This window comes from Brassica napus, chromosome C2 (assembly GCF_020379485.1).
Source record: "Brassica napus cultivar Da-Ae chromosome C2, Da-Ae, whole genome shotgun sequence".
In the NCBI taxonomy this organism is placed as follows: Eukaryota; Viridiplantae; Streptophyta; class Magnoliopsida; order Brassicales; family Brassicaceae; genus Brassica; species Brassica napus.
This window is the reverse complement of record NC_063445.1, coordinates 18,306,333-18,378,421: the sequence shown is the minus strand read 5'-3', so window position 1 is coordinate 18,378,421 and position 72,089 is coordinate 18,306,333. Positions and strand designations below refer to the sequence as shown.

General features: G+C 37.7%; 5 protein-coding genes and 1 long non-coding RNA gene across 7 annotated transcripts; 5 read left to right on the top strand and 1 right to left on the bottom strand.

The window, feature by feature from the left end:
- Positions 1-761: 761 nt before the first annotated feature.
- LOC106442523 (alpha-xylosidase 1) lies at positions 762-4,764 on the top strand. The gene is made up of 3 exons (XM_048747827.1): positions 762-1,087; positions 1,158-1,840; positions 2,755-4,764. The coding sequence occupies exons 1-3, from the start codon at positions 873-875 to the stop codon at positions 4,638-4,640; spliced, it is 2,784 nt and encodes a 927-aa protein (XP_048603784.1). The 5' UTR covers positions 762-872; the 3' UTR covers positions 4,641-4,764.
- Positions 4,765-15,865: 11,101 nt separating this feature from the next.
- On the top strand, positions 15,866-20,328 carry LOC106444371. 2 transcript variants are annotated; one of them, XR_001288229.3, is made up of 3 exons: positions 15,944-18,428; positions 18,583-19,879; positions 19,992-20,328. It is a non-coding gene; the product is annotated as an uncharacterized LOC106444371 (long non-coding RNA). The 2 variants fall into 2 exon arrangements; XR_007319530.1 differs by having other exon boundaries at positions 15,866-19,879.
- A 1,066-nt stretch (positions 20,329-21,394) lies between these two features.
- Positions 21,395-23,380, top strand: LOC106440173 (ethylene-responsive transcription factor ERF118). The gene is made up of 3 exons (XM_013881776.3): positions 21,395-21,470; positions 21,690-21,924; positions 22,018-23,380. The coding sequence occupies exon 3, from the start codon at positions 22,207-22,209 to the stop codon at positions 23,146-23,148; it is 942 nt and encodes a 313-aa protein (XP_013737230.1). The 5' UTR covers positions 21,395-21,470; positions 21,690-21,924; positions 22,018-22,206; the 3' UTR covers positions 23,149-23,380.
- A 32,765-nt stretch (positions 23,381-56,145) lies between these two features.
- LOC106420818 (3-ketoacyl-CoA synthase 6-like) lies at positions 56,146-57,808 on the top strand. Its single transcript, XM_013861674.2, has one exon. It carries the CDS (start codon positions 57,119-57,121, stop codon positions 57,605-57,607), a length of 489 nt encoding a protein of 162 aa, XP_013717128.2. The 5' UTR covers positions 56,146-57,118; the 3' UTR covers positions 57,608-57,808.
- LOC106393203 (3-ketoacyl-CoA synthase 6-like) lies at positions 56,654-57,052 on the top strand. Its single transcript, XM_048748802.1, has one exon. The coding sequence runs from the start codon at positions 56,654-56,656 to the stop codon at positions 57,050-57,052; it is 399 nt and encodes a 132-aa protein (XP_048604759.1).
- A 5,236-nt stretch (positions 57,809-63,044) lies between the features above and the next one.
- LOC125582223 lies at positions 63,045-64,914 on the bottom strand. Its single transcript, XM_048748801.1, has 6 exons — positions 64,629-64,914; positions 64,346-64,525; positions 64,204-64,302; positions 63,698-64,089; positions 63,489-63,617; positions 63,045-63,446 (listed from the first exon to the last, which is right to left on the bottom strand). The coding sequence occupies exons 1-6, from the start codon at positions 64,912-64,914 to the stop codon at positions 63,045-63,047; spliced, it is 1,488 nt and encodes a 495-aa protein (XP_048604758.1).
- Between the last annotated feature and the right edge of the window lie 7,175 nt (positions 64,915-72,089).

The following is a 72,089-nucleotide window of genomic DNA, read 5'->3' as shown; positions in this document are numbered from 1 at the left end:
CTTTATTAAGTTATTATCATAAATGTATTTTTAATGAATACTGATTTTAAACAATGTTCAATTAATAGTAATTCAATTTGTTTTTGAGGATCTACTAAAATTGACTCAAAATTTTATTATAAATACAGAAAGTAAACTTTATATTCAATCAAATGCAAAAAGTTAAATATTAGTAAAATTATCATTTATCATTTATGACTAAACAAAAAATAGGAAATTATTTTACTATTAGACTATATTACATTATTGTTTAAATGATATCTTATCTATAAAATTTTTATATAAAATCTCTTTATGAAATATTATTCAATTAATTATAATTATATAAATGATATAAAAGGAAATAAAATACACTTTTTTCTTAAAAACTTACAAAAGTTGGTTTTTGGTTTTTCTTCTTAAATTGGTTAAAATTTTGAAAAACAAATTTTCTTAAAACTTAGAGAATCCAGTTGTTTAAAATCTTGATTGGTAAATCAAATAGTTTTTACAAAAATTAAAAACTAAAGCAAAACCCACAAACATACATTAATTAGTCGGGGTTCAATCTAGGAGAAAAAAAAACAGAAAAGAAAGAAAATCTCTCAATAGGTTAACTAGAGAACAGCGTCAAAGTTAACCGGTTGCCCCAACTGATCAATGAATGGTTCTTTAAAAATCTTTAATCGATTTAGGCATATATACAGAGTCTACACACTGGATAATATCATAATAATAATAGTTTCTGTATTTATAAAATATAAACAAATGACAAAACTTTTTCTACTATTTATATATCTACGTTTAGTGTTTCACAAACTTATCAAGAGCTCTTTTATCCCTCCCTTCATTGCTTTTACTCTACAGTTTGCACTGTAGAGTCACACACTACAATGGATTCTCCAAAAACAGTTTTTTCATGTCTGTCCCTTCTCGTGGCTCTAACCCTCTGCTTCGCACCCACCCACTCCTCCAACACCATCGGCAAAGGCTACCGTTTGATCTCAATCGAAGAGTCTCCAGACGGTGGTTTCATCGGTTATCTCCAAGTGAAACAGAAGAACAAAATCTACGGCTCAGACATCACCACCCTCCGTCTCTACGTCAAGTAAGTTACACTATCCTCTACTTCGCACCCTACATTACCGCTTCGTTTTCTGACCGTCGGATTTCCACAGGCACGAGACTGATAATCGCCTCCGTGTCCACATCACAGACGCCAAGAAACAACGATGGGAGGTTCCGTACAACCTCCTCCCTCGAGACCAGCCCCCGCCGATCGGAAAAGCCATCGGAAAATCAAGAAAGACTCCGATAACAGTCCAAGAGATCTCCGGCTCCGAGCTGACCTTCAGCTACACCACAGACCCATTCAGCTTCGCCGTGAAACGCAGATCCAACGGCCAAACACTCTTCAACACAAGCTCAAGCTCAAACTCAGGCTTTGGTGAGATGGTGTTCAAGGACCAGTACCTCGAGATCTCGACTTCGTTACCCAAAGATGCATCACTTTACGGTCTAGGCGAAAACTCGCAAGCCAACGGGATCAAGCTTGTTCCTAACGAGCCGTACACGCTCTACACGGAGGATGTGTCGGCGATTAATTTAAATACCGATCTGTACGGTTCGCATCCGGTTTATCTGGACCTGAGGAATGTTGGAGGTAAACCGTATGCTCACGCGGTTCTGCTCCTGAACAGTAACGGTATGGATGTGTTCTATAGAGGAACGTCTTTGACTTACAAAGTTATTGGAGGAGTTTTTGATTTCTACTTCGTCGCTGGACCTTCGCCTCTTGATGTCGTTGATCAGTACACTTCCTTAATCGGACGGCCTGCTCCTATGCCGTACTGGTCTCTAGGTAAAGTCACATTTATTGCCTTGTTTAGTGATTCAGTTTAATATTGCCTGGTCCCTAGGTAAAGTCACTCTTTAATATTTCAAATTAATAGATATTTTATAAGTTTCACATATATTAAAAATTAAATTAAATTTTAACTATAGATGTGTTATTTTAATAATTTTAAATTAGTAACAATTTAATAAACATAATTATTTTTAAAAATGCAATTTATCATTATTAATTAGTAAAAATCTATATAAAACGTCATATCCTTAGTTTTTTTTAAAACATTTATCTTTAGAAAACTGTAGAGTATCTTTGTGGTAATTAAATAAAATTAGAAGACGATTTTGCTCTATAGGGTAGTTATTAATAATTATGTTTGTGGCCATGCTTAATGACGAGTAATTAGTAGGAGACATTTGAAGGTTTTTTCTAAGGTTTGACTATTTAGTCAAAAGAATGGTCACGCGAAAGTAGATTTGCGTATCATTTGCTACTGAGAAACTATTAGATTAATGTTCTGTATTAAAAGAAGATCTGGCTTTTAAACTAAACTATGTGTTTTGTAAGTAACACATGTTGTAATGAAATTCATCGTAAAGAGGATCTGTTCTTTCTCCGACACAACTTGTAGAAAGTTGACCAACATGTGGGTGTATAGGTGAAGGTCGCTTTCTAATTATGGTTTCCAATTTAAAAAGAACGTGAAGACGTGTTTCATTGCTTTCCTCTTTTGTTGATTTTTTTTCTTCCCTTAGGGTGACTCGTGGTCCCTGTACGATCTTGATACTGGTCCACGGTTCTACTATTGACTTGACAAAAAAAAGAGAATCAAATCTTTGTTTTGGCCATGTGACAGATTCATAAACCATACTTTTTGATTAATGGGTAGTTGCGTATACTAATCTTTGTTTGAATGAACGTTGTAGGATTTCACCAATGTAGATGGGGATACCGTAACTTATCAGTTATCGAAGACGTGGTCGACAGTTACCAAAAGGCTAAGATCCCTCTTGATGTGATTTGGAACGATGATGACCACATGAATGCCAAAAAAGACTTTACGTTGAGTCCCATTAGCTACCCTCGTGCCAAGCTACTGAACTTCTTAGACAAAATCCACAAGATGGGCATGAAGTATGTCGTCATCAACGACCCCGGTATTGGTGTCAACTCTAGCTACGGTGTGTACCAACGAGGTATGGCGAATGACGTGTTCATCAAGTATGAAGGAAAGCCTTTCTTGGCCCAAGTATGGCCCGGCGCGGTCCACTTTCCTGATTTCCTCAACCCCAAGACTGTTGCTTGGTGGGGTGAAGAAATCCGCCGCTTCCATGAACTAGTCCCTATAGATGGTCTATGGATCGACATGAACGAGGTTTCGAACTTTTGCTCTGGATTGTGCACAATCCCTAAAGGGAAGAAGTGTCCAACTGGGGAAGGGCCTGGTTGGATCTGTTGCTTGGACTGCAAGAATATAACCAAGACGAGATGGGATGAACCTCCTTACAAGATCAACGCTACTGGAGTTCAAGCTCCCATCGGTTTCAAGACGATTGCAACAAGTGCTTTACATTACAACGGTGTAAGAGAGTATGACGCTCATAGTATCTACGGATTCTCCGAGACCGTTGCCACACACAAGGGTTTACTCTCTATCGAAGGGAAACGTCCTTTCATTTTGTCCCGGTCTACTTTTGTTGGTTCGGGTAAATACGCTGCTCACTGGACCGGAGATAACCAAGGAACGTGGCAGAGCTTGCAAGTGTCTATCTCAACGATGTTGAACTTCGGAATCTTCGGTGTTCCTATGGTTGGTGCAGACATTTGTGGATTCTACCCTCAACCAACGGAGGAGCTCTGTAACCGTTGGATCGAAGTGGGAGCGTTCTACCCGTTTTCGAGAGATCACGCTAACTACTACTCTCCAAGACAAGAGCTTTACCAATGGGCCACGGTTGCTGAGTCAGCTCGTAACGCTCTTGGTATGAGATACAAGATCCTCCCTTACCTCTACACGCTTAACTACGAAGCTCACATGACGGGTGCGCCAATCGCTAGACCGCTCTTCTTCTCGTTCCCTGAGTACACCGAGTGTTACGGCTCGAGCAGACAGTTCTTGCTTGGAAGCAGCTTGATGATATCTCCGGTTCTCGAACAAGGCAAAACCGAAGTGGAAGCTCTGTTCCCGCCAGGTTCTTGGTACCACATGTTCGACATGACGCAAGCCGTTGTGTCAAAGAGCGGGAAGCGCGTGACTCTCCCAGCTCCGTTGAACTTCGTGAACGTTCATCTTTACCAGAACACCATATTACCGATGCAGCAAGGAGGGTTGATCTCGAAAGAAGCTAGAACGACACCGTTTAATCTCGTCATTACGTTCCCGGCTGGAGCTTCTGAGGGATACGCGACGGGTAAGCTCTACCTAGACGAGGACGAGCTTCCGGAGATGAAGCTAGGAAACGGACAGTCCACGTACGTTGACTTCTACGCTTCGGTCGGAAACGGAACTGTGAAGATGTGGTCACAAGTGAAGGAAGGGAAGTTTGCGTTGAGCAAAGGATGGGTGATTGAGAAAGTTAGTGTTTTAGGACTTAGAGGAGCAGGACAAGCTTCTGAGATTGAGATCAATGGAAGTCCGGTCGCCAACGAGGGGAAGAAGATTGAGGTAAGCTCAAAGGAGCATACGTATGTGGTTGGGTTGGAAGAGGAAGGAGAGAACAAGAGTGTGATGGTTGAAGTTAAGGGACTTGAGATTCTAGTGGGTAAGGACTTTAACATGTCCTGGAAAATGGGTATTAGCGGTGCAAATTAATTTGAATCAAAGAGATTATTAAAAAAGAAGAAGAGATTAGAGGTTTGGTTTTCAGATTGTGTCTTGTCTTTTACTAGAAGATGTTTTATTCTGAATAAAATTGCAAGTGAAAGTATTATTTCTCTTTGGTGTTTTTCCTCGCATTTACTGTAGCTTCTAATAATGGATAAGTTTTCGTGAATTCCCAAATATCTCATATGATCATATAATATGCCAAATATCTCATAGGACCAGACCATATAGTATGTTTTCAGAGTATTTGTTTTATCAAAGCACAAAATTGAGTTTTTCAAAAAAGTTTGCTGGTCTGATCTTTGTGCGAGTGTTGTCACGAGGCAAGAGTTCGAGTACAGCCGACTGCATATGAGTTCTGATGATGATAATGATGGTAATGGATGACATGAAGCTATGTAAAATGTTCTATAAGTTTAAAAAGACAAAATGTTTGTATTTTTGTTTGAAATGGTTTCATACATGTTAGCAAGGCTTGAAAAGATATCGATACTAACCTAATAATCTTTGTGACCAAAAAGAGGCTTGAAAGATGGTCACCAAAAATTTATCTGTTAAACGATCAATAAGGCTTGATACAGTTCATAGAAAGTTAGATCTGCATCTGCTGATCGCCGGATAACCTTAGCTGCAACAATATTTTGGTGTGTCCACATTTTTGTCATATAACATTTTTTTTTTTGAAACATGTTTGCCATATAACCTTTTTTTTTTTTTTACTGCAAGTACTCTTTATTAGATTAAACTTTTTACAAAAAAATGGGTGAACAAGCCCAACTACCAAAACTACTCTAAGTTCTTTGGCAGCAACAAACTGCATACTTCAAAAATCAAAGAACGAAAACCACGCTGCAAGTACATAATTTTGTCCTGGAGGAATAACCTGTCTCCGGGCTAGAGGATCCAATCTGAGTCTAACTATCTGCTGAATCTCTGCAATAAGAGTTCCTGGTGGCTTCTCCACTGCTGAATGAGTTCTCTTGTTTCGTTCCTTCAAAATCATATACAAGACGGCTTGATAAATGAGTCTAACAATCATAGCCACGTTACTGTCTCTCGATGGAGCAGTCAACCATCTCAACACATCCTCAATGTTGAAGCTCAAGCTTCATTGTGATTCAATTTCAGAAATGTTTTGGTTTGAAGCTTATTTGAAGTTTGAATTGAGAAGCTGGTTAAGTTCGGTTCAGTTGAAGCTGGTTATTGCAGAGACTAAACCGGTGCTTGGTGAAGAAGTATAAGATGAAAAAACGAAACTTCTGGTCGCGACAGAGAGTTCACTTTACGTAGGGTTTTACTATAAAACTCTGCTTCAGGTCTTCTTCATGCAGTAAGTGAGAGAAGAGACATTTGAGAGCTTGTGAGAGTTGTTGCTTTGTTCTTGAGCTGTAGAATCATCATTCCTTGATCAATATATTGCATGGATTGAATCCGGCCCCAGACTAGACGTCATCACACCGATGCGTTGATACTGGGTTAACAAACTGTGTGTCTCTCTGTTTTGATTTTATTTCTTGCTTTAACACAAACACACGAGTGAGAGAGGTTGAGAGAGTTACCAAAACAAATCATTCTCCTCTGAGTTTTATAACAAGTGGTATCAGAGCTCAGGGTCTTGAGGAAAGCTTTAAACTTTGAAGAAAAACAATAAAGTTTCAAGCTTTGTTGAAGAAAAGTGTAAAAGTTCAAGCTTTATGAGGAAATGTTCAACATTTGGTGGAAATGTATCAAGTTTCAATAAAGGTTCAAGCTTTCTTTGGGGATTGGTATTTGGTCGAAAAGATTGAAGCTTTGTCATTAAAACACAACCTTTATCTTAAATACTTGATCTTTACGTAAGGAGGAGTGGTAGTTTGTTGGTTACAAGATGGCTAAAGATCTTGTAGAAGGTTTGAGGGTGAAGATCGATAGATTCGATGGTACTGGAGATTTCAGTATGTGGAAGACGAGGATGATGGCTCATTTTCGTGTGCTTGATCTGAAAGACATTGTCACAGATCACAAGCTGGAGATGGAGGTTCCTCTCACTAGAAGCGAAGAGAAAAGGCCTGCTGAAGGTGAAGAAATAGAGCCTTCAGAGCCTTTGACAAAGACAGTTCCAGATCCCATAAAGCAAGAGAAATCTGAGAAAGCTATGGGGTTGATGATAACAAGTCTTGGTGACCATGTGGTGAGAAAGATTGAGCATTGTGTTACTGCTGCAAAGATGTGGTTGTTGTTGAACAGGTTGTACATGGAAAGGTCTCTACCTAACCGAATACATCTGCAGTTGAAGTTCTACACCTTCAAGATGGATGAGTCATTGAGTGTAGACGGGAATGTAGATGAGTTTCTCAAGATTGTTGCTGAGCTTGGAAGTTTGGATGTGAAGGTTTCAGATGAAGTTCAAGCAATCTTGTTCTTGACGTCTCTGTCGTCGAGCTATGATCAGCTCAGACATACTTTAAAGTATGGAAGGGATTCTCTGACTCTAGAGGAGGTCGTGTCGGTTGTGCGATCTAGAGAAAGAGAGATTCAAGAAGCTGCTAAGGATTACAAAAGTTCTGGAGCAAGCTTGTACACTAGAGAAAGAGGAAGGTCATTCTCTAAAGGTCCCAAGGAGTCTAATGGAAAAGGGAGAGGCAGATCAAACTCAAGATCAAGGGTCACTTGCTGGTTTTGCAAGAAAGAAGGTCACACAAAGAAAGACTGTTATGCAAGAAAAAAAAATTTTGGAACTGAGGGTCAGGGAGAAGCAGGAGTTATCACTGAAAAGTTGATTGAAGCTGCATCATTGAGCATGGTTGATCAAAAAGCAAAAGATTTGTGGGTATTGGATTCAGGTTGCACATTTCACATGACCTCGCGCAGAGACTGGTTTGTTGATCTGCAGGATAATGGAGGTACAACTATCTTGTTGGGTGATGATCATTCAGTTCAGTCACAGGGACAAGGGTCGATCAGAATCAACACACATGGAGGAACGATCAAGGTGCTGAACAATGTCAGATATGTACCTGATTTAAGAAGAAATCTTATCTCCACTGGTACCCTGGATAAGCTTGGTTATGGGCATGAAGGCAGAGATGGTAAAGTCAGGTACTTCAAGCATAACAAGACAGCACTTCGAGGCAATTTGATGAACGGTCTGTATGTTCTGGATGGAGAAACTGTTGTTCCAGAGATCTGTAATGCAGAGTTGAACAAGTAAGATAAAACAGCTTTGTGGCATAGCAGGCTCGGGCATATGAGTATCAACAACATGAAGATCTTGGCTGGAAAAGGACTGATTAGCAGTAGTGAGGTTAAGGAGCTCAAGTTCTGTGAACATTGCATAATGGGGAAATCAAAGAAGCTGAGTTTTAACCTTGGTAGACACGATACTAAGGACATTCTTGGTTATCTACATGCTGATCTGTGGGGGTCGCCAAACACTACACCATCACTGTCTGGGAAGCAATACTTCTTATCTATCATAGATGATAATACAAGGAAGGTGTGGTTGATGTTCTTGAAGACTAAAGATGAGACATTTGACAAGTTCTGTGAGTGGAAAAGTTTTGTTGAGAATCAGATGAACAAGAAGGTGAAGGTCCTGAGAACCGACAATGGTTTGGAGTTCTGTAATGTGAAGTTTGATGATCATTGCAAGGCTCATGGCATAGAGAGACATCGTACCTGTACCTACACGCCACAACAAAATGGCGTTGCAGAGAGAATGAATCGCACACTGATGGAGAAGGTGAGATGTATGCTAAATGAATCAGGTCTTGGAGAAGAGTATTGGGCAGAAGCAGCGACTACAACAGCCTATGTGATTAATCGCTCTCCAAGCTGTACAATAGATCACAATGTACCAGAAGAGCTGTGGTTGAACATGAAACCAGGATACAAGCATATGAGGAAGTTTGGTTCAGTTTGCTTTGTGCATCATAATCAAGGGAAGCTGAAACCAAGAGCATTGAAAGGAATTTTCTTGGGATATCCTTGAGGAACAAAAGGCTACAAGGTGTGGTTGTTGGAAGCACAGAAAAGTGTGATCAGTAGAAATGTCGTGTTTCAAGAAGAGATGATGTACAAGGATCTGAAGTCTAAAGAGGAGAACATGAAAGGGAACCCTGAGACAGGAGAATCAAGTGGTTCAAGCAGAGTTGAGGTTAGTGTTGATGTTAGACCAGACAACGAAGTTGGACAACATCATTTAAATACAGAGAATTTTGTTGGAGGTGGAGCTGATATGGAGAGTTCTAGCGAATCTGATGAAGAGTTCATTGATGCAACAAAAGATCAAAATGATGAAAAAGATGAGCTTGCAGGTTATCAGTTAACCAGAGACAGAGCTAGACGAGTTACCGCACCACCAGCCAGATTCACAGATTACAGTATGGTAGCATTTGCACTTCTTGTATCAGAAGATGTGGAAATTGAAGAACCAAGATGCTACCATGAAGCTAAGCTGTCAAAGGATTGGTCTAAGTGGAATGGATCGATGGGTGAAGAAATGGATTCTCTGGCCAGAAATTTGACGTGGGATGTTGTTGATAGACCAAAGGGAAAGAAGGTTATCAGTTGCAGGTGGCTGTACAAGAAGAAGTCTGGTATTCCCGGAGTTTAACCTGAGAGGTATAAATCAAGATTGGTTGCTCGTGGGTGTACTCAGAAGGAGGGCATAGACTACCAAGAAGTCTTTGCACCGGTTGTTAAACATGTCTCCATAAGGATTTTGATGTCTGTAGTTGTTAATCAAGATTTGGAGCTTGAACAGATGGATGTAAAAACTGCATTTCTACATGGAACTCTTGATCAGGAGTTATACATGGAACAACCTGAGGGATTTGAGGTGAATCAAGGAAAGGATCAGGTCTGATTGCTAAAGAAATCTCTTTATGGCTTAAAAAAGTCACCAAGGCGTTGGAACAAGAGATTTCATCAGTTCATGAAGAAGCAAAACTTCTTGAGGAGTGAACACGATTCATGTGTTTATGTGAAGAGAGTTGAAAGCGGCTGGGTGTATCTCTTGTTGTATGTGGATCATATGCTTCTAGCTGCAAAAGGAATGGCAGAAATTGTTAAGCTCAAGGCAGTGCTGAGTTCAAAGTTTGAAATGAAGGATATGGGCGCAGCAAGTAGGATCTTGGGTATTGATATCAAGAGAGACAGAGAGAGGGGTGTTATGTATTTGTCTCAGGCAAACTACTTGTCCAAGGTGGTTCGGAGATTCAACATGCATGAGGCTAAGACAGTGAACACAACAATTGGAGGACATTTTAAGCTATCTGCAGTTAAGGACGTCTCAGAATGTATTGATACAGAGAAGTTTCCATACTCAAGTGCAGTGGGGAGTTTCATGTATTTTATGGTGGGAACAAGACCAGATTTGGCTTATGCTATTGGGTTGATCAGTAGGTTCATGAGCAAGCCTGGAGAGATACATTGGGATGCAGTGAAGTGGTTACTCAGATATGTTAAGGGTTCTTCTGATCTGAGCTTGGTGTTTACGAAGAGTAAAGAGTTCAGAGTACAAGGATATTGTGATTCAGACTTTGCTGGAGATTTGGACAAGAGTAGATCAACCAGTGGCTATGTGTTTACAATGGGCGGTAATGCTGTGAGTTGGAGATCATGTCTTCAGTCTGTTGTGGCACTATCAACCACTGAGGCTGAATACATGGCGTTATCTGAAGCTGTGAAAGAGGCGATTTGGATAAAAGGGTTGATCAGTGATATGAGGTTCAAACAAGAGAAGGCAACAGTTTGGTGTGATTCACAATCTGCTATATGTTTGTCTAAGAACAACACGTTTCATGAAAGGACAAAACATGTCGCAAGGAAGTATCATTTTATCAGAGACATCATTGAAGATGGTGAGGTTGAAGTGAGCAAGATACACACTTCCCGGAATCCAGCGGACATTCTGACCAAGACTGTCCCTGTTAACAAGTTTGTTGCAGCTTTAGAGCTTATAAAGCTGATCAACTGAGATGAAGAGTCATCACTGCCGGAGGTTAAGTCCTAAGTATGTGTAGTATATTGAGAAAGAGATGAAACTTGAATCAAGGTGGAGAATGTTGAAGCTCAAGCTTCATTGTGATTCAATTTCAGAAAGGTTTTGGTTTGAAGCTTATTTGAACTTTGAATTGAGAAGCTGATTAAGTTCGGTTCAGCTGAAGCTGGTTATTGCAGAGACTAAACCGGTGTTTGGTGAAGAAGTATAAGATGAGAAAGTGAAACTTCTGGTCGCGACAGAGAGTTCACTTTACGTAGGGTTTTACTATAAAGCTCTGCTTCAGGTCTTCTTTATGCAGTAAGTGAGAGAAGAGACATTTGAGAGCTTGTGAGAGTTGTTGCTCTGTTCTTGAACTGTAGAACTATCATCCCTTGATCAATATATTGCCTGGATTGAATCCGGCCCCAGACTAGACGTCATCACACCGATAAGTTGATACTGGGTTAACAAACTGTGTGTCTCTCTGTTTTGATTTTATTTCTTGCTTTAACACAAACACACGAGTGAGAGAGGTTGAGAGAGTTACCAAAACAAATCATTCTCCTCTGAGTTTTATAACACTCAAAACCTTGTGGGGGAGTAAGGTGTAACCGAGAAACAAAGAAAGTCCAGACCTGATTACTATAGGCACAGTCGGAAAACAAATGCTGACGGTTTTCATCATTCCCGGAAAATGTGTCTACATTTTAGTCTTGTAAAGCTGAAAGCTTTCGTACATAAACGATGATGCAATCGTCTGCAGCATACAAACCTCAAGACTATTCATCAGATCTATGACATGTAACGATCAATGATTCGTCACTTTTCATTTTTATACCAACCATTGACCGTATTTTGATATAAATAATCCTTATATCACGCCTATGTGAAAAGCTCAATAGGTTTATAAACTTGTCCCCATCTTGATGGTCGTTTTCCTTGTCTTAATACACATGCTAAAATCTAATAAGTGAATACAACAGAATCTAACAAAGTTAGGCAAAAATCTATGACTAAGGTTTTTACCAAAAAAAAAATCTATGACTAAGGACTCTAATCCAAAAAGCCTAGTAGACGAAAACTGAAAAGTCTAGCCCACAAGATCCTTTATTATAAGCCCTACGATCTTATGATGCTGCTCACAGCCTCACACATCCAAAAACTTATACTACTCCAGTACTCCCTTTGACATGTCGTTGTGGTAATCAATTGCTAAACCTTAATCAACAACAACATATTTTTATAAGTTTGTAACGAGGGAGTGTGCCGAGTCGTGGTGAGCGGTGGGAAAGAAAAGAACACATCATCGAACTTATTTGTTAGTAACTTCGTATTACTTTACTACACTCCCAACGGCTTTTGTAAAACTGTTTTCAACTTGTCGGCTTTACTTAACTTCGTTATTATTTTATTTACACACACTATTTGGATTTCAGATACCATTCTAGACAGATACAAGATCCATATTGTATCAATTTTAACTTTTAACAATATGTTTTTTTTTTTTTTGCCATCTAGTATTATTGCATTCATACGACAAAGGTTTCAAGTTTTTGTACAACACAGATTAACCAAAGGAGGTATATAAACATCAAAAAACATGAGAGCACCATCGAGGTGCACCAGTTGCAACGTAGGATTGAAATCTGAAGTCCTGAACTGCACTAGTAGCTATAAGGCGTGCTCCTCTGTTAGCTTCAAACGATTCACAGAGCACCCGCCATTCCAAAAAATTCCTTAGTAATAATCTGATTTCCATCACTTTGAACTTGAAGGAAGGCCATTCGCGAGGTCTGATGATGGCATTTACTAGCATTCTTCCTTCAAAAGCAAAGTGTACCTTTAAGTATCTGTGATTCTTCATGCTTTCAATAGCCCAAGCAACACTGACAAACTGGGCTTCACTTTTCGATTCCACTTCCCCAAAAGACCGTCTGCTATGGAGAAGAACTGTACCTGATGAGTCTCTCACTACCCAAGCCGCCCCTGCAATTTTCTTTTTCTTCTCCCATTTGAAACCAATATTGCACTTGAGGAAATCCACCGGAGGGCACTTCCAAGTGACTGGGGCTTGGATAGATGGATCCCTATGATCATCTGCCCTCCTTTCCAAATTATGAGCTACATACCATAAACGGGTTTCCTCTCGAGCTTTGTTTCCCAATTGCTCACTGTCGAACAATAAACCTTCAAATAGCAAATGATTCCTGTTTTTCCATAAATACCAAAGTATCCACGGGAAAACCTTCGTCATTTCACTCATTGTTTCATCAACTTGCAAGGAATTAAAAAGGAAGGCCATGTTCGCATAAATAGACGCAGCATCAAACCCACCCCGAGGCGAAGGAAACCCTGAAACTGCCCACACTTGTCTTGCCAATGTACAGGAGAACAAAACATGGTTAATAGACTCACCGTCCTCTCCACATGTTTGGCATACCGTGTCACATTTTATTCCTCGGGCACTAAGGCAATCAAAGACAGATAAAGCTCCAGAAAGAGCTTTCCATATGAAGACCTTAACCTTTGGAGGAGCCTTCAGATTCCATACCTGAGCCGTCAAGGGATGCAGAGACGGTTGAGCTTGCTGGAAGTGAAGAAGAGCCGAGTTGTTTCTCCAAAAAGCAAGGTCATATCCAGTTTTGACAGAGTAGATTCCATTCGGAGTATGCTTCCAAAAAGAGGAATCTGGCTCTGAGACCACCGGTTGATTGCGCATAAGAACTTTAATATCTGCAGGAACAAAGAGCTCATGCAAACGACTGCGGCTCCATCTTCTTGTTTGAGTGTTGATCAGTGAAGAGACTTGCAGGTTCGCGTCGAAAAAACTTTGTTTACTCAGAGGAGGCCTGCACAAACCATCCTTATCCTCCATCCAAGGATCAGACCAAACCTTTAGACTAGTTCCATTACCTACTGATATCTTCAGCCCTTGCATCAGTAGCTCTCTCCCATTAAGAATACTACGCCAAGCATATGAAGGTCTTCTTCCTAACTGCGCATTTAAGAAAGAAGAACCTTCAAAGTATTTACCTTTAAGCACTCTCGCCATCAGACAGTCATCAAAGTGTAAGATCCTCCACGCTTGTTTTGCCAAGAGAGCCTGGTTAAAAGACTCTAAATCTTTAAAACCCATACCCCCCAAAGCCTTTGGTAAGCACATTTTCTCCCAGCTCAACCAGTGGATTTTCCTTTTGTGCTGACTTTTAACAATATGTTTATTTCTCGTTAAGGTTTTTGACTATACGTTAAATGTTTCACATCAGAGAAAAGAGATACGATAAATAATTTAATAAGGTGACCTTGAGAACCGAGCAAAACACAGAGAGTTCGCGAGTCCATGGCACAAGACAAAAGGCACGTGACAATAGTGATACGTGGAAGGAGATGAGTCAGGTTTGGTGATTAACAGTTTTATGGGCGGGAAAGTGGGACCCAAAGAGAGTTGCAGGCGGCTATATAGCGGGAAAAAGAGAGCAGCGTATGTGGGGGACAGTGCTTGGAGTCACGCGCTACCGTTTGCGTGGCCCACTTACCTTCCTCCTTCTCCATGATTCTTTGGAGAATAGAATAGCAAAAGGGTCAAGTTTATTACTTATTAGAAATGAATTTTGCTATTTTATTGTTACTATTATTTAAATAAAAACAAATCATAAAAATACTCCAACTAAATTTTATTAAACTTTTTTATTCCCAAACTTTTTCGATACATAGTTTAATACCCTGACTAAATTTTTTTTTTTAATACACAAACTTTTTAATTTGTACTCTTTTTAATACACAAATTTTGTTTATTTTAAATAAAAATACTAATAAGTTTCAAACGAAATTTAAAAATCTCTAAAATCTAAGAAAAATATTAAAATTTTCCAATTGCTTTTTTAAGATTTAGCAAAGAAGGTAAATTAGTGAAAAAAATTTAAAAATTTATTTTTGAAGGAAAATAAATATTATTTTTTCTATTTCAGAAATAAAACTAAATTCAGTATTTAAAACTTTTATTACAAGATTTAAGGTTATACACAATTTAATTACTTTTATTTCTCAAACAGAAAATAAAATTAGAATATTCAGAGATTTGTTTTTGTAAATTTTATAGATTTTTTAAATTTCATTTGAAATATATAAGTATTTTTAATTAAAATGAACAGATTTTGGGTACTAAAATGTGCATATTTTTTAAAAATTGTATATTAAAATGAAGTATTAAAATGGATAACGAAAAAGTTTGGGTATTAAAAAACTTAACAAAATTTAGTTAGGGTATTTTTATCAAATTTTTCCTTAAAAAAATTAATTTTGTTCATCCATTTTCAAAGCATGAAACACTTTTAACAAAAGAGTCAAGTTTATTATTATTAGAAATGAACTTTGCTATTTGACTATTCTATTTTTACTAGTATTTTAATAAAAATTAAAATTTCATCCTCATTTTCAAAGCATTAAACACTTTCAGCAGAATTGTTACTATTTTAAAATTTTGAACAAAACAATTTTTTAAACATTTTTTTACAAAATCGGTTTAGGCGTTTGCATAAACATTAATTCTCTAAAAGATGTATAACCACCGTCTAGTGATTTTTTGAACATTATTATTTTAAATTCCAAAAATACAATTTATTTTCAAATGTGCATAAATGTCAGAAAACATTACTGGTATAAATAGAATCATTAGACGTAACTCTTGTAAAGTAGCTCAATAAAGTGTAATAAGACTGCTAAATATAAATCTTTGTTTCAAAAAAAAAAAAGACGGCTAAATATAAATCTTTGTTATAAATAAAAATATCGTTTATTAAAGCATAGATATAATAGATTTAATACTTTATAATATATAATAATAATAAATCAATGAAAATAAAAAAAGTGAGCGAGCCAAGACCTTAATTTTTTGTCCAAAAGTTTAAGATTTATCCCTACAAAATTCCTAATTTCAATGAACATAAAAATTGAGAATCTAACATTTATCTCCAAGACTCCAACATATTTTTTTTTTGGGGGGGGGGGGAATTGGCAAAATAGACTATAATAGAATATTATTGTCCATTTATACATTTGCATTAATTGATCAGTTTTGGACATAATTACCCTCATAATAACAAAAATAATTATTAAAAATTATATATATATATATATATATATATTAGAAAATATGAAAAATGACACCATTGAGAATATTTACAGCTTTTGATATACAAAAATTCAAGTCGAAAAATAATTTGGATATATTGATCTAAATTTGTTAGAATGTATATTATAATCCTTTTTACAAGGATAAAAATAGATGTTTTTAACTTATTTATACAATTTATTAATGTTATAATTCGTATGGTAAAGTCTTTTCTATGATCTATCCAAATATATAATATGTGTGCCTAATATATATGTAAGTTTTTAATTTAATGTACATAATCTAGATACATTAATGGGAAAATTTCATGTTTACCACTTTCATTGTACCATTTTTCATCTTTACCACCAATAAATAGACATTTTCAAAAATATATTTTTAATTAAGTGGCAAACGACTCTTATACCCTTGTTCTATATATATATAATAAATCACTATTTAAATAAAAATTAAAAAATATGTTTTTGAATTATACTTTTTCAAATTCGAACTTTTTTATAATTTTTTTTGTGATTTTTTTTTGTAAATTTTTTTTTCAAATTTTTTTTTTCAAATTGAAAATTATGTTTGATGTATTTGGTGTTAGGAGACAAGTTCCCAGAGATCAATCGGTTGGATTTCGGTCCACCGAATATCCCGGATCAACAAAAGAAAAGTTGAAATAATTTTTAATTTTTAATATCTATATAATAGAATGATAATTTGAAATTTATTTAATAATAAAAATAATTTGTCTCTTTACAATTGAAGAAGAATGAAGGAAAAATGTGTTTGATATTATACTTCAATTCTTATAGATGATGTAAATTTTGAAATGTCATGCTTTCTCTTATTGTTACCTCTACATGTGTTACCAACTGAAGCATTAGTCACGCAACTATATTTGTTTTTCATGTAGTACTAGGTGTTGTGCATGCATATGCAGACATAATTTTTTTACGAATATTTATTTTTTTAAATCAAATCAGTACAGTAATACAAATTTTTAGCCAAATTAACTTTTCAATTTACTATAAGCGTAATGATTCAATATTTGAGAGGATGCATACTAAAAAGAGAGGAATAGATTTGAGCATCAACAATTCATATACGTCTATTACAATTTAGTGATTTATGTTTCCAAAAGAATATAATTGTTTATTTATTTAATTTAATTTTTTTTTTAATGTAAAGTTTTATGATCTAATTGTGTTAATATGTTTGTTGAATTTTTTTATATTTGATTAATATATTAAGTGTATGTTCGAATAACCTGTAAAAACTATACTCATAAAAATATCAATAATAACATTTTCCATCATATATTAAATATTAATAGTAGCTAACTATTAATATATATATTAATTTTTATTTATATTTATATATATGTACATTTAATTTTAATACTTTAACTCCAAAATTTATATTTTTATATATTTGGTGAGAGTTTTGAAATCTGGTTAACTTAAAAAAAAATTATTCTAAATAAAACTAGTAAATTCAAATATTTCCAGTTCTTAGATATTTTAATTTCAAATAACTAATATTATCTATATAAAAATAATTTAAATATATTGATTATTTGAAATATAAATATAAATGTATAATTGTAGTTTCAAAATTAATATTTTGATTATCGTTGCAAAATTAATTTGATCCGTATATTCAAATATTTTTTAAAATTTAAGTCTATATGTTATTTAATTAAATTTCAGATCATATAATTTGGTTTTAATTTATTTATTCAACATACCAAAAATTTAACTAAACTTATTTGAAAATCAAAAGCATGAACTTTGCCAAATCTATAGTATTTGTTTCTTATTTTTTTTAGTAAATTAAAGAAATAAATTTACTTAAATTTAGATATAGAAGATTTCTTTAAAAATTCAGTACATATTGTTTAAATATAGATTTTTCGGTTATTGTTTAAATATAGATTTTTTACCAAAACTTGAAGATTTTTACCGATAAAATAGATTTTTATCTAAATTAAAAAAAAAAGTAAAATCTGAATTTTCCTTTTCGATGTTGTGGCAAGAGAGCGTGAGGACCACGTTCTGAGATTCTTTGCGGGCCATGATAGACGCATGACTCATGCTCCATTAATGTTAAAAATTGTCGATACTTCTAATATGTCTCCCCATAACAATACTATGCTAATATTCATTTTCTTTATAAAATTAACACAGTATAACGTAAAATAAAAGAGTCAAAAACTGTTATGGTTAGTTCTGTAAAAAACGGAAGGCACATTAACTATTTTAGTTGGTCAATGAATGTGAATAGGCTATAAATTAGTAAAGATTAACTTGCAGAATAATATTAAATTCCTAATTGGTTGTTACAGAAAAAACTGAATATTTCATTCCCATTTTTGTCGCTCTTTCGTTTTGACCATTACTAAAAAAAAAAAGGTGTATATCTATACTATACTAAAAGAAGAATAAACTCCACAGCTAAGGTGTCCACATCAGCAAATTAATTCGAGCCAATCAGATTCTAAATATATGCCATGTCAGCACGACCTTAATCTTCCTTGCAAATTTGTCGATCAAAATCCCAGAAACAGATCATTTGCTCACCCCGTTACAATCTCTACATCTCTTTTTCTCTCTTCTCCGAGCTTCTCCGTTGGGTGAACGACTACTGTTGAATTGATTTCTTCCTTTCGATTCGATTCTCTCTACCGATTACTAAGGTTCTCTCTCTCTCCATAGATCATCTCTCCTTTGTTTATCCGCGAACGTATCTCTCTATTCTGAGCAGTTAGATAGCCACCTTCTTTCTCTTCTCTTCTAATTTAGTCTTTTGATAGATCTGATTGAGATTTTTTGAGGGTTTCATCTTTCCAGCTTATGGGTTTCGATAAAGCCTCTTCCTTTACTTACGATCACCCATCTGCTATTGGTTCATCAATGGCTGTTGAGAAAGGTTGGTCGTGACTGAAGCTTGACTCCGGAGATGAAGAACTCGCCGTGAAAGCTTGGTCGCGGTAAAGCTCCGAGATGGTGAGGTTGAAGACGACTCGACAGAGACGAAGCTTTCACTGAGAAGAGCACGGCTTGACGAAGCGGGTAAGAAACATCGGGTTGGAGCGACGAAGCCTAACCGTTCGTTCCAGTTTCGAATCATCACAAGTGCTGGAGCGGGCAACGCACAGCGGGTTGATGAAGTGGCCGTACCATGAGCGTGCGCTGGAGCAGGTGGTGCTAGCGAGGAGAAGAAACCGCTCGGGACCTCAAACAAACTCGAAGCTGCACAGCAGCTTCTCAAAACAGGCTGATGAAACCGCTGTGGTCATTGCACTGCTCGGAGCAGCTTAGTGGAGCGAGGAGAAGAGGCCGCTCGCTTTGGTGATCGTTGTGGAATTTGCCAGGTTCATTCTTATCAAGGATAATGAGTAACAGGAGCAGCAGCAATCGTTTTGATTATTTAAAGTTGCAAGCTTTTTTCTAGATTTAGGACAAACTTTCAGTTATGAGTGCATCATGGGCAGATGTGGCTGACTCTGAGAAGGCTGCTTCCAGGGCAAAGCCTGCTTATGTTCCCACACATCTAAGGAACATGCAGTCTGAGCCTGTTGCTACTTTGCCACAAAATGATCGTCCGGGGTATGGTGGTCAACCGTCTAGATGGGCTCCTGGAGGTGGAGTTGGTGGAGGCGGTGGCTACAGGAATGATGTAGGGAGGACGAGTAAGTGGTGGTGGTGGCTGGAACAACAGAGGTGGAGGATGGGACCGTGAAGTTAATCCGTTTGGAGATGATGCTGATTTAGAACCTGCCGTTCAGGAGAATACTGGCATTAATTTTGATGCTTATGAAGATATTCCCATCGAGACCAGTTGAGGATACGTGCCTCCTCCTGTTAACACTTTTGCTGACATTGATTTTGGGGAGGCGTTGAATCTCAACATCAGGAGGTGTAAGTACGTGAGGACAACACCTGTACAGCGTCACGCCATTCCGATACTTCTTGCAGAGAGGGATTGATGGCATGTGCTTAGACAGGGTCTGTGAAGACTGCTGCCTTTTGCTTTCCGATAATTAGTGGAATCATGAGAGATCAGCACCTTCAGAGACCTCGTGGTTCACGGACCGTTTACCCTCTTGCAATTATCCTCTCACCAACAAGGGAGCTGGCATCTCAGGTAACATAGAGAATCTACTCATTCTCTCACATAATATAATTTCTTCAGACAAGACACATGTGTATTTTTTAAATATACAAAAATTTTGACGTTTTGCTTTTTTTTTTTTAAGATTCATGAAGCGAAAACATTCACATGCCAAACTGGTGTGAAGGTCATTGTTGCTTACGGAGGAACACCTATTAACCAGCAGGTAATTATCATGCACATGTAATTTTTCTTTCTTGGTTGTCCACCTTTGTCTTTGGATATTGTTTTATGTTTTATAGGGGTGTTGTCTATTTTAAGTTAATAGCAGCTTACGGCTTACTGGTTTGGGGTCTGCTAGCTCTATTCTTCCTTATATCAGTCTCATTTTTGAAATTATGTTTTGATTTTGAAGTCAGCAGTGCATGATTAATATTGTATCGTACATAACATCATGTTTAACGTGATCCTCATCCTCTTCACTCCCATTCAAAAATTTAAATATTTATTAAATCATTGTGTTATTGGTCATCAAAATTTACAGATTTAAGTATTCAAAATGATTACACATGCAGTGTGTGTGTATGTATATGAAATGAAGGTTAAATATGATTACCAAAATATTAATAGAAACTTTAACTATGTTTACATCTAAAATATACATTAGTATATAAATTAATGATATTTTAAACACAAAAATTATTATCTTTTAAAACAATTCATTTTAATTTGTCAAATACTATATCAACAAATAAATGGTAATCAATCTTTATATTTAAGTTTAGGGGTGGGCGTTCGGATACCCATTCGGGTTCGGTTCGGATCTAATTGGGTTTCGGGTTTTCGGGTTTAAAGATTTCAGCCCCATTCGGATATTTCTAAATTTCGGTTCGGGTTCGGTTCGGATCTTTGCGGGTTCGGTTCGGTTTCGGATAACTTATTTAAATTATTTTTAAAATTTTAATTTTCATTATATGCTTAAACTTTCTCAAAATCTATAAAACAAAATAATATATTACATATAAATTTTTATGACATATGTCAAAATACCTAAAATTAACATATAAATTGGTTTGATTTGAATATTTGGATATAAAATCAATAGATATTTTAAGCATTTTGGTGTTTTGAATATATTTTAGCTATTATAGACATTTACTTTTGACTATTTATGTATATTTCAAGTATTTTAGACAACTTAAAAGTATCTTACATATTTTGGATTTTTAATATATATTAAATCTAAAAATAAGTAATATATTTAGGTATATAAATCTATTTTGGTTACATTCGGGTACCCGAGATACTTTGGTTCGGGTCGGGTTCGGTTTCGGTTCTTTAGATACCAAAATTTTGAACCCGTTCGGATATTTAATCAATTTTGGTTCGAATTTGGTACTACTTTTTCGGATCGGGTTCGGTTCGGTTCTTCGGATCCGAATTTTTTGCCCAGCCCTATTTAAGTTTAAATTTAAAATATATATAAATTTTATAAACAACAAACCGCGCGTAGCGCGGTAAAACTTCTAGTATATGTAAAGCACAGCACAAAGAGCGTGACATAGCTTCTTCAGAGCCAAAAAAAAAAAACGCTGAGACAAGAGAATCACAGCAGAAACAAAAGGTTTAAAAATTAATATTTAAAAGAATCCTTTTGTTTCTTCCTCTTCTTCTGGAGATTTGCGAATAACGTATTATAAAAATCGAGTTTTTATTTTAACATTTTTTATATAGATCAAAGAAAAATCTCATCCCCAGATTTCTAATCTTTCTCCAGGGTTTTAGCTGTGTGGGTTTCTCACTTGTTGTTATTGTTTTGTCTCTGTGTCTTAACGAAGAACAGGAACAGTGAAACTCAGGGTTTCGTGAGAAGAACCTCGTTCAAGCGTTTGTGAACGCGGATTTATGTCGGCTGGGTTTGAATCAAAAGCTCTGATTTCATCGCTGATTAACATCTCTTGTCCGATTTCATCATCTGCTTGTTCGAACTCTGGTCTGGCAAACGCACTTCACTTCTGCTCTAAGCAGAGGCTTGTTCTCGAGATTCCCTCTCTTTCCATGCGCTTAAGGCCCAAAAGGTATCATCTTTCTTTCTCTTCATTTCTTCTTCCCTTTTATGAGATCTGAAAGAGACAGAGACTAAAACCCATGTTTTGTTTTGATGTCTTCAGGACTTGTTCTGGCGTTGAAGTGTTCGGTGGTTTTCACATAAAGCAGCAAAAGTTTTCTTTTTTTCATAGTTCGCTGAGAATATTTTTAACTACAGAACCCTTTTCTTAATCTGAGTGATTCTGTTCTGTTTTTTTTTTTTGGTTTTTCTGAGGGGTTTTTGAGGGTTTTGGTTTGTGATAACGACAACAATGGTAGCGATTAGGAAACAACGTGTTACGAAGAAACCAAAGAGAGATAACTCTTTATCATCCGATCCTCAAGAAACCCAAGTTTTGAGAAAAGTGAGGATCATCGTGGCCGATCCTTACGCAACTGATGATTCCTCTAGTGATGAGGAAGAGATGATCCCCAGGCCTCGTCCAGTGAAACGCATTGTCCGTGAGATCAACTTTCCAGTGCATTCCGAGAGCCCTTCACCGGATTGTACTATGACCATGAGCAAGAGAGCAGGGGCGGCTAGGTTAGCGGCTTCTCGTGCCAAGTTGCTTAACAAGCCTGTTGGTGTTAGGCAGAGGAAGTGGGGGAAGTGGGCTGCTGAGATTAGGCATCCCATCCTCAAGACGAGGAGATGGTTGGGTACTTTTCTTACTCTGGAAGACGCTCATCAAGCTTATAAAAAGAAGAGGAGAGAGTATGATGAACTTCTCGGCATCGTTGATGATCCTCTCCCTGTGTCCGAGGGTGCTAAACCTGAGGTTTCTTCGTCTGAGAACAGTCAGTGCTCAGGCTCTTCAACCACTACTTCTCTCGAGCAAGACGCTTCTTCTTCTTCAGCTAAAGAAGAAGAGATGATGAAGATCACTACAAATGATGATGATGGTGTTGATTTGAGTGAGGAAGTGATGTTTGATTTCAACTTTGCTGATCTACAAATCCCTGAGTTCTTTGGTGACGGTGGATCAATGGGTGGTGGAAACGAGCTTGGTCTAGACTTTGATTGTTTCTTCACTGATGATCAGCTTGATGATTTTGGTTTGCTGGATGACATTAGCGGATTTGAAGAAAGCGGTCTGAGTGCGTTACCGGATTTCGACTTTGCTGATGTTGAGCTTGATCTAGCTGGCTCGAGTTTCCTCGATCAAACCTCGCCTCTCAACATGACTTGCCCCATGAAAAGTTTTGCTGCTTAAGAATTTACGAGTTTTCTTTCAAGTGATGAGAGTTTTTTATGTTTTTCTTTTTGGGTATTTGAATAAGACATGCAAAGAAGTGTATGATCCGGAGAGAAGTAAGATCGTGGGACAATAAGTAGCCGGGTTTTGCATTTAGGAGTGTTTTTATTTATTTAAATTATTGTTTTGAGTTGTAAAAGATGAAGTAATGAAAGTTTGATGCTCTAATGATTCATAACTGTTTTTGCTTCTCTTGTGTGTTTATTTGTCTCTTATAGTTCTGGGTTTTGAAATTTTGCTTCTCTTTTGTGTTTATTTGTCTTTTATAGTTTTGGGACTTGGTGTGTAACCACATCAGTTTTGGGTTCGATTTCCCTTGGAAACTAAATTATCACTACTTGGCCAGTCTAGGTTTGGGCTTCGGCCCAAGTGGTGTACATGGTAGGCCATAACAGATGATTGGTCCACCCCTTGACATTACTCGAAAGGTATTCCAAACTCGGGTCAGGCAGTGTGGTACGCTTTCGGGCTAGTCCACTCTGTAGCATTAAGTGCGTTTCTCCCGGAGCCGACCGAATCAGCCGATAGAGTTATCAAAAAAAAAAAAATTCTGCTTTTTAGAGCCGTCCAAAGTTTTTGAGAGTTTGAATACCATCACTACTACATATTTTCCAACCTCTCACTTTTATTGATGGAAGGATCTACTTATTAGGGTTACTTTGTTGTTTCATTCGTTGTTCTTGATGGCCTTTCTTTCTGTTCACGTAAGCCTGGGCATAAAATCCGGAACCCGAAATCCGAACCGAACTCGAACCGAAAACCCGATCCGTTATCCAACCCGAAATGTAAAAATATCCGAACGGGTCTTGTAGGGTGGTATAAAAAATATCCGAACCCGAACGGGTAATCCGAAAAATCCGAAATTAATAGTCAATATAAATATTTTGAAATATATATTAGTATTTCAATTATTAAATTAAATATTTGTGGTAATATGATATATAATAATAAATATTAAAATCTTAATAAATGCTTTAAGTACACAATTAGTTATAAATAAGTATTTTATAATTTGATCATTGAAATAATAAGGCTACTCTTTATAAAACAATACATATTGTTTACAAATGATGTTTATTTTCACGTTTGATTTAACATTTTATTGTTATTTTATCAATTTTATGTGTCATAGATTAATTTTTATTTAATTTAGATGTTTTTCTTTATGTTTTGTTTCAAAAGTTTTGTTTTTACTTCGGTTATATCCGAACCGAACCTATATAACCCGAATCCGTACGATATATGATTACTTTATGGGTTTTAGGACGCAATACAATTTTGAACCGAACCCGAAGTGTTATTATCCGAACCCGACCCATACTAATAAAATTTTAGTATAGGACCTAGAAGCGTAAACCCGAAAATCTGAAAACCCGAAAAACCCGATCCGAATGCCAACAGGTATCCGAACACCCATGCCTATATTCACGTGTTGCGATCGAAAGAATGTGATAGAAAGTGACAACTCACGAGAACTTTTGGCCAATTGGCAGTGCACGAGAAATCAAATCATAAATAAATGAGAAGTGATGGAACGTGCGGAACCACATATTGAAGAACCCCTGTCCCACTCCAAGCTAAGCCTGCTGAGCAAGATGCATTGCGATTTTTCTTCACTGCTGATTCGCCGCGCCATCACAAACTCCAAACTCTACCTTTTATTTTCATCTTTTTGTAATATTAAATCAAATTTATCTGATAGAAAACTTTGGTGGACTCCCATCATCAGTGTTCTAAATATGGGTGTAATAAATGAGCAATAGCTCACCAGCCAGCTCATCTCAGCTCGTTTTTTCAAGAGCACGTTAACTATTTTTTAGGTTTATTTAATAAATGAAATTAATGATCGAATTTAAATTAGATTACAAGTTATATAAAAGTTTTATAATGAATATGAACTGGCTCATGAGCTTGTTCATTTTTATACTTACAATTATATATATACATTATATAACTTTTTACTTATGTAAAATTTTTTCCTATATTTATCATATTTATCTTTTAAAATTAAAATGTAAAATAAAATCTTCTTAATTATTAATTTTTATATTAATCATATTTATCTTCTAAAATTAAAATGTATAACATACATAAGTAATATAGAAATTAAACTTTTAAAAATTACCTATAACTTTTTCGAATACAGAAAATAAAAACTATCATGTTTAGAAATAATCTAAATCTTTTATATAAACCCCACTTACCCTATCATCTCTCTCACAAACTTTGTTGATCCCAAATTTGACATTTGTTTCTCTCACTTTGCAGTTATCGCAATTCAGAATTGTCTCAAGACTCTCAAGAAGAATCAAGATTTTGGATCATTGGTTTAGCTTTAATTTAATTCATTTTAGGTTTTGGTTTTTATTTAGTATTTAATATAAGTGTTTTGGATTTTTTAATATTTGATTTTGAATAATACTATAAAAGTTATTTTAAATTTCATTTTATAATTATTTTATAATAATTAATTTTTATATTAGATCGCGAGTTAGCTCATTTAACTCATGATCTAGATGATCTGAATTCGAGTTTACATATTGAAACTCATATAATAATTGAGATGGGCTGAGATAGCTCATGAAAGATCCGAGCTCACTATGAGCTGAGCTGAGCGAACTAGCTCATTTTGATACCCCTAGTTCTAAAATATAGTTGGTACAGCCGTATATACGGTGTATATAATCTACGCTATTCAGTAGTGCATTGTACTGTTTTTTTACTATACGATAGAATAATATGGTGATGGTTTGGAAGAGCGCAAATACATGGTTTGGAAGAGCTCAAGTACATAGTTTATAAACTATATTTTAAAGAAATTTTAGTAAACAATTATAATGTACTCGTTTGGTTTTTTTAATTTCATTTTACTTCGTTCATATCAGTTTTGTTTTCTTTTCGGTATTCGATAAATAATTATAATGTATAATCTATTTAATTATGTTTGCTATATATTTTCTTATTTACATATAATTTATATAGTTATTTTATTTATTACTATAGTATTTATTTAGAATATACAGAAGTATATACCATGTATATACATTTGTATATAGGTGCTATATAGTAATCAACTGTCATGTAGCGTATTTTATAACACTGCCTATCACAAACACCAACACTAATTTTTTGTTTTCATTTTTTTTTGTCAACAGTTTTAGTTTTTTTTAACTCCAACAGTTTTCGTTATTAAATCAAATTTAATCGATAGAAAAATTATTTATTGTTAAAGCATGACATAGCCCAAATGAATTTATCTATCTCTGCATAGAATGCCCAAAAGAGTTCCATCTACACGCCTTAGCTCCACTGGTGCAGCGTCTTTGATACTCCCACATGAACAATCCGAGTCCATTTACTGGTCCAATAATCTAAATTAATTTTAAATAACTATTCTGGGTTTTGATTATGAATCTAATCTATTAATTTAGAGTTCTATTTTTTTTTATTTATAAACGTTGTTATTTAAGTTTTGAACCTATTGATATCTCACTAAAAATGGATATCAATATAATTAAATAAGAGATTTTTTGAAGTTCCCTTAGTTTACTTCCAATATTACAAATGTGCTACTCCTATTTTTATGGCTAACAACATTAATTAGTTTCATCCTAATTTACTATATATTCGTAAAAATTTCGCCATTTATCATTTAAAACTATCAACATTTCATTGAATCTAATTGTTTTTTATTTATTCTAGCATTTTAAAACTTTCCAAAGCCTAATTAGCCTAATAGAATTGATGTATTGAGTTGTGGTGCGTCAGATATATACAACAACATTGCTTTGATTTTGACTATTAATATGAATTTATGATTGGTAAATTTTGGTTATACAACTTATATGATTTTTATAATATAATTAACTTTTAATATTTTTCATAGCTATAGTGCTATATAAATTATAATTGCTATAATATGTGATTTTAATTAAAACATATTTTACTCAGATGTGGGCTAACATATTATATCACCATTTCTAAAATTGTTAGTTATACTATAAAAATATAAAAGTATAACTAAATTAATTTAAATATGTATTGTATGAAATAATTAATAACAAAATAAGACATATAAAATAGATCACTATATATTAATAATATCAAATAAGAAATCTAAGCAATAAGATTATAGAGTTACAAAATATATAACACTAAAATCTAAATCATATATATTTTATGATATTTATGATAATATCAAAGTTATATATTTATATAAAAAAAATATATGCAGGAATGTGCGAGTTCAGACTCTAGTTTATATTTGAAACAAGGTTGAATTGTGAAGAGGAGAGTTACACGGAAATGGCAACAAGTCCGGTTAGTTTTGTCAGGGTTATTTTTTTTTTAATGCTGGATATATTATGCTGTTACAAACTCCGAGAAATATTACAGGCGATTCTATAGCCGACAATTTTATCCGCCTTATGAAGATTCACGTCTGACTGCATCACCTGAGCAGCCCTATCGGATCCATCCTTGACGGTACTCTTTGTGTCATGCTGCAATTCTCTTGTAAGCCGATTCTCTATTAATTCGCATAATTTTGCTTTCTCCGGGAATCGAAACCCAGACCTCCTAGTGTTGAAGTATTAATGAATCTTTGGTCAAACCAATAGACCAATGGGACTTCCGGGGTATTTAATTAATTAGCTTTATAGCATTTTGGAGATTTGACTGTATATGTACAATTTTAAAGGTGATTGGAAAACGAGGAAAAGTCAAAGGTTGATTTAATACTCTAACATACTCTATGTCAGCTCCCTGTCACAGCCCGTTTTGGAAGCCCAAAAACGTCCATGAAAACAGCCATGAATCGGACCGGGCCGAAACAAGACCCAAGCCCGCTTTACTTAGTATTTTCTTAAGCTTTAAGTCTTTGTAAAATATCTAAGCATAAAATAATATAAGAAGTATGTAGAATACTTTGGAAGGAAGTAGCTTAAGGCGGAAGTACTTCATGGTGAAGTTACTTCATAGGATGGAAACAATCTGAGCCGTTAGATCGGTTTAATCTGAGCCATCCGTTGAGGAGGTGATTTTGTATATAAGGGGGTAAAGCCTCATTGTAAAATTCATTCACCAAGTTTCAATAAGAAAACACTTCCATAATCTCTGACCTCTCTCTAAAAACGTCCATACTGTCTCTCTAAGTGCTGATCGATTTGTCCGAAAGGCTGACTTAGCAAACCATAAGGGTGAAAGTTGCTAAGGCCGCACGTCCTGATTGCTGTGAAGAAATCAGTCCGTGACAGTTGGTATCAGAGCCAGGTTACGATCCAGACAAGGGGAGACTCTGTCCAAGTGAAGAAAATGGCTAAGGGAGATAAACAAAAGGAAGTGAGCTCGCAGTCCGGCGTGGAGGAGCGTGGAAGGGAGTCCACGTCCACACGTGCTGACACCCAGCGGGAAAAGAGTGTTTCTCGTGAGGCTTTGGGTGTGGCTGTGGGCGAGATTGGTGAGAAGCTCGAGAGGGTCGAGCATACCATCACTGAGCTGGAGAGTGTTGTGTTCGGTGGGCTTGAGGAGGTCAAGCAAAATGCTGCCGACTTGGACTCTCGGTTCATTCGGCTCGTGGAGCTGGTAACGGGATCCATGCAGGCTTTGCGTGATGACATCGAGGGGATGAAGGCACGCTTTACTGCGATGGAGGAAGACATCACGCTGGTCAAAAGGGCAAGCGTGAACGCTGAAGCCGTTGGTGGAACCAGTATTGGTAAGGTTGAATTTCCGAAACCAAACCGGTTCAACGGTGTGCGGGATGCCAAGGAGGTCGAGAATTTCCTTTGGCAGATGGAGATATACTTCGACAATCTCAACTTGGTGGCTGAGAATGCGAAGGTGAAGGCCGCGACGTCCTACCTATCGGACACAGCCATGCTATGGTGGCGAAGGAAACATTCCGAGATCGAGCAAGGAACATGCCGGATCGATACTTGGGATGATTTCAAGAAAGAGTTGAAGCGGCAGTTCTACCCGGAGAACGTCGTATATGAGGCCCGTAAGAAGTTGAGGGAACTTCGACAGAGTGGCTCGATCCAGGAATATGTGAAGGAATTCACAACGCTCATGCTTCAGATTCCGAACATGACCGCGGAGGATCTTGTGTTCAACTTCACCGATGGACTGCAATCTTGGACCAAGCAAGAGTTGCAGCGTCGGGGAGTCAAGACGGTGGACGAAGCCATCGCGGTGGCCGAGTCGCTGACTGACTTCCATACCTCTGGTCTGTCCGAGTCTTCGAAGAAGAAGGAGCAGGGCGTGGCCAAAGGTGGGGGAGCGAGACGGGATACTTCCGGACCATCCAACTCAAGGAATTTTGAGAAGGGTGCTCGTCGGGAAGACTTCGAGGCAAGGAAAAATTCCTTCGTTCCGAAGGGAGGATGCTTTGTGTGCAAGGGGCCACATGCAATGAAGGACTGCCTGAAGATGGGGTCTTTATCAGCTATCATGGAGAGTCGGGACACCGAGACTCCAGAAGAGGAACCAGGAAAGATAGGGTCGTTGCAACTTCTCAACGCCCTGAAGGCTAACCCGGTAGTGAAGCCGACGAGCAAAGGGCTTATGTACGTGGAAGCTCGGATCAATGATAAGCCGACCCGAGTGATGGTGGACACGGGCGCCACTCACAACTTCATGACGTTAGACGAAGCCGTGAGACTTGGTGTCAAGTTGTCCAAGAAGGACGGTTGGATGAAGACGGTGAACGCAAGGGCTCAACCCGTCAATGATATAGCTCGAGGGGTCGGGAAGAAGCTGGGAAGCTGGAGCGGTCCGGTGAACTTCTCAGTCATTCCCATGGACGATTTCAAGGTAGTCTTGGGTATGGACTTCATGAGACAAGTCTCAGCCATACCCATGCCTGCGTTGAGCTCGGTATGCATTCTCGAGAAGGGATCACCGTGCATGATTCCGGCCTTGGAAGAGAAAACTGATGGGACGAGGCAACTATCGGCGATGCATCTCACCAAGGGGGTGAAGAAGGGTGAACCCACGTTTTTGGCCATGATGAAGGTAGAGGATGAGCCCAATAACGTGGAGTACATCCCTCAAATCATCGAAACGGTCCTTGACGAGAACAAGGACATTATGCCGGCAAAGTTGCCCGAGAAGCTACCACCAAGGAGGGCGGTGGACCACCAGATCGAGTTGGAGCCAGGAGCCAAACCACCATCTATGTCGCCTTATAGAATGGCTCCATCCGAGCTGGAGGAGTTACGGAAACAACTCGATGAGTTGTTATCAACGGGGAAGCTAAGGCCGTCGAAGGCACCTTACGGGGCTCCGGTTCTGTTCCAAAAGAAGCATGATGGCTCATTGAGGATGTGCGTGGACTACCGGGCCCTTAACAAGGTAACGATTAAGAACCGTTATCCCATTCCGCTGATTGCTGACCTATTCGATAGACTTGGTGGGGCGAAAGTCTATATGAAGATGGACTTGCCGAAGGGTTACTATTAAGTCAGGATAGCGAAAGGGGATGAGCCGAAGACTGCGTGCATAACGCGGTATGGGTCGTTCGAGTGGATGGTAATGCCATTCGGTCTTACGAACGCCCCAGCCACGTTTTGCACCCTGATGAACCAGATCCTACAGCCCTACTTGGATCGGTTCGTGGTGGCATACTTGGATTATATCGTTATCTACAGCAACTCGATGGAGGAGCATGTGGAGCACTTGGGGACCGTATTCCGGGTTCTCCGCGAGAATGAGTTATTTGTGAAGCGAGAGAAGTGTACTTTTGCCACCGAGGAAGTTCAGTTCCTTGGCCATGTTATCGGCCATGGAAAACTGAAGATGGATGAACCGAAGGTTAAAGAAATTATGGAGTGGGAGGCCCCGACCAAGGTAACGGAGTTGCGATCTTTCCTTGGTCTGGTCAACTACTATCGTCGGTTCATTGAGGGATATTCAAGAAAGGCAGCGCCACTGACGGACCTTCTCAAGAAAGGGAAGACATGGGACTGGTCCGGACATTTCCAAGAAGCCTTCGCGGAACTGAAGACTGCGGTAAGCCAGGAACCCGTCCTTGCCTTACCTGACTTCAGTCTCCCTTTTGAGTTACACACAGATGCCTCCGACTTTGCCATCGGGGGAGTGCTGATGCAAAATGGACATCCAATTGCCTTTGAGAGCCGCAAGCTCAATGAGACTGAACGGCGGTACGCGGTTCAAGAGAAGGAGATGACCGCGATAGTCCATTGCTTGCGAGTTTGGAGACACTATCTTCTTGGGGTGCATTTCTCGGTCAAGACGGACAACGTGGCGATGAGTTATTTCCAAACCCAGAATAAGCTGTCCCCGAAACAAGCAAGATGGCAAGACTTCCTGGCTGAGTTCGATTACACTTTGGAGTACAAGCCAGGAAAGGTGAATGTGGTGGCTGATGCACTAAGTCGGAAGGCAGAGCTGGCAGCAATGAGCCAAGTCGAGGGGACTATTATGGCTCGAATCCGAGAGGGGCTGGAATGTGATCCAGTCGCTAAGGAGCTGGTGAAGCTATCCAACGAAGGAAAGGTGCATCGATTTTAGGTTGAAGACGGGTTTCTCTACACCAAAGGTCGAAGACTTTATGTGCCTAAGTGGGAAAGTCTTCGACGAGATATCATTCGGGAGTGCCACGATACGCGATGGGCGGGCCATCCGGGACAGAAAAGAACGATGGCACTTGTCGAAGCTGGATACTATTAGCCACAGATGAAGGATACCGTGGAGCTTTATGTGAAAACTTGTCTAGTATGCCAACAAGATAAGTCGGAGAACAAGCAGTCCGCGGGATTGCTACAGCCACTATCAATCCCGGAGCGACCATGGGACTCGGTCTCGCTTGATTTCATCAGTGCATTACCTAAGTCCGAAGGGTTTGGATCCATCCTGGTGATTGTGGATCGATTCTCTAAATATGGGACGTTTGTGGCTTGTGATCGGGACTGCACTGCGGAAGAGGCAGCAAGGGCGTTCTTCAAGAACGTGGTAAAGCTTTGGGGACTGCCTCGGAACATTGTAAGTGACCAGGATCCCCGGTTCACTGGGCGTTTATGGACAGAGCTGTTCAAAATGCTTGGGACAGAACTGAGTTTCTCAACAAGCTTTCACCCGCAATCTGATGGGCAGACCGAGAGGGTGAATGCCTTGCTTGAAAGTTATCTCCGTCACTTTGTAAGCGCCAACCAACGGGACTGGGCGAAATTGCTGGACATAGCCCAGTTCTCATACAATCTTCAACGCAGCGAGGCAACAGGATGGAGTCCGTTCGAGCTTGCAACGGGACAACAGCCATTGACTCCGCATACCTTGACCACACCAAGGACTGAAGGGAAGAGTCTCGGGGCGTTCATAATGGCTAAACAGTGGGAAGAACATGCTGATCTTGCCCGAGCATGTTTGGAGAAGTCCCGAAAATGGATGAAGAAATGGGCAGATGAGAAGAGACGGCCTTCGGAGTACTCAGTAGGCGACCTTGTACTTGTGAAATTACTTCCACAACAGTTCAAGGCATTCCGGAGCCTACACAAAGGCCTGATCCGGAGGTACGAAGGACCGTTCGAGATAGTTGGGAAGGTGGGAAAGGTTTCCTACCGACTTGACCTACCGGATACACTTAAGATCCATTTGGTCTTTCATGTGAGCATGTTGAAGCCGTACCATGCTGATGAGGACGACCAAACCTGAAGAGTTTCGACTCGAGCACCACCCGTGGTGACTAAGTCTTATGACAAAGAGATCGAAGAGGTGCTGGCGTCCAAGGAAGTGAGGAAGCGGGGAGTCCCGAGACAGACCCATTTTCTCATCAAGTGGAAGGGACTGCCGGAAGCAGAAGCAACATGGGAACCGGAAGAGGACTTGTGGCAATTCCAGGACGTACTGAAGGCATACACGGCGACGAGGGCGTCACCGGCTTAGGTGGGGGAGGATGTCAAGGCCCGTTTTGGAAGCCCAAAAACGTCCATGAAAACAGCCATTAATCGGACCGGACCGAAACAAGACCCAAGCCCGCTTTACTTAGTATTTTCTTAAGCTTTAAGTCTTTGTAAAATATCTAAGCATAAAATAATATAAGAAGTATGTAGAATACTTTGGAAGAAAGTAGCTTAAGGTGGAAGTACTCCATGGTGAAGTTACTTCATAGGATGGAAACAATCTGAGCCGTTAGATCGGTTTAATCTGAGCCGTCCGTTGAGGAGGTGATTTTGTATATAAGGGGGTAAAGCCTCATTGTAAAATTCATTCACCAAGTTTCAATAAGAAAACACTTCCATAAGCTCTGACCTCTCTCTAAAAACGTCCATACTCTCTCTCTAAGTGCTGATCGATTTGTCCGAAAGGCTGACTTAGCAAACCACAAGGATGAAAGTTGCTAAGGCCGCACGTCCTGATTGCTGTGAAGAAATCAGTCCGTGACATCTCACTCTCTTCCACTACCTTGTGGCTGCACATGCGGTTGTATACATCGTTTCTGTCCGTGCGTGTTTATGTATCAGCCACGTGATATACTTATATTAGAAGGTGAGCCTGAAACGCACATGCCTGATGCCATGAGGTGAGGTGAGGAAGTGGAAGGATCTTGTGATAAGCTTTCTTTTTAACTCTTGAATAGTATCTATATTGTGCACAAAAAAGAAATACACTATATAACTTTAGTAAGTGTTCACATTCTCATTCATACACACAAGTGTTTTATTGTTTTCAAGCCACTTTGCTTGATTATAGAACGGCTGTATTAAACTAAGATTTGTCTTGCTTTTAACTTGACTACAACACCACTTCCACCACCTTCATGTCCAATTGAAAACCACCACTCGGATCATTTGCAAATGCTTTAAACTGCGGAACCAGTGAAGAAGCATGTGGGTCAGTTGACCCAAATCTGTTTTATAATTTAACCTAATTTAGCATAAAATTGTAATATACAACCGGTTGATTTTCACATTTGCAAAGGTACTCGATCTCCAGCAAGACCTTTGACAATGGCAAGGATGACTTGGACCAACCACAAAAGAAGGGTTCACAACCACCATGTATAACCTTTTCTCATCAGCTCCAAGCCTCTCTCTCGCCTAGAGTCTTTGCATATCCGTACCACAACTAATGCATCAAATCAAGTCAACCACACACGTTCCATCAATGGAGTCTTCTTAATCAAAATCTCAAGTAGATTAAAGTGTGTGAAAGAGAAATGGTTCTCACAAGTGTTTGCAGTAGTCAGGGTCGCTCCAATACGACTCGTTGAGAGGAGAGGCTTTTGTGGCATCTAACCGGTACCGGATCGAAGAGCAAGAACACGTAAGAAAAATCCTTCTTAGAGTTTTTTGGACTTAACATAAAAGTTCATCATGTTAATTAGTTGTACCTTTTGCAGGAACATAAAAGTTCATCATGTTAATTAGTTGTACCTTTTGCAGGAACCTTATTTTACTACTATAGGATAACTGATATTTTTAAAGAATAATAAGAACATAAATCAAAATTACAATACCGAAATAAAAGAATAAAGAATAATTGCAGAGTCGAGATGATTAATCTCTTTCCTTAAATCTTTAAACGCCCGTAGTGTGACGGTTTCATAGCGCTCAGATTCCCAGAATACAACTGCAGCATTGTTTATGTTTACCATCACCGAAAAACAGAATCTATCGAACCTAATTTTGTGTTGTACTCTCAGACTCAAAAAAAAATACTAACATAACTATTCAAAGTAGGAGAAAATGATTTGTTGTTCAAAGTCTATTTTTCTATAATGCTTACAAGCCCTTTTATAGAAAAATAATGAGAAACACAAATTTCGTTATTCAACACAAAAACGAAACCTCCATAGTGCACTAATGGAGACTTTAATTCTTTTCAATTAGTATGTGAATTTATTTCACATTTTAACCAAGAAATTAAAAAATAAAATTATTATTGTTCTGACCAATTCAAACAAAATAATATACTTTAAAATGAATTTTTTTTTATATTTTATCAATATAACAGATCAACATATATTTGATTTAAGTTAATGAACTTGAAGTCCAACTAACAAATCAAAACCCAAATCCAAGTTCAAATATCCAATGAGTATATTTGCTATTTTGTACAAGTTTCTCAAATCACACACATTAGACCTCCATTTTTTTTTCAAATAAAACTTCATTTTTACATATGAATACATTATTAGTAATGTTAAAAAAATAGTTCCAACACCTTTAATGATAGGATCAACCAATGACTATTGAGTGTTGTGATCATATCGTACAAGAATAGAAGATGCCGTGTGGGCGGATCCAGGTAGGGGTTAGTTGGGGCCTGTGCCACACACTGTTTTCATTTTTTCCTTTAATAATATTAACTAGCCTTTGATCCGCGCGCTCGCACGGTTATTTGTTCTTCATGCTTATATATATTTTTATTTGTAATAACATTATAAAAATAATTGCTTATGTCCTTGTTATTGATTCATAGGTGATTGAATTTTGACATTGGTGTGTCTTGTTCAATTTGTTTGGCGTCGATTTATAAACTATGAGATTGTGTTCTTCTTTTATTGTACTTTTATTCATTTTACTTGATAAAGTAAACATTAAAGTTTAAAATATTAGAGATTTAAGTATACTTGTTTGTGTTTTATTAAATTATACTATAAATATTGTGATTAAAATTTGATTTTAAAGTTAAAATTGTTTTATTGAGATTTTTTTAAAATAAATACATTATTTAAATAGTAACATTACAAAAATAATGAAAAAGTTACTAAAAACATTCAAAAATAAGTACAGATTTTTGCAAAGTTTATATAGCAAGCTCAATTTAAGGTATTTAACTGGGCCATTTTGTTATGATTAAAATTTTGGTCCATCATATTTTACAATTACATAGTGGACCTTAAACAATCGAAACCCATATTTTTTTCGGGGAAAAAACAGACACACGCCTTCTACCGACATTTTTCATTCGCTCAAAAAGTTCTTTTGAACGTAATAATTTCCAGGACTTTGTCTTGATTTCAGGTACATGGGACCTGGGGCTGATATTGTCACTTTATGTATTGGCCCGTCTTATGTCAACCGAGAGGTGGCTCTTGTACAAATCTTAATGATGCATATTGTTTAAGTTTCTAACGGGTTTATTCTTGCAGGAGGATTTCTTCATCTTATTGCGTGATATATTCTATGACATGGAAGAAGTGACTGAACTTCAACACCTGTTACCGATGCCCATGTCTCTGTCATGAAATTTAAGTTCCAAGGTATATCGATTGATCTTCTGTATGCTAGCGTTTCACTTCTTGTTATACCACAGGTGATTTCAGTATAGGCTCTTTCTGTTTCCGGACAAACTTAGTGGTGATTTTAGTAATAGTTTAATTTTATGCTATCTTGGATTTTGTTTGGTAGTTTTCGTGCTTGTGTTGCATGTTATCGTTCACATATTTTGTCCTTTTTTAAACCTTCAGCAAAGCTATTTTGTCCTACTCTTCGGCCTAGGGCTGAGATATCAAAAAAACCTCTTTTCGGAAATTGTTGGCCTTAATTAAAACTTAGATGTTGGGATGCCTTTTTTAAACCTTCAGGCATGATTTATACATGTATTCAGATGAATTCTCGCCAAAGTTAAAATATTCTTGCTGAGTCAGGTCCCTTGTTCTTAACAGGATTTGGATGTCTCCAACTCTTCTGTGCTGTGTAATGTTGATGAGCAAACTGCCCGCAGTCTGAATGGTGGTAGGGTTGCTGATCAGATTCTTAAACTCGTTCAAAATTTCGAGGTAAAATCAGCTGAATCCCAGTTTTTTTTTTGGTAAATAGACTAATACATTTTGTAAGCCATCAACATTAAGATGTATGAAGTACTGGGCTAAGAGGCGTGGGGTCTATTCAAATGTAGGGTGTTGCCATTCTGTATATTACATCTATTGACAAAAATGTTCAAGCTCTTGTCATCTCTATTATTTTGGGCAGGTTACTGGATTTCAAGCTAACATCACAGAACAAAGGGAATGCACACTAATCAGTTAGTCAAAGTTAAAAGTACGTGTTCTTGGTTTGATACGATTGTCTCATAGGTCTTATAAATACGAATATAATGATATTCACCTTTTTAAATGTGTTGCATGATATTGGACGTTCTGAGAACCAAAGTACCAGCAATCGAGCTGCAAATTAGAAGACAACAACACAGACTTATCACACACACGGTTAGTTATTACTTATCAATTGTAATTAATTCGTAAGGTGAAAGCAAAGTAGGACATTCTAAAATAATTTATTAGATTGAAGAACTGTGTATGATTTTCACCAAGCGATAAGTCTGTTGATATGGTTTTCACGTAACCTGTTGATCACCAAGCGATAAGTCTGTTGATATGGTTTTCACGTAACCTGTTGATATGGTTTTCAGCTTACAAACGTATTTTAAGATGCTCTGTGTAGGATGATATGCTTTTCACGTTATTGGGGAAGAGATATATATAGTTGGCATAGGAAAGGGTTTGGTAAATGCGAAATATTTATTAAAGATTTTGTTAGTTGTGATTTTATGGATTAAAAAGCGAATATACTTATGGATTTTTTCAAAAAAATTTCATTTTATAAAAACTTATCATAATAATAAGAATATTTGTTTTTAATGATTAGATATTATGCGTGTTGCAAGATTTGAAAGAAAATAAGAATCTTGTGTTAGTTGATTGAAATCGTAATTGTTATGGTGGTTGCTTAGATATAGGAAAAAATTTTGGAAGGTAAATTCAAAACGGAAAATAATTTTGTGCCTCGATAATTTCTAATAAAGTATTTTAAAATTTAATTAATTCTGTCAATTAGATTACGCTGGTTTAGTATATTTATAAGAGATGGTTTACATGTTGGTCTTAATATCGATCATATTATATCATCATAGTAACCATGAAACAAAATCAAATAAATTTTGTATCTATCTAATATATCTAAAATATTGGTTTTGATTCTGCATACCAAGATTAACCGAGGAATTAATCCAATGTAATTCGATGGTTTAGTAATGTTATGAAAAAGTATGTAGGAATGAATCTATTGATGGTTTTGATTCTGTAAACTAAGAGGAACCCATGTATTATCACAATTGCATTCAATGTTTTAATAATATGCAACGATACGTAGGAAAGTATCTATTGTATCTAGCACCATAAACTTTATTTATTTGGTTCATTAATGTTTTGGTTTAGTAATGGTTTAGTAATAACTACAAACGGTTGTGTTTTATGTTAATGACATGAGATATTAATTATTGAGGAAAACTCAGGCTATTTCTTTTTTGTATTCCTGTTTCAATAGATTAGATAACCTATAGTTTATGTAAATGCCCCTAATCTATATATGATTTATAATATTTGCCCCATACTAAATAAGTTGTTGGGTCCGCCCCTCGTGTTTACTGCTTCGTCAAACCTTTCCTTCAATCGTCAGATCAGCTTCGAAGATCTTCAGCCTCTCTTTCGCTCCTCCTTCCAGTTCCCATAGAAAACCCACCTTTTTTCATCTGTTTTACAAAAGAACAAAGTTATATGTAGTATTCGAACAAAACAAGAAAAGTTTGTGTGAACTTACTAGGGTTTTGGGCTGTTCTTCGTACTATATGTCCCTGTTCGAGAATTGAATTGATGATGTAAGAAGAGATGAAGCCAGTTCCCCCTATGATTAAATACTCTTTAAATGACAGAGAGAGTTTAGATTAGTTTTTTTAATAGTAAAGTGATCTTTGTGGACGTAAAGAAGAGTGTGTGATTCATTCTATTCGTGCTCTCTCTCTCTCATCAATATTATCAAGAAATGCTTCACAAGTGACGGGGTTCAGTCCAAGATATGATTTGGCACAAGTTGAATATTTGGATTTGCCGTTAAGATGAAGTGTATTGTTTTTTTTTTTTTTTTTGAAAAATGGCTTTGAAGTGTATTGTTTGCCTATCAAGTAACGCACGATAAAAATATTGTCTGCCTATCTCGGGTATTTATTTTGCGTTCACCTAAGTACAGTAATCAATTGCCACTACTGTAGCACATTTTCACAGCAAAGATGACAAAAAACATATCCTAGTTCTTAGAAGAAAAAACATATATCCTAGTTTACTATTTTTTAACAATTCAATCACACATGATTTGTTTTCTTAATCATCCTATTTAAAAGTTAGGGGACAAAAACCAAATGTTTAGGCTAATTAATATTTCAGCAAGTTTGAATAATTGATAGAAACAAAATATGATAGAGAGATCGAGTATTATCAAGATTTGATAACAATTTGTGTGTATTCTATCATTTTTGTTAAATTAAAACATATTAATCATATAATAAAAATAGATTTTTAGTATACTTTATATTTTGATTTTTTTAAATACAATAAATTAATAAAACTATTAATAGTCTCACATTGAAAATTTTGTGATCAATGATTTTTTTATAACACTTACAAATAGGTTCATAAAGTCATATGAGTAACAAATCTCATTTAATGTATATTCAGATTAAAACATATACTTATTTTACTATCATTTAAATTAAACTATATATATCATATAAAATAGATAAATATTTAAATTTTGAAATTTGCATTGAGCAAGTATTGAGAACTTAATAGTTTAATTTCAAAATTTTGCACTGAGTTTTCAAAACGATTATAAATTAGTAAGAATATTAAAAGTTTCATATTGAAAAATTTGTTAACAATCGTTTAGTTTTTCTATAAAAGGATACAAATGATAATAAAACCATATGGGTATGAAGCCTTATTTAATACATAGTCATACTAAAATATATTATATGTCTATGTTAATATCATTTAAATTTAATTATATATCATATAAAATAGATAAATGTGATTGTTTGGATTTATTTATCATAAAATAATTGTAAATAAATAATAATAATTTTTTTGATTTATGCGTTTGCACTAATTTAATTATATATATAATAGTTACTAACTTATCAATTATTAAATATATATTTATATTTTGTAATATTAAAAGAACACAAATAATTAATAGTATGTAAAATGTTTGTATATACCTGATGTTCATCCCATCTAAAGCTCATGTCTTGGTCAAGTTATTTGTTAAAAGTTATTTGTAGTGGACATGACTACAAACCCGGTGGATTGGCCAACATTCGCGACAAAGATCGAGATGTTTTAGAGATCGCATGAGGATTTCGAGGATCTGAGTCTGTCTCATATTCCTCAGAGTATGAATGATCGGGCGCACGCATTAGCAAAAGAAGCTAGGACCAGAGGCTATAGTTTTTTCCATATAGATCAGACCCGGCCAGACGGAGGTGCTCCTCGGAAAATCGGCTCGTCTGACCACCACTTGATCTAGCGTAGATGGGCAGCTGACAAAAAAAGTAGATTTCAAATTTAGAATTTAATGTTTTAATTTAAAATATTTGCTTTAAATTTTAAAATATAGATTAATTCGTTAAGTTTGATATAAAATTTAGACTATTTTATAGGGGAATTTTCATGTTATCACATAATTGGTACCATTATTCATGTTTACATTCACTAAAGGAATATTTTCACAAATATTTTCTTTATTAAAGAGGAAAAATACTCTTATATCTTTGATATATATATATATATATATATATATATATATATATATGATAAATAATTATTTAAATAAGAAAAATACTTTTTTAGTTTTCGATTATACATTTTCAAATTTGAACGTTTTGTAAAAAGAATTTTTGTTTTCGAAATATTTTTTCAATTTTTTTTTTGAAGTTTGAAAATTCTTTTTGAAATTTGAAAATTCCACTACAAGAAAACAGCGGTATTCTGACGGAAATTCCGACGGAAAATGAAATCCTCGGAATATCCCGAGGAATTTTCGACGGAATTCCGAAGAAATATCAATCCGTCGGAATATTCCGAGGAAATTCCGAGGAAAAATGGGTTCCTCGGAAAAAACCGATGAATTCAGAGGAAATATTATAGCCGTTGGAGAGCCGTTGGGGGATTTTACAAAATTCCGAGGAAATTCCGACGAACTAGCCTTTTCCGTCGGAATTCCGTCAGAATTTCCTCGGTCTGTCGGCATGATTTAAACTATAAATACAAGCACTCCTCTTCCTCTTCATTCACTCCATATCTTCATCCTCCCTCTTACTCTATTTACACACGAATTTGATTCATAAAAAATATGTCTTCTTCAAATTATTTTTCGTTCTTGGATCGATCGACCTCATTTGGATCCGAACACGAGATTGCTTACGGAAGAATACCAACGAGGTATAACCGAATTCATGGGGTTAGTTCACCGACAACCGGAAGAAAAAACAGGTATGTTAAGATGTCCTTGCTCTAATTGTAAAAATAGAAAGGTTATTAAAGAGTGGGATGTTTGGACTCATCTATATTTGAGTGGGTTTACACGAAGTTACAAAATTTGGTATCATCATGGGGAAACTGATTATGAACATGGTAGTACTAGCGAACCTCAGCCAGCGGTTAGATTAGAAGAACCAATTAGAACGGATGTAGATTATGGTGTAGGTACTGAGCAGATGGTAAATGATCATTTTAGAGGGGAAGATTTACCCAATGCAGAAGCTAGGAGATTTTATGATATGTTGGATGCTGGAAAGCAACCATTGTACGAAGGTTGCAGAGATGGTCATTCAGCTTTATCATCTGCTACAAGATTGATGGGCATTAAAACAGATTATAATTTGGCTGAAGACTGTGTGGATGCGATTGCTGATTTTGTAAAAGGTATTCTACCCGAGGATAATGTAGCTCCTGGTTCATACTACGAGGTTCAGAAACTCGTAGCTGGTCTTGGTTTATCGTATCAGGTAATAGATGTATGCAGCGACAACTGCATGATTTATTGGAGGGCGGATGAACAGCGGGTTACATGCAAATTTTGTGGAAAGCCTCGTTATAAAGATACGAGTGGAAGAGTTCCAGTGCCATATAAAAGGATGTGGTATTTACCTTTGACGGAAAGGTTGCAGAGGTTGTATCTGTCTGAACGCACAGCGCAACCAATGAGATGGCATGCGGAGCACTCAACAGATGGTGAGATCAGACATCCTTCAGATGCAAAAGCGTGGAAGCATTTCCAATCAAAGTATCCCGACTTTGCGTATGAGAGAAGAAATGTCTACCTTGGATTATGTACTGATGGTTTCAGTCCGTTTGGCAAGAGTGGAAGACAGTATTCTCTATGGCCCGTCATTCTTACACCATACAACCTACCCCCAAACTTGTGCTTGCGACGAGAGTTTTTGTTTCTCTCGATTCTCGTTCCCGGACCAGAGCATCCTAAGAGATCACTTGATGTGTTTCTTCAGCCACTAATATATGAGTTGCAACAACTATGGGCTCAAGGTGCTGAAACATACGATGTTTCGTGTAAAGAAAACTTTCAAATGCGGGCAGTACTAATGTGGACAATAAGTGATTTTCCAGCATATGGTATGTTGTCTGGATGGACAACGCATGGAAGGCTATCATGTCCATATTGTCAAGATAACACTGATGCTTTCCAACTAAAACACGGAAGGAAAACGTGTTGGTTTGACTGTCACAGGAGATTCCTACCACCTGATCATCCATATCGTAGGAGTAGGAATTTGTTTACGAAGAACAAGAGGGTGTTTGACAGTCCACCTCCGGAAATTTGTGGGAAAGATTTGAAGATACAACTAAGAGATTTTGGTGCAGAAAGGACGCCAGACGTCGGTGGACATGAGCGTTTTCCGGTAGATGCTGTTGGAGAACTACATAACTGGCACAAAAAAGTATTTTCTGGGATCTGCCATACTGGGAGGATCATCTGCTAAGGCATAATTTAGATGTCATGCATATTGAGAAGAACTTTTTTGACAATCTCATGAACACGATCCTTAATGTTCAAGGTAAAACAAAGGATAATTTGAAGTCAAGACTGGATTTAGTCGATATATGTGCTCGTTCAGAACTTCATGTTGATGAGAATGGTAGGGCTCCTTTTCCCATATACCGACTTGATGCAGCGGGAAAAGATGCGTTCTTTGATTGGATTTCAAACGATGTGGAATTTCCAGACGGTTACGCATCAAATTTGCGTAACTGTATCGACAGAAAGGAAGGAAAGTTTACTGGCTTGAAAAGCCACGATTGCCATGTAATGATGCAGCGCCTCCTTCCGTTCGCCTTCAAGGAACTATTACCACGAAATGTTCATGAAGCAATTGCAGGGATAAGTGGTTTCTTCCGCGATTTATGCACGAGATCAGTGACTCTTGAAGGTATTGAAAATTTGAAGACTAACATAGCCGTGATTCAGTGCAACCTTGAGAAGATATTTCCTCCCTCATTTTTTGATGTTATGGAGCATCTTGTTATTCACCTGGCAAGAGAATTGGAACTTGGTGGTCCTGTGCAGTATAGATGGATGTATCTGTATGAGCGGTATATGTTCCATTTGAAGAAGATGGTGAAAAATTTAAGTAGGGTGGAAGGTTCTATAGTCGCACAGATGATCAATGAAGAAACTTCAAACTTTGCCGAGTACTACTTTCCAGCAGAAGTTCAGACCAAAAACAGAAGACCTGCTCGGCATGATGATAGAGGCGAACGGGCAACATATCATGTTACGGTTCCAGACATTTTCACAGACGTTGGACGACTTAGCGGAAAACCAAAGGACCGTCGACTTACTGAGCAGGAGCGCAGTCATTTGCAAACATATTTGCTCACCAACTGCGAAGACGTTCTTCAATATGAGAGGTAAATAAATGAGCTTACAAATTTTTATTTAACAAGTTGAAATTTAAATCTTAATTAATTACATTATTGTCATCATATACAGGATTTTCATGGCAGAAAAGCGGTTCGAGTATAGATACGCCACAGAGGACGAACTAGAAGAAATGAAGCAGAGAGAATTTACTGGATGGATGTTTACTTATGTGAGTGCTTTAAACAAATTAAAATATATTTTATCACATATTTATACTAATTCACATTTATTGATATAACATATATATATGTGCTATTAATAGGTGTCTGCTGGTTTGGCCAGAGGTGAAACATTTGACGATTGGATACGTGAGATGGTCGTTGGACCAAACTTTGTTGTGAAGTCATATCCGAGATTTTGTACTCGAGGATATGCATTCACAACTCAGAAGAGGAGACGTTCGAGTACGACTTATGATGCTGGCGTTTGTTCTGCATCAGGAGATGATGTATACTACGGACACATACATGAGATTTTGGAAATCAAGTATTTGGGCATGGTTGGATTGCGCTGTACTGTTTTCTATTGTGATTGGCACGACAACACTCCAGATCGAGGTGTGAGAACAGATGCATTTGGTGTTACATCAGTAAATTCGAGGCGAAAGCTGCAATATTATGATCCTTTCATTCTTGCTTCTCAGGCCGATCAGGTAATTAAATGTTAATTATTCAGAATGATTCATCATCATGTGTATTAATTTATAATTTTTCTAAATGTTACAGGTTTGTTATATCAAGTACCCCCGGGTAAGGAACAGAGATGATCCATGGGTTACTGTTACAAGACTCAACCCGAGAGGCCGAGTTCAGGGAAGTTCTGAGCTGGAAGACCCACTACAACCAAGCACATCCGGCAACTTAAGTGCAGCAGAAGATTTAGCTGGAGTTGGCCTTGTTGTCGATTTAACCGACTTTGGAGAGGAAGCCGTCGTTCACGTAGAGGATGAACCAGTGATTGGAGAGTTTCACCAAGATCCAGATTCAGATTCATCTGGTGATGATGACTCGGAAACAGACTACCATTGATTTTTTTTTTTTTTTTTAAGAAATACCGAGGAAATTCCGAGGAACACTTGATATAACCTCTTTCCTCGGATATTAGTTATTTGGTTTATCTAGCAAGGCAAAGCTGAATACGAATTAAAAACTACTCAAAACACAACCAAATAAAACGAAGAAACCATGTAAAAGAAATACGAACTCATAATTAAGAAAAAAAAAAACTAAGTTCAAAATTAACAGAAAATAAGACCATAAAACGTTAGAATAGAAAAGAAAATAAAATAGCGCGGTCGGAAATCAAATGGCAATACTGGCCGGTGATAGCTCCTACTCCTCGTCTCCTGCTCCAGATGTTCCTGCATCGTTGGGTCTCTTGGACCTCTTTCTTACCCTGTGTGTACCACTCGAACCCGAACCAGAGCTGGATGGAGAGTTGTCCCGATGAACTACATCATCCTTTTGGCAACGACACGGCCTGATACGTGAAATGGCAGCCCAGATCTTGTGTAGCATGTCGTTGTTTGTCTTTATGCTCTGATCTCTCCAATGTTGTTGCTGGCGCGAAGTGGCGTTCGGTGGAAGCTCTTGCAGCTTGTACTGGCTGGAGTCTGATGGGAGTAGCTGATGGGGTTGTGAATCATCTGGAATGGCTTGTGCAGCCTCATCTTCTCCTTCTTCATCAACCACGGCCTTGCCTTTGGTCTGATATTTTGGCGTGAAGAAGGATGGCTTGTCTACTAGTGCGGTAGCAGGGGGTAGGAACTCAACTGCAGCCTCTGAAAGTAGAGCAGTCAGGCCGATCTGAGGCAGGTGGCAGTAGAGTGTTTTCTTCGCTCGGTCCTGGAATACGTAGACGTAAGGACCATCCCGATCGATCCTCGAGTGGGGACCAGCTATGAACTCCTTACTTACAAGATTTTTGACATCCAGGTAGTTCCAAGCAATGTTGTTCGATCTGTCCAGTGCTACCTGCTGGTTCTCGCAGTCTACACCCACATGTCTAAGGATCCGAGTAATCACTGCACCAAATCCACATGCATTGCTCTTGGATTTGGTTACTTTCCCCTTGTATCCTGCTAAGTTTGCGGCCAGCACCGCTCCCATGTTGAAGGCAGTAGCAGGTGGGAATGTAGAGTTTCCAAATGCCGGTAGCAAATGCCTCACACCTTGGTACAGGAGGCACAACTCCCATTGCGTGACTGATGCGGCTGTGGTTGTCCCGTATAGCAATGAGCCAATGAGGCGTGTGGCATATCTCAGTACTGGGCTCCGGATAAGTGACTCCTTTGCCTGAGAAGATCTATAAACCCCTGTGCCAATCGTTTCCCAGAAGTTCAACAGCTCTGAAGTCCAATAAAGACCAGATGTCCTCTCCCCTGCACTCAATCCAAATAGTCCGCAGAGGTCTGTGAAAGATACCTCATAGTATACTTTCTGCACTACGAATGCCAGAAAACCTTCCTGATGGCTATCATCGGGACGGCTGACGTATGCGGATGCTATGAACTGGCGTACCAACTCCGGATAAGTGGGTTCGTTGAGGTTGCATAGTTGGCCTAGACCCATGTTCTGGAACAGCCCTTCAATGTCTGCTTTGATTCCCAATATTGTCATCGTCTCAGGACATGCTAGTTGTGTAGCCGGAACGGCTACCTTCTTCATGTTGTTGTAGTGGGTGGTATCAGACTTATCCCACTTCTTTGGCCTTTGCTTCTCTCGCTGAGACGAACCCTCTTCTTGTGTGTTCTTCTTTGCTGATGTTTTCGTGCGCTTCATTCTCTACAAAATAGAATCATTGCTCTCAACATGGTTATAATCAATTAAGAACTCAAAGCAACATGAAAATGAAAGGCGAAATCGAGTTGTGATAAAAAAAAACCAAATTGAAAAAAATTCTCAATCCCTAAATCATCTCAAATCCTGTTCCAAACTCGTTGATCACAGACAATTGTGTTCTATTCCATGTTTAAACATCTGTTTCATGCATATTTGATCAAGGAATCAACACGAAAATAAGAAATTCACAAAACCCAAAAATTGCTCAAGAACACGATTTCAGAATGTGGATATTCGTGGAGTATACCTGTCTTAGGGTGAAAACGAGTGTAGGAATCAGGTAGAGCTCGAAAAATCAAGGGGAATAGAGCCCAAAATTGTTCAAATCGGATGATTATAGAGAGAGAAAGGGGGGGGGGGAATTATAGGGTAAATCGGAGGGGATGAGAGTTCTGAGGTTTAGATCCAAAAAAGGTAGGGTTTTGCCTTATAATTTTGTTTCCCGCACACGCATCGATCGATGCGTTTTTGAACAAATACGGATCGAACGATCACATTCTTACGCTTTGGTCCATCTTAGTGATCGATCGATCTGTTTTTGGACATATATCCATCGATCGATCCGTTTATAAAAAACCTTACAAGATTTTCCGAGGACATTCCGAGGAACATTTGAGATTCTCGATCGATCGATGGGATAATCTCATCGATCGATCACATTCTTACGGTCCGGTCCATCTTAGTGATCGATCGATGCGTTTTTGGACATATATCCATCGATCGATTCGTTTATAAAAAAACTTACAAGATTTTCCGAGGACATTCCGAGGAACATTTGAGATTCTCGATCGATCGATGGGATAATCTCATCGATCGATCACATTCTTACGGTCCGGTGCATCTTAGTGATCGATCGATGCGTTTTTGGACATATATCCATTGATCGATCCGTTTATAAAAAAAATTACAAGATTTTCCGAGGACATTCCGAGGAACCTTGAGATTCTCGATCGATCGATGGATAATCTCATCGATCGATCACATTCTTACGGTCCGGTCCATCTTAGTGATCGATCGATGCGTTTTTGTATATATATACATCGATCGATCCGTTTATAAAAAAAAAATTGACGTATTGAAACCCCAAACACTAGTTCCTCGGAATTTCCTCGGAATATTCCGAGGCAATTCCGAGGAAGAAGAGGGTTTCCTCGGAGTTCCCTCGGAATAATCCGAGGAAATTCCGAGGAAATAGGGTTTTTAAACCGAAAACAACGTTTTGCGGTTTGAATAACACCTATATAACCCTTATTAAGTGTCTTACGTTCATTATGAAGTCAAATATTTGTTCCTTACCGTATAATTAACACTTTTCCGATTGTATGAACGAAATCCCACAACATAAGAGAAACACTTATACCTTTTAATGAACGGTAAAGGGAATACTTTCAATTAGTTTTGAAATTTGTTATTTCATGGTTTATGCTCATCTATACAAAGAATCCTCAATGGTATGCATTACAATTGTATAAGAAATGAAATACGGCAAAAAAATTGATGTTTTGAAACCCCAAACACTAGTTCCTCGGTATTTCCTCGGAATATTCCGAGGAAATTCCGACGGATATTTTACTATCCGTCGGAATTTCCTCGGAATATTTTCATTTTACCGGGCAAATATTTCGCGAAAATTGAAATTAGAATTCCGACGGAATTCCGACGGATAATGTCCGTCGGACCCTAGGTTTTATAACCACGAGCCCCTTCTTCTTCCCCATTTCTCTCTTCTTCCTCTGCGCGACTCCTCTCTTCTCTCCGGCGATTTCCCCCTGAAATCCGACGATATCTCCGGCGATCTCCCCCTTCTCTTACACAAATCATGTAAGGACCCTATCCCACTCTCTTAGGTTCTATTTGTTAGGTTTTTGTGTAGTTTTGATAGATTTTTGTTAGGGTGATTGGTTAGGATTGTGATTTGGTTGTATAATAGGTTTAGAATTATGATTTGGTTGAATAATTTGTTTTGTTGAATTGATTTAGAATTTTTTTATAATTTTTTTATTTTTTTTTGTATTTATAAAATCGATTTTTGTATATAAAATCGATTTTTGTATTTTACAAATCGATTTTTCTATATAAATTCGATTTTTTGGATTTTACAAAAAAAATTGTATATAAATTCGATTTTTTGGATTTTACAAAACATTTTAAATATCTATAAAACTTTTTTTGTGATTAAAAACTATTATTTGGGATTTAAAAATATTTTTAATATATATATATATTATTAAAACTATTTTTTTGTAATTATTAAACTATTTTTATTTATTAAAACTATTTTTGTTTATTAGAACTATTTTTATATATTTATTAAATATTTTTAATATATATAAATCTTTTTTTGTGATTAAATTATTTGGGATTTTTTTTTAAAAAAAATTAATTTATATATTTCTCTATTTATTAAATATATTTTTTTAATTTACAGTTCTCATGATGATCAGACCCGGCCTCGACAGCGTCGTGATCGTGGTGGTAGTACGGGGAGCCAGTCTCGGTATTCCAGCCGTTTTCAGGATTCCCCTTCGCCCCACAGCTTCAACCATACATCTTCCTCTGCTGCACCCGCTCCTGCTCCTCTCGCTCCCGCTGCTGCATCCGCTCCTGTTCCTCCGGGTCCTCCGGGAGTGATGCGTGTTGCTGAGTTGGTTCAACAGCCCGGTCGTGACCATCTTCCGTATTTCACTCCGTATCCACATGGACGGGGTCAAACATGGTAATTAAACATTTCTTTCTTTAAATTTGGATTCATTATTAACCGTTTATTCTTTTTATTAGGTTCAACCGATTCGGGAACGGGATCAGCGCATGGATCAACCGTATGATGTACTCGGCCCTCGACAGTGGACATCCGACTTTCACTCACTTCCCTACCGACAAGCAGGTTCTGTGGTTTCGTCAGTTTGCGGTAAGTATTCTAATTTTTTACTTATATTTTTAATCTTTAATATAAATTTTCTACTAATTGTGTTTTTTTTCAGCAAGAGTTCAACTGGAATTCCGATGAGACGCTCTTTATCTATCACCACTTCGTCCATAAAGTTATGGACAACTATGGGAAGCAGATCCACGAGTGGAAGAAGAAGTGGGAAATCAATAAGGTTCGATTTAATTTATTAAACAATTTTTTAATTTATTAAACTATTTTTTAATTTATTAAAATATTTTCTTTTTTTTTATTAAAAGGTCCCAAAGTCGATGAACGACACGGTCTGGAAGGAGTTGTGTGCGCATTGGGATAAGGAAGAGACGAAAGAAACTTCTTCCACCAACTCCACCAACCGCAGGAGCGACCGTAAAGGGAAGGGCATCTACAAGCATAACTTGGGTGCTCAATCTATTGCCACTCTGGGAGATCGCATGGTAAGTTCAACCGCTTTTTCTTCAATTATTTGAGTTTCAGAATTTTAATTTATTGTGCATTTCTTCTAATTTCTAATGTTTCTTTAATTTATGTTTTTTTTCAAGGCGGAAGAAAATGATGGCGAGCCGGTTGATGATCTCGCCCTAATGAGGAGGGCGTATACCAACAAGAAGACCGGCCAGATTGATGACGGTCTTGTGAGGGACGTGGTCGACCTGGTCCAAACTCAGGTGGTAGACGAAGTGTCTCAGCTTCAAACCGAGGATGACGCTTCGACGGCTTCGACCAACTTGTCCCGGTTTCGAATCAACGAAATCGTTGAATCCGTAAGTTCTTTTTTTTTTAAAGTTCAATTCATTTATTTCTTGGTTTAAATTTGTAAATTTGGCTATTTTCTATTCAGTCGGTTCCAAAGAAGAAGGGACGTTTGGTCGGTTTGGGTCGTCGCACCCGGTCGGTTCCTCCTTCTTCTGCACCACCGCCCTTTGTTGATCCAGAAGTACTTACGGCTCAGTTGAAGGACAAAGATGATCGTATATCTTTGTTGGAGACCCAGATGGCGGCTCAACAGGCGGGCTATGAGGCACAGAGGAGGCTGAACCAGCAAATGATGGAGATGATGCAGAGGATGTACCCGAACGAGGTGTTCCCGGACGTGCCAGACCCGTAGTTTTTTTTTTTTTTCCAAAAACTCGGAATGTTTTATTTTTATTTGTGAAACTTTGAATATTAATTAATATGATTTCAATTTTAATTTTAATTTCATATTTTCGAAATTAAATTTCAGAAATTTTATTTTTTTTAAAAATTAATATTTTTTACATTCCGAGGAAATTGATTATATTTTTTACTCGATCGATCGATGCGTTTTTGGACATAAATCCATCGATCGATCTGTTTACAAAAAAACGTTCGGAATATACCGAGGGACATGTTCCTCGGAATATTCCGAGGAATATGTCCGTCGGTATATTCCTATCGATCGATGTATATATGTCCAAAAACGCATCGATCGATGAACGTCCGAGGAAATATCCCGACGAAGTTCTCCCTTGGTATATTCCGAGGACATTTCCGACAAACTAGTGATCCTCGGAATTTCCTCGGAAGTTTTTTTCCTCGGAATTCTGTCGGAAAATTCCGAGGGATTTCCGAGGAAAGAAGAAATTCCGAGGAATTATTTCCGACGATTTGTTTCGTCGGTATGTCGTCGGAATAACGATATTCCGACGAAATTCCGACGATTTTTTCCCTCAGAATCCTTGCTCTTTTCTTGTAGTGTTCTGTTTGAAACTATTTTTAAAAATGTTTTATTTTGTTGAAGTATTTATTTATATATGTCTTAGAATCCTAAACTCCACGTTCCAAAACTCTACCCCACCCTTTAACTTTAAACTTAAGGCATAAATGTAGATTAATTAACTCTAAGATTATAAATGTTTTTTATCCTTTTAAAAGTGAGATAAAAGTGGTTAACATAAACATGAAAAGTGACATTAGGAATGTGGTAGTTTAGACAATTTCTCTATTTTATTACCCTTTTCTTAGACTATATGCACTGATAATTGATAAAGACTCAACACAAAACTGCTTAAATCCGTACGTGCACTACAACAAGGCATGTGTATTAGTGTTGCAATTAGCATATAGCAATGTCTAGACTTCGCCATCTTTCATGTAGAAAAAGATTCATCGATGATGTAACCATGAATTTTATATAAGATTATTGATGGTGATAAAATACAAACTTCTGGCGGATTGGACTTATGAAGGTTATGCAAAATCAGGATTGAATTATACGTAATTCCAACCAATTCAGAAAATTGTCTCTAAAACAGTGGATAGTTGACTAAAAACAGTGGATAAAGCCAGTCTGATGCTAGACGAATAGTACAGTGTGAATGTCAAAGAAAGTATAAAGCTCCACATCTTTTTTTACGGACGAGATGAGAAATAAAACCAATGATTGGTAGGTTATTCTCTCTCCAGCCCGATGCAAATTAAGTAGGAAAACCATATGAAAATCATTTTCTCAACGGAGAAAAACAACTATTACCTCCATGTACATTTATTCCCAAAGGTGATGGAAGAGCTGTATTTTATGGACTATCAAATTGGTGTGGCTAATGAAACACAGCCACATTATATTCATATTAAATGAGATGCTCCAGTACATATCAAGCTGGTAGGCCTGGAAGGATCCGGATATCCGAAAAATTTAGGATACTCGGATCCGTCTGATCCGTGAATTTAATATCCGGATCCGGATTCGTGGTTTCCGAATATCCGTATTTCGGATATCCGTCTCTATATTCTATTACCCGCAGATATTCGGATCCGGATCCGGATCCGTAAAAATAACTAAAAATAATAATTTTTTTTTTAAAATACTAATTTTTTTTAAAAATAATACATCAATTAAATATTTATACAAGCTTTATAAATATATATATATATATATATATATGTCTATAATATTATAAGAACTAAAATATAATATTATAAAATTAATTTATATATAAATATGAATATATAAAATATTAATATTAATAAAATTTAAAAATCTAATGTGTTTTAAAATTACGGATCCAGATATCCGGACCTAAAAATTAAGATATCCGGATCCGGATTCGGTTTAGACGGATCCAAGATTTTACTATCCGGATTCGGATCCGGACACTCCGGATATCCTATTTTCGGAGCGGATCCGGAGCGGATCTCGCAACGAATCTGGATCTCGGATAATAAGTCCTAGGTCTATGGTGAACAATGCCAGTCTAAACTTCTTTATCGAACTTTGTTGGCATTAATGTTCTCACTATAGGGTTTTTGATCCCGATTTCTCTAGAGTTTCTCTAATTTGGTTCTTTTCATACATATATGTAAGGATCAAGTGTAAATATCTTGAATTCTTTTGTTTGAGTATGGGATAAAATTAATGTTTGTCAAAAAGAATCATAGCAGAAAAGATTTTGACTTTAGCTAAGGTTTTGGTGGATCGTCTCTGACTCTCTGTACATCAAATCGTCGGATCTCGAGATTTGTCTTGTTTGAGATTCTAAGTCAAACATTTTAACTACTGTTTGATTTGCCTCATGTTTTCCAGGATCTCAAGATTTGTCTACTTGCACTTTCCAAGTCAAACATCATAACTACTGCGTGAATTTCCCTCGTGTGTTTTCACTTTCAAATGACTAGGGACAAAAAAGAGGAATGTCATTGTAAAATTATAATGTACTACTTAGTAACTAGTATTTCACCGTTGTATTTAAATAGGGATATTGTTCTCTTTAATACATTTACTAGATCTCGACCCGCACAACAGCGCGCGGATTTTTGTTTTCATTTATTTTTATATAAATATTTTGTTTTCAATTCTAATTTGGTATATATTATAATATATGTGTCTATCAATTTTTAAAACATAATAAGTTTACTGTATATTTTTTTCATTGAATAGATTGTTTCAAACTTTCACATGTATTTGTATCTTCTTCTATATATATATATTTTCGGATTATTATTTCATTATTAAAATCGTAACTATATATATAAAGATTAGTAAAATATTGTTTTATTGTCATATTCAAAAATATTGTAACATTTCACAAATTTATAAAGTTTTTAAAAAATTAAACTTTTCGCTTCATAAATTTATATTATCGAGTAATAATTAAACATTTAGTTTTTGTTTAATTTTTAAAATAAACTATATGGTTTAAAATTTGTTTTCATTGGTTTTTTTTTTTGACAACAAACATTTACATACTCATATAGACTTTGTAAACCAGATCGGTAACTCTGCATCCATGTGAACGACGAAAGACGGTTGTTTTCTAGCACTGCGTGCTAAACTATCCGCCTTTAAATTCTTCGTCCGAGGTACTTGAACGTTTTGTGAGTTGAGGAAGCTTCTTTTCAAAAGCTTGATGTCTTCCAGGTAACTATCGAATGTTTCGAAAGACGGTTGTTTTCATTGGTTTAAGGTAGTAAAGATTAATCATTGTTAGATAGTATGATTTTTGTTAGTTAAAAAAAAATCTTTATAATTTTAAAAGTTAACATCGACAAATATTTAAATATTTAGCATATAGAGTTATAGTATTACAATATTAAATTATATCTATTTAATTTATACTATCTATAAATCCAATTGATCATCTATTGTTTAAATCCAATTATTGATAGCCCAATAAAAATTTCTGGTATGTCCAAAATTTAAATGATAAGATTAGATATTAAATGTAACATGACTTTTTAATAATAGGTCCATTAAGTCAATTTAAAAAAAATCACATTTGAATCAAAGTTGTGAATTCAATTTTAATATATAATATTAATCGTTTTGTTCAATGAAATAATCTCTTGTTACTTTATCTCGTCTTTAACCACACTCCCATAAATCAAGGGGTTTTTGCCACGCCGATTTCGGGGGTTCAGTTGACGATTTTAAACTAAAAACCTGCAGCTTTGGCTATACATCGACAATTAAACCCGAATATCTATGTAACTACAATTTCTCTGATTTTCACGCTATCTGCCACGCCAATGAGTGATAGGTCCAAACTCACAAGTAACTTTACGTACAGTTTTTGGGATATGAACGTACATGTAATTCATGAGTAAGAAAATATTAGTTATAATTCTTTCATTTGTGGAACCTTGTTCATAATAGTATATAGTTATGAAAACAATGTTTTCTTGGATACATGTTAATGGAACAGTACTATTTTGCTCCTACCTTACTACGCGATCACCAAATCAAAGTAGTTACCAAATCTCGATTTAATCAAACGCTGACACGTCTCTGATGTTTTTATTTTTGTCTATCTCTCAACAACAAATATGAAAGATATGAAACTTTTATATCAAAAGGAAAACTGTCTTTATCATTTGCCCTCATCACCAGAACCGGTCCTACATATCTAAAGGCTACAAGCCAAAACAAAAATTGTGGCCGAAATGTTCGAGCTTCGAACCTAGGCTTGGGATGTATGACAGCCATATTAACCACTCGACTAACACATATTTTAATGAAAATGAGGCCGATATTTTACTTATTTAATGACAGTCGGAAGTCCATGTTTCATCTACTTTGGGCTAGGGCCGGCTCTGCTCATCACTTGCTTTTGTCTAGTAACAAGTGGAAATCGAAGAGAACTAAAACAAAACATGTTTTTTCTTATATAATAAAAAAAGAGAAATTCTTGGGTTCACCCCCTAAGGTGAACTTTTAGGTTCACCAACCAATAGTGTTTGAGTATTTGATATTTGATATCTTTTAAAACAGGAAATAAAATTGAATATCCAAATTAGATTATATTTTTAAAATAAAATAATAAAAATATATAAAAATAGTTACAAAAAATAAATTAATTAATATTGTTAAATCTTCAGCAAAATACTAAACCCTATACCCTAAATCCTAAACCCTAAACCCTAAACGTTAAACCTTAAACTTTGGATAAACTCTAAACCGTTAAAAAATCTTAAACCCTAAATCATACATTAAAAACTAAATTTTACTAACACTAAACCCTAAATCCTAATCACTAAACCCTAAACCTTTGGGTAAACCCTAAACCCTTGGGTAAACCCTAAATCCTTGGGTAAACTCTGAACCCTTGGATAAATCATAAACTCTAGGGTTTAATTTTAAATATTTTTGATTTAGAGTTTATGATTTATCCAAGGGTTCAGGGTTTAGTGATTAGGGTTTAGGGTTTAGTGTTATTAAGATTTAGTTTTTAATGTATGATTTAGGATTTAAAATTTTCTAATGGTTACGGTTTATCCAAGATTTAAGGTTTATAATTTAGAGTTTGGAGTTTAGGATTTAGGATATAGGATTTAGTATTTTGCTAAAAGTTTATCAATATTTATTTATTTATTTTTTGTAACTATTTTTATGTATTTTTATTGTTTTATTTTAAAAATATAATCTTATTTGAAAATTCAATTTTGTTTTCTTTTTTAAAAGATATCAAATATCAAATACTCAAACACTATTGGTTGGTGAATCTAGAGGTTCACCTAGGGGGTGAACCCAAGAATTTCTCATAAAAAAATTCGTAAACGAAAGCAAAATTAAATAGAGAGTGTTGGGTGACGCTAGACTCTTCATTAACTCTTCTCATCTACCCTTCTCATGTTTGCCTTTACATCCTTCAGAGCATAATTAGTGATAGTACTTCATGTGGTTTCTGATAATTTAAATAAACAAAAATATTAAGAATGAAGGAGAGAGAAAAACAAATAAGAAGAGACGATTCTTTCTAAAGGTACTCCAAACACAATAATTCTACAAGTATAATGCATTTATTGGTTGAGCTGTTAAAAAATAATTATAAAAACAAATATCATTGTTTTACTGTTATTGAAAAACGTACACAAACTCTCTTTACTGCTGATGCTCTCAGCTTCCCTTTCTCTTCTTCATTCATCTCTTCATAAACCTAGTAACAAAAGTTAACAAAACAAGTGTACTTGCATATTTTTTTTTACATTACTCTCTCCCCAAGATGCCTCAAGGACCGATGCCAGAGTTTTCTACCTCGGTGAAGCTCAAGTATGTGAAACTCGGCTATCAATACTTGGTCAATCACTTCTTGAGTCTTCTTTTGATCCCTATCATGGCAATCATCACCGTTGAGCTTCTTCAGATGGGTCCAGAAGAGATTCTTAATGTTTGGAAATCACTTCACTTTGACCTAGCTCAGGTTCTATGTTCTTCTTTCGTTGTTATCTTTATCTCCACCGTTTACTTCATGTCCAAGCCACGTACCGTCTACCTCGTTGACTACTCTTGTTACAAACCACCTGTCACGTGCCGCGTCCCCTTCGCAACTTTCATGGAATATTCTCGTTTGTTCCTCAACGACAAGCCTAAGCGCGCTGAGTTTCAAATGAGAATCCTTTAACGTTCTGGTCTCGGTGAAGAAACTTGTCTCCCCCCAGCTATTCATTACATTCCTCCAACACCAACCATGGACGAGGCTAGAAGTGAGGCTCAAATGGTTATCTTCTCGGCTATGGATGATCTTTTCAAGAAAACCGGTATAATGCCCAAAGACATCGATATACTCATTGTGAATTTCTCTCTTTTCTCTCCCACCCCATCGCTCTCTGCTATGGTCATCAACAAATATAAGCTTAGGAGCAACATTAAAAGTTTTAATCTGTCGGGGATAGGCTGCAACGCGGGCCTGATTTCAGTCGAACTGGCCCGCGATCTACTTCAGGTTCATCCCAATTCGAATGCAATTATCATCAGCACCGAGATCATAACGCCTAATCACTACAAAGGGAACGGAAGAGCAATAATGCTGCCTAATTGTCTCTTCCGCATGGGCTCCGTGGCAATTCTTATGTCAAACCGTCGGTCTGACCGGTGGCGAGCCAAGTACAAGCTTAGCCACCTTGTCCGGACCCACTGTGTTGCTGATGACAAGTCTTACTACTGTGTCTATGACTAAGTTACATGGAAACGGAAGCGGAAACGCGGAAGCGGAATCGTATGGAAGCGTAGAAGCGATTTTTTTCAAAAAACTAGGAAGTGGATCCGTGTTGGAAGCGTATATATATATCATATAAACCCACATATAAAATAAAATTCTGAAAATTAAAAGTGTTTAAACTTTAAACCACACAAATCCAACAAAGTCTTAAATATTAAGCAACACAGCTAAAAATAAAAACGTTCAATGTCAATGAACTAAAATAGAACTTTAACCTTAGTTTCACAATGCAAATTCAGTTGAACTTTATTCATTAGCAACCATCCAATCAATATCATTGAATTGTTGGACCCAATTTCGGTCAGTACAGTAATGGGCCGCGATCAAAGATATGGACCGTAAGGAACTGAAGCCTATAGCAAGCAATCGAGCTCGAAAACGAAAACTTCGAGATCCCAGAGATCGCAGAGCAGTTACGAAGATCACAAGGTTGACTTACTATAAAGGAAAGAGAAGGGACATGAAGAAAGACATGTTGAAAACCCTAGAGAGAGCTACACACATACATCGACCTTGTTTTCATCCCAATCTTAGATCCTTTCTTTACCGATCTCATTTGTATCATTCGATCTAGTTCAACTCATTGTATTCGATCTTATTCATCAATAAAGTCCATTTTTACCTACTGGAAACTGTTTACATCTTTGTGTTCTAATGATATCATTGCCTACATCATTCGTCTTCCCTAGATCAAACTCCCGATCACTATCAAATACTTAGTGTAGATTTTACGTTCTACATTTTGGGGCCGACTGTGGGGAAGATAAACGAAAAACATCTTTGCTAAGAAACCGATCTAAGTTTCCTAAGCGTGACTATGGATCCCACCCCAATTCGATCCGACTGCATCGAATCAATCGATCTCGACCTCTTTAGATCGATGAGGCCAATCACATCAAGAAAGTCGATGTTCTCGACAAGCAGTCCTGCGCTCCGCAAGTAGCGATTGACGATTCCACCATCATCGCCTGCGAGGATACAATACAAAAAGGAGAAATCATGACTTTCTACGAGCACGAAAATATAAAGCTCGATATGCCCCACGATGATGCCTTGGTGATCGCATTGGAAGTCGAAGGCGCCGTCTTCTCGAAAATCCTTATCGACACCGGAAGCGCTGTCGACATCATCTCGCAAAAAATGCTACGGTCGCTCGAGCAACCGATCCCAACGATCAGACGAGAAACGACTCCCCTCGCTAGCTATGAAGGAAAGTCGGTCCGTTCGCTCGGGATCATATTGTTAACCACCAAAGCTTACGATCTGGAACTTAAAACAGAATTCACCGTAGTCGATCAACCTATGCCTTTCGATGCCATCATAGGGCGCCCCTGGTTGCACCAGATTAGGGTGGTCCCCTCGGTTTATCACCAATGCGTGAGGTTTTTATCTCCAACCGGCGAGAAAACCATACTCGGAAGCCAAAAACAAGCCCGAGCCTGTTACATGTCCGAATTCCGAAAAATGCTGCGGAAGGAGGAGAATATCCCACTCGCACGCGACCTATAAGTAAAAGACCCCGCCAAAGACCTATCGGGCGTCGTCGCCCTAGACGAGAATTCCGAAAAAGGCGTCAACATCAGGAACAACCTCGTATCTTTCCTCAAACAAAATATTAAGACATTCGCATGGTCTGCGGCAGACATGCCCGAAATCAACATCAATATCACCTCTCACGACCTAAACATCGACCCTACGTTTAAACCTATCAAACACAAACGAAGAAAGCTAGGACCCGAACGAGCCAAGGCAGTAAATGACGAAGTGGACAAGCTCCTGAAAATCGGTTCCATTCGCGAAGTCCAATACCCTGATTGGCTCGCAAACCCAGTCGTAGTAAAAAAGAAAAATGGAAAATGGAGAGTGTGTATTGATTTCACCGATCTCAACAAAGCATGCTCAAAAGATAGTTTCCCATTACCACATATCGACCAGCTGGTAGAAGCCACAGCGGTCACGAACTACTTTCGTTCATGGATGCATTTTCTGGTTACAATCAGATCCTCATGAACCTCGACGACCAGGAAAAAACTAGCTTCATCATCGAGCGGGGTACCTATTGCTACAAAGTAATGTCGTTCGGACTAAAGAACGCCGGAGCTACTTATCAAAGACTAGTAAATAAAATGTTCTCCACGCAACTTGGAAGAACGATGGAGGATTACATAGACGACATGCTAGTAAAGTCATCAAAAGCCAACGACCACGTTCTATAACCCCAAGAGTGTTTCAACATTCTTAATAAGTTCGGGATGAAACTGAACCCTACAAAATGCACTTTCAGAGTGGCCTCCGGAGAGTTCCTCGGATACCTTGTAACCGAAAGGGGAATCGAGGCCAACGCGAAACAGATCGCCGCGCTCTCGATACCTTACCTCCGAGATCGATCCGAGAAGTACAGCGCCTGACCGGTAAAATAGCTGCGCTGAACCGCTTCATCTCCAGGTCGACCGACAGATGCCTCCCTTTCTACAAGCTATTGAAAGGAAACAAGAAATTCGAATGGAAAATCGAATGTGACTCCGCCCTAAAAGAGCTTAAGACATATATCAGCGAGCCGCCCATTCTGTCAAACCAATCATAGGAGAGACCCTCTTTTTGTACGTGGCAACCTCCAAACACGCAGTAAGCGGAGTGCTAATTTGCGAAGAAAGCGGAGAACAAATACCGATATACAATGTGAGTAGATCGTTGGTAGACGCCAAAACCATGTACCCCGTGATGGAAAAGCTAGCGCTAGCAATAGGTACCGCGGCCAAAAATTAAGACCTTATTTTCAGTCGCATTCAATCACGGTCATAACATCGCAACCCCTGCGGACAGTGCTCCACAGTCCAAGCCAATAAGGAAGATTGGCAAAATTGGCAATCGAGCTCAGCGAATACGATATCGAATGCCAACCGCGAACGAGCTCGAAAGAGCAGGTGTTAGCTGATTTCATAATCGAACTCGTCCCGAAAGAAGACAACACAAGATCGAATTCCCAAACATGGAAATTACACGTCGATGGGGCCTCGTCGAGGCAGGGATCCGGGATCGGAATACAATTCGAATCTCCGATAGGGGAAATGATCGAGCAATCATTTCGCCTAGGATTCAGCGCATCAAACAACGAAGCCGAATACGAATCTCTGATCTCTGGCCTACGACTCGTACGAAGCATCGGAGCTCGGGAAATCAGCGCCTTCAGTGACTCGCAGTTAGTCACAAGCCAATTCCACGGAGAATACGAAGCGAAAAACGAAAGAATGGAAGCATATCTCACAGTCCTAAAAGCGATCGCTCAGCAATTCGACAAATTCGAGCTCACAAAAATCCCAAGAGGAGATAACACGTCGGCCGACGCTCTAGCTGCGCTAGCTTCGACTTCCAACCCAGCGGTAAAAAGAATAATACCGGTAGAAGGAATAGAAAACCTAGCATAGATCTCCCGTGCAAAGGAAACAATCTTCAAGGAGACAGCCTCCCACGCATCGACGTAATCACTACACGAAGCAGAGCACAAAAAGAAAGCCAGGATCTCAACGACGAAACCAGCGGCGAGCCCAACGACCCATCAACCCCAAGCACGTCACGCGTCAGGACTAGAAGAACAGCAACCACAACAATCGTCCCTGAAGAAGCCGTCCACGAAACTAACAATGAGGCACACAACGCCTTCAAAAAAGAGCTCGAAGCTAGACCAGATTGGAGAATCCCAATAGTTAAATATATAAAAGATGGCGAACTCCCCGCTGAAAGATGGGAAGCTCAAAAAATAAAAGCCCGGAGCTCGCGCTATTGTATTATGGAAGAAAAACTGTACAAAAGAAGCCTGGACGAGCTCTATTTGTTGGGGGTATCGCCCAAAGACACATTCACAATCCTAAAACAAACTCATGGATGATCATGCGGAAGCCACTCTAGCGGGCGATCTCTAGCAATCAGGATAAAGATACTAGGCTACTTCTGGCCAACGATCGCCGACGACAGTGAGCAATTCACATTAAAATGCGACAAATGCCAAAGGCATGCACCAATGATACACCAACCAACTCAGAAATTATCTACAATATCTTCACCATACCCTTTTATGAAATGTTCCATGGATATAGTAGGCCCGCTAGTACCTTCTGGGCCAGCCCAATTACGATTCCTCCAGGTACTAACCGACTATTTTACCAAATGGATCGAAGCCGAAGCATTCTCCAACGTCACCTCTACGACGGTAACCAGCTTCATTTGGAAAAACATCATCTACCGACATGGTTTACCATACGAGACAGTAACCGACAATGGACCACAATTCATCTCAAAAATATTCAAAGATTTTTGCGTAAAGTGGAAAATCAAAATTAAGGCCGCGAGCCCCCGGTACCCAAAATGCAACGGTCATGCCGAAGCCGCAAATAAAACTATCATGAACAACCTCAAGAAAAGACACGACCTCAAGAAAGAGAGGTGGGACGAAGAGATGCACGGTGTCCTATGGGCTTTCAGAACGACCCCCCACACAACAACCCAAGAAACACCATTCTCGCTGTCTTATGGAGTTGAAGCCGTAATCCCAGCCGAAATCGAGGTTCCGAGTCAGCGACGAGGAATGTGTTCAGAAGACGCCGAACTCAACGAAGAGTTATTAATCCACCAGTTAGATATGATCGAGGAACAACGAGAAAAAGCAGCAGTACGTATGCAAAATTACCAAGAAGCCGCGGCACGTTATTACGACTCCAACGTAATAAACCGCGCTTTCTCCGTAGGCGACCTAGTTCTCTGAAAAGTGTTCGACGGAACGAAAGAACCGGGAGCAGGAAGGACCATACAAAGTCACCAAAGAAACCCGAACCGGAGTCTACAAGCTAGAAAAGCGCAAAACTGGCCTCCCAGAAATGAGACCTTGGAACGACTACAACTTAAAGAAATATTACAAGTAACGCAAAATCCGAACCTCAACCATGACTGTCAAGCTTCGGGCTGGGAGGCTAACGACCCTACCCTACAGCTCAGTCAAAGAGAAACGAAACTACAAAAAGGCTTGATCCCTCGAAGAGGGTACGTAGGCAGCTCGACACCGAGCGCAGCCCAAACAACCGAACAAACATTCGTTAATTTTCTTCTCTTACTTAGAATATTCAATCTCTAAACATAGCCCGTTCGACGGACTCACTATCAGGCCATATAAAGGCCAACAAAACAGATTCCTGATCAGTCTCTGTTCTACACACACCTTTTAAATGTTAAAACAAACAAGCTCAATGATGCAAAAGTTAAACAAAACATTCAATTAGGAAAGGTATTAACCTGATAATCCATTTTTTTTGAAGACATATTTATGTTTCTTCAACAAACCAAAAGACAAAATAAAAACACAACAAAAACTACAAACTCCAAAGCAAACAGGTTAATCCTCGCGTCATTCTTGATCAACCGAATCACCAGAAACCTCAGGAAGATCGAGACGACTAAGGGAAGGCTCCGACACCGAGGCAACACCATAATCAAGATCAAGCGAGATCTCCCGGTCTTTAAGACGCCCCAACTCCTCTTCGAGCTCGAAACCACCTTCGCTGTACTCAGTCAAAGCCTCAATACGAGCTCGCACTTCTGTATCCGTCTCTTCCTTCCTCTTCCGGAGCTTATCCTTCACCACGGCATGAACCGCGTCACACTCTTGGGCAAGAGACCGACGAGCAAGACTGCGTTCCTTGAGATCGGTCTCCTTGCAACCTTCAATCTCCCTCCTATGCTTTTCCTTCATCAAGTCAAGGTCAGTCTGGAGAGCAACCTTCTCCGCCTCGGTAGCAACCAACTTCTCCTTCAATCCCTCAACCTCGACCTCACGCTACTTCTCTGTTACTCGAACGGTCTCCAACTCACCTCGAAGCTGTTGAATCGTGAGAAGGTGACCTCCGGCCTCCTCTTTGCTCGGAAAGTCAGCCAAGCGCTTCTCCATCAAAGCGGCGTATTCGTTACTCGCCTCCATAGCCTAAGAAAAAGCAACAACAGAGGTCAGGCAATCATCAGTTAACCCGACAGAACATCAAAAGCAATCGCGAGACAGATTACCTTAGCACTCGCGACCGCCATCCGCACGTAAGCATCACGCTCACGCATATCGTCCAGAGGAGGAAGCTCGCATCCCTTCTCTCTGATCTTGCCCCAAATCAGAGCAAGACCTTCAAGGTTCTCAAGGATTGGTACCTCGTCGTCATACAAAAATCTCCACGAAGAGGTCTTCTGCACGTCCGAGAGACGAGCGCTCGGGTCGACCTGCGAAGTACCTTCGTCAGAAGCTCGTAACGGCGGAGGAAGCTCCGAGCTTGGGGAATTCGAACTCACAGAGTTAATCTCTTCGTGAGATCGACGTCGGCGTCGGTGAGTCATCGAATAGATCTCGTCTTCGAGAGCTCGATCACCGACAGAACCAGTTAAAGTGTTCGGCGCCCTTCGAGCCCCACCTACGGGAACAGCGATCGATACCGGCCTAACCAAAAGACCGGGAGATTAAGTCTGCGATCTCGTCCTAAGGGACGGTCCACGCCGAGTTTTCCGAGATCGCTCCAACGACCTACCTTTGGAAGACTCGTCAGGACGGTCGGGTAGCACCTCCTTCTCACTCGCCCTTGAACAAAACATATTTGGCGAATTGAGCGACGCAAAGACATTCGAATCTTCCCAAACAAAAGAAGATCAGCTTACTCTTATCGCGATGACCTTTTCCCGGTCGAACAGGTACCACCGAACCAACGGGAGTAGCACGGTTTTCACCCGGCGGAAGAGCGTAAGCCGCTCGAATTCGATCTACGGTGAGTGCGAGCCATCGAGGGCTATCCCACCGCAAAGTGGCGATTAGCCCGCGAAGCTCGGGAGTCATAGGCGCAGAACCAAAGGGTTCTAGAAATAAGCAAAGAGAAGTTAGAGAACGCCAAAATAAATCGAAGAGTAAAATTCTTTTCGAGAAATAGAACAAAAAAAAGAAGAAACTCAAAAAACTTACCAATCTCGTCGGACCACACCCTAGGGATCGTCTCAAAATCAAAGTCGCCGACCGACGCCAGATTAATCTTAAAAATGAAAAATTTCTCCCTCCACCGGTCATCCCTGTTAGGAATACCATCTATAATAGAACGGCCAGGCCGAAGAGCAAGAATCATTGTTCCAGGGAAACCACTGTTCCTCTTAATAGAAAACAACTGCTTCAATTCTTCGAGGCCGAACCTGAGACCCTCCGCCCTAGCTCGGATCCACAAAGTCAAGAAATAGCGCCAGAAATTAGGCGTCATCTAGGCAAAATCCATCCCAAGCTCCGCGAGCGCCTCGAGAAGGAAGCGAGGAAGAGGAAATGAAAAACCTCCGTCGTGGAAATGCGACGTGTAGGCCCCACAATACCCCGGCCTCATAGTCTCCGGAGTTTCGCCATCTTCGGGTGCTTCGATCTCAACGGCATACATGATTCCCCAGAGCTCGTAAAGGGTCTCGATATGTTTCGGCTCGATGATCGTCGGGAGATGAGGACCAAATTTTTTGAGCGCCATAGATTCGGAACAGGAAAAAGAAAGTACCAAGAGGAAGACGATGAAAGAGAAAGAAGGATTGTAGTGTCGAAGAAGACGATCCATCCAGTAAAGTATAATATATATATATATATATATAAATGGTTCCCGAAACACTAAAGATTAACCGGCCACGAACTCTCGATCTTGACCATACGATTTGAAAATGGCCGACAAGTCAAATCTACCCGATGCACGTGATGTCCCACTTCCCGAGAATCGCGACGCCGCCAGGTAACGTTAGTTTTCACCCTTTCGGTTTCCCAAGTAAACCAAAAGGCTGGGGGACAAATGTTGGACCCAATTTCGGTTAGTACATTAATGGGCCGCGATCAAAGATATGAGCCGTAAGGAACTGAAGCCCATAGCAAGCAATCGAGCTCGAAAACGAAGACTTCAAGATCCCGGAGATCGCAGAGCAGTCTCGAAGATCGCGGAGAAGTTACGAAGATCACGAGGTCGACTTACTATAAAGGAAGGAGAAGTGACATGAAGAAACACACGTTGAAAACCCTAGAGAGAGCTACACACATACATCGACCTTGTTTTCATCCCAATCTTAGTTCTTTTCTTTACCGATCTCATTTGTATCATTAGATCTAGTTCAACTCATTGTATTCGATCTTTTTCATCAATAAAGTCCATTTTTATCTACAGGAAACTGTTTAAATCGTTGTATTCTAAAAATATCATTGCCTACATCATTCGTTTTCCCTAGATCAAACTCCCGATCACTATCAAATACTTAGTGTCGATTTTAGGTTCTACAAACGATACATATAAAACTACAAATCTCATGTTTGTGTAAAGGAGAAGAAGAATATAACAATTAACAAAGAAATAAAAATCTAAATAAAAGTACGAAGAAGAAAAATGATAGAAACTCAGGAGTGTAAAAGAGATGAGAACGACGACTTTGTCCTAGTCTTTTCAGTTTCCTTTTTTTTACTAGGGTTTTCAGTTAAAGAAATAAAACTCAAAACATTTAATTTTTCCTTTTTTATTTTATTTACGATTCCAATATAAAACTTAAACGCTTCCAAATAGGATTCATCGTTTCCATCATGCTTTCATATCTGTTTTTCTTGGAACCGCGATTCCGACACGCTTCCGAGCGATTCCGCACGCTTTCGAGTCCGTTTCCGCTTCGGAACCATGAACCAGTACGTGAGACACGCTTCCATGCCATGTAGGTCTATGAACAAGAAGATAAAGATGGGAACATTGGAATCAACTTGTCCAAAGATCTTATGGCCATCGCAGGTGAAGCCCTCAAGGCTAACATCACCACAATAGGTAATAACAGTACATATCATTTATTAAATTTAATACCCTAAGAATAATATCAACGGTGGAAAATCTATAATATAATAGTATAGTTCCCTCTTTCTTGAGGCGACACGTCAGCATTTTGGTAGATTCCATTTTTAAAAAATGTGAAAAATGAGATATAAACACCAATATTTATACCACTAAACTAAAGGATACTTTGTACATTGATGGCCGAAACTAATATATATTTATGAAGGTAGGAAACCTTTGCTTCTTCGGTTTTCTCTGTGGGCCGGGCCTACAAGTTTATTATGAGTTTCATTTTAAAATGAGGTTCATCACGTTATATGAAAAAACAACAATTATAGTTTTTCCATATTGTAAATTGTCTTCGTTTAACATGAGTTAGGGTTCTTTTCATCATTGTCTTAGACAAGTCTGAGTTACAGAGTTGCGCTGTGTGTCTGTTCGTAATCTATTTTTTCACCGGTGAACTCTTCATCTCCCCATCTTAAATCGCTTGATCTTAAATGTTCCTGATTTGTAGCCTTTCTGTTTACCCTATATATACATATGATTCTCATCTTTGATGAACCCAATCTGCATCTTCACAAAACTCATTGATTCCTCTTATCTTTAACGATCTTCTAGAAAATGTCTCTCTGCCTCTCCAGTTCCTCAAACCGGCGTTCCCGGCATCCATCAATAAACCTTCGAGTCTCTCCGTGTTGGTCGTAGTAGTCAGAGCATAGCCTCTAACCTCCTCGCTTATGGGATTTCCTGAGCTTCAAGAAAGACAGTGAGTTTATGGGAATCACGGTTCTCTTCCTTGATGAAAATGTAAGTTAATCTTCGATTTATCACACTTATTTAATATAATTGTTTTTAATTGATTTCCTGATTCTTTGTTAAATAATATTATTTACAGATTCCGTGATTTTTGGGTTTATTCCCGCCGGACGTGCTAATCATTACATGCCATCTTTGAAAGCCGGTTCCATTGTGAAAGTCGATCGTTTTGAGGTTGCTAGGTGCTCAAGCATGTACAAGATAATTGATCATCCATTCCTCATTCGTTTCATCTCACCAACTATTATTGATGAATTCATCACGGGTGCTCCTGAGATCAATCTCCAAGCATAATTAGACTGTTTGACAATTTCCAAGTGATTGCAAACACAAACCTAGAACTCTCATGTATATTATCATATTGCATCTGGGTTTATAATATGTTTCGTTATCATAACTGATATTTAAACTTGCAGATGTGGTTGGGCAAATCCGTTCTGTCCAAGGCTCTGACCTTAGCAAAGAACCAACTCGGGTTGTTATCCGTCTCCTCATTGATCCGTAAGAAACAATCAACACACAATTCCCATTATATTATTATTTATATTGTGCTAACATCAATAATCAAAAATATTTCCTACCCAAATTATGTGGTCATCTATTTATCTCCCATACTGATCAAACTAATTTTACACAAACTTTTATTTTACAGCTTAAAAGAAACCACAACAACCCAAACAATCAAAACACCATAAACTAGAATTCCAAAAAAAAAACGAATCATTAATGATCACCTCTTTTTTTTCTAATCTTAGAAATAAACTTCAAATCAAATTTACTAAACCAATCACCCCAACTAAAACTCAACGACACATACATCGAGTCAGCTAAACAAATACAAACTACACGGCCAGCTATTTAACAATTTACAAACTTACTTTCGCAACAACACATACATCGAGTCAGCTAAACAAATACAAACTACACGGCCAGCTATTTAACAATTTACAAACTTACTTTCGCAACGAAGAAGACGAAGACGACAACCAAGATCAGTGAAATTACCTAAACAAAAAAAGTAGAGTAAGTTATGAACTCTTATAAATACAACTTACAATGATTTTTGTTTAGAAGACGAAATAAAAGATAAACAAACACAGCCACAACAAGAGATACAAGACACAATCCCGACAGACACAAAGGCGGCAACAACAGCTCCACCTGCTCACTCCTCTTATCTTATAAAAATAGCTTTCATGCCCAATGTCAACAGGCCAATATTATTGTCTTCTTATGAGAAATACATAAATTCGTTTAAACCTCATTAAAGCCCAAATACTCGGAACTGTCACTCATTTTATAGTTATTTCTACAAGTCTTCATGTATTTGTTTTAAATGTCCGGTAAGAGCAACAAGTTTAAAAATAAAATAAAAACATATAACAAACATAATAAGGATAATAAAAATTATTATTTAATACACACAACTTACACAACTAAACTGGAGAAAAAATATCCAGAAACAAAATGTACTCTCAACAACTTTAATATCATTTATGTACTCTCAACATTACAAGAAACAAATTAAAAAGACAAACAAACAATAAGTCTCAATGACACATCAAACAACAACACGAACTATATCAATCACATTACTAACACAGTTTAGTCCTTCATAAGTGGAGAACAATGCATACACAGTTCATCATTACAACTCTAACCCTATAACAATAAAAAAAACTTGAAAAACAACTCAAAACGCAAAATTCACAACTACAATAACCCTAGCAAATATTGAGATGAAACAAGAACTCTGTCCACAATCCCGCGCTTGCGCGGAGGCAATGCCCCTAGTATATATAAAGGGGTGGGTGGACATTCAACTATTTAAAATAGTCTCGTGATATTTTAGGACCGGTCTTGGCTATTTTAGCTCTTGTTCCATGTAATTTTTTTTACCCGGTTAGGTCTGGATATGGTTCGATTTTCTTTAAAAAAATTAAAAATTATGCTACATATATTTAGTTTAATTTGAAATATGTTGGGTATGTTATTTGTTGTATGAAATTCGGTTTGTGAAATTTTTTACTTTAATTTAAAAACGAATTAAGCTTATCAATGCGGTTGCTTGAAGATCGGTTTGTTATATGTAAATTTAAATGGTATAAAAAATTAAGTTTGGTTTGGTTGGAGAAATTAGTGTTTCTGTCGAAGTAAGTAAATTCACTTCTCAAATAAATGTATAGATGCATTTTTGGTACATACATACGTCTTGTTCTATGGAAAATTCAGCTTATCCCATTCCGTTGAATTAGGGGGTGTTAGTGGGACTTATTAGATTTTTATAGAGTTTGTTGATTTTAAAAGTTGAGAGGTTTGTTAAATTTGGAACGAGTTGTAGAGAATTTTGTATATTGTGAAATCTATAAAAATAAAGTAATGTAATGATTCTAAGAATTCAAAGAAAACATGTAGTATTCTCAAAATCTTGTTTTGTGAACCACGTGTTAGTGGTCCAGTGGTTAAACTCAACCAGGAAAGTCATGGGTTCGAGTGCCGCTAGGAGGTGATTATCTTGAGGGACCTTCGGGCCCAATACGGAGAAGTCTACTAACGTGCGGCCACTGGTGGGATTTACATGGGTGATCACAAGCCCTTCTGAATACCTCGGCGGGCTCCCTGGCTAAGCCTCGGTGGACGGTCATTGGCGCTAGTCGGATCCTCTCGAGACTCCAGATACTAGGATCATCAAAAAAAAATTCTTGTTTTGTGAGTTAAAATGTTAAGAATTAAACTCCCAATAACACTTACTTTAATAGACTTGTAGAATCACCAAAATCTAAACTTTTTCAATAACAAATGATTTTGTCTAGAATTATAGAATCATCAAACTAAAAACACAAGATTTTAATGAGAATGTGAGAATCTATAAACCAATAACACTAGACGTAAAAATTATAAATCCAATTCCCACTAATACCCCCCTTAAATTCCGTTTGTTCGATAAAGAAAATTATTTACAGATTCCATTTCGGCTGCGTTAAATCCGGATTTTTTGGTTCTGTTTTAATATAGCAGGTACTCTGGTCCTACCAGCATCAGAGCAACTCCTTTTCCTTCTGTCTTTAATTGGACATAAAATCTTCAACCCGAAATGGAAAGCATATATACCGGATTTCAAGCTAGCCTTCGAACACTTCTGCATTCACGCATTCACGCAGGTGTCAGAGCCGTAATCGACGAGCTCCAGAAGAATCTACACCTATCAGGGGAACATGTGGAAGCCTCGAGGATGACCTTACATCGTTTTGGTAATACATCATGTTCGTCGTTGTGGTACGAGCTTAGCTACATCGAGTCTAAAGGGAGAATGAGGAGAGGAGATAGAGTTTGGCAGATTGCGTTTGGGAGTGGTTTTAAGTGTAACTATGCTGCGTGGAAATGTAACCGTAAGATTAAGAAACCTAATAGCATGATTATCCCAAAGCTCCTTTTAGGATCTTTTAATATTTGTTTAATAATTTTAAGTAGTAAATGTGAGGTTAAGAGACACAATTAAGAGACCTGAATATTTAGCGCTTCCAATGCAAGTTTCTTATTTAGAGGTTCTTAATTTTTTTTTTATTTTTTATTAAAGATAAAATTTATTTATTAAATAAAACATTATAAAAGATAACATTTTAAACATAGATTTAAATATAAAACTTAAAAAAAAAATTAGTAAAAACACAATTAAAATAGAAAGATGCATCCGAGATCAGTTGTTGTCTTCATCACGTCCAAATTTAAGCCATACATGTTCAACCAAATCAGACATTTGTCTAGCACGAATTCTAGTCCGAACACCCATCATATTGACGACATTTGTAGGGATATATGTAGAATACGTGAGATCCACATGTGAAGTTCCGGTGTCTTCTCCTTGTTGGAAATCTGAAATATCAAATTGAGTGTATCCATCTCGTTCGTCTTCTACTATCATATTATGGAGTATGATACATGCTCTCATAATCTTCCAAATTTTGACTTTATCCCAAAAAGTGCTGGATTTTTAACAATAGCAAAGCGAGCTTGCAAGACTCCTAAAGCACGCTCGACATCTTTTCGGACAGCTTCTTGACGTTGAGCAAATAAAACTGCTTTCGGCCCTTGTGGTATTGGAATAGATTGGATAAAAGTTGCCCATTTCGGGTAAATACCATCGGTGAGATAGTAAGCCATATGATACTCTTTTTCATTGACAGAGCAAGTGATCTGCGGAGCTTGACCCTTTATTATGTCATCAAGAACAGGTGAGCGATCAAGAACATTGATATCATTTAAGGTACCTGGAGGTCCAAAAAACGCATGCCATATCCAGAGATCATATGACGTAACCACCTCTAAAACGATTGTTGGTTTGCCCGAACCACGAGAATATTTCCCTTTCCAAGCGGTAGGACAATTCTTCCACTCTCAATGCATACAATCGATGATCAGCCGGTGTTGGTCTTCTTAGGTACTTATCATCGAATAAATTTATTATTGCTTCCACAAAATATTCCAAATATAACCGAGTTGTAGTTTCACCGAGCCGGAGGTATTCGTCGACTGTATCAACCGCAGTACCATACGTGATACACCCCAAATTAGGGAAGGATCACTCAATCGGACTTAAGGGATATGATCTCGCCAAAAGGGAGAAATGATGGATTGAATGGTGACACAAGAGGTGCGGAATTGATACTACCAAACTTCAATTGTTGCTTGATATGACGCACAAGTCCAACAAAAGAAGGGTTTATAAACGTTGCTTGAAATGACACACAAGTCCAACGAAATAGAGAATGTTTACTTGGAGACAA

Bases quoted from the DNA above. Each gene is read 5' to 3' on its own strand.
- LOC106442523 (XM_048747827.1), top strand. From the start codon at position 873: ATGGATTCTCCAAAAACAGTTTTTTCATGTCTGTCCCTTCTCGTGGCT. The intron at 1,088-1,157 runs GTAAGTTACACT...GGATTTCCACAG, and splicing joins ACCCTCCGTCTCTACGTCAA to GCACGAGACTGATAATCGCC. The intron at 1,841-2,754 runs GTAAAGTCACAT...TGAACGTTGTAG, and splicing joins TATGCCGTACTGGTCTCTAG to GATTTCACCAATGTAGATGG.
- LOC106440173 (XM_013881776.3), top strand. From the start codon at position 22,207: ATGGTAGCGATTAGGAAACAACGTGTTACGAAGAAACCAAAGAGAGAT.
- LOC106393203 (XM_048748802.1), top strand. From the start codon at position 56,654: ATGCCTCAAGGACCGATGCCAGAGTTTTCTACCTCGGTGAAGCTCAAG.
- LOC125582223 (XM_048748801.1), bottom strand. From the start codon at position 64,914: ATGACGCCTAATTTCTGGCGCTATTTCTTGACTTTGTGGATCCGAGCT. The intron at 64,303-64,345 runs GTCATCGCGATA...TTGTTTGGGAAG, and splicing joins ACCTGTTCGACCGGGAAAAG to ATTCGAATGTCTTTGCGTCG. The intron at 63,447-63,488 runs GTAACAGAGAAG...GAGGGATTGAAG, and splicing joins GTGAGTTGGAGACCGTTCGA to GAGAAGTTGGTTGCTACCGA.
- LOC106420818 (XM_013861674.2), top strand. From the start codon at position 57,119: ATGGACGAGGCTAGAAGTGAGGCTCAAATGGTTATCTTCTCGGCTATG.